At 41.1% G+C, this 72,089-nt stretch overlaps 1 protein-coding gene, 1 long non-coding RNA gene and 2 pseudogenes across 2 annotated transcripts in view; 2 read left to right on the top strand and 2 right to left on the bottom strand.

The window, feature by feature from the left end:
• LOC110304079 (uncharacterized) overlaps positions 1–229 on the top strand; it is an 8,628-nt gene extending 8,399 nt beyond the window's left edge. Inside the window, exon 3 of the long non-coding RNA XR_002379010.2 lies at positions 76–229. This is a non-coding gene — a long non-coding RNA (uncharacterized LOC110304079). The remainder of the gene's footprint in view (positions 1–75) is intronic.
• Positions 230–40,847: 40,618 nt separating this feature from the next.
• LOC110288034 (serine/threonine-protein kinase 16 pseudogene) lies at positions 40,848–42,324 on the top strand (annotated as a pseudogene).
• Positions 42,325–46,002: 3,678 nt separating this feature from the next.
• LOC110302331 (forkhead box protein R1-like) lies at positions 46,003–51,774 on the bottom strand. The gene is given in 4 exon segments (XM_085843346.1): positions 46,003–46,055; positions 46,451–46,626; positions 46,628–46,693; positions 51,248–51,774. Coding segments are annotated over 4 exon segments (822 nt in total).
• A 4,248-nt stretch (positions 51,775–56,022) lies between these two features.
• LOC110302332 (disks large homolog 5-like) lies at positions 56,023–70,013 on the bottom strand (annotated as a pseudogene).
• Between the last annotated feature and the right edge of the window lie 2,076 nt (positions 70,014–72,089).

Below are 72,089 nucleotides of genomic sequence, written 5' to 3'. Positions count from 1 at the left end.
AATTACTGGGGTCATAGTACAATGTTGTATGTTTTTTTTTTTTTTTTCCTTTTTATCCTCACTATGGCACTGGAGAACCTGTTGACCTATGGAGAGGGCTCGGTCAGATGGCACCTCAACTTTGGAGCTCCAGTAAATGGGGAACAGTGATGGACATCGTGGGAATTGGAAGCACATGCAAAGGAAAATAAAGAAGATTTGGGCCAGCAGTGAATAAACCTTGTAGAAGGACAAGGTAAAGGTAAAATTTGTTTTCTCTATGTGTTTAGAGCTATGTGAAAATCTAGAGAAGTGAAGGTAATTCTCATAGGTGCTTTTAGCCTTTGGACCCTGAGTAGAGATAGTTTATACCTGATACATGAGAAGAATGGGTTTAAGAAAAGCAGTTCTCTCTGACTGACTATGGGGATGATTTTGTGAAAGAGAAGGAAAATGAATGTAAGCTGTTTCAGAGCTCTCCTAAGGATGAGAGGAGGTCCAGAGATGTCCTGCCTCCTCTCTGGCTCCTACTGGAGGAATGCTTGGTTCTGGGTCTCTTAAGAAGGATATCTGGGTCCCTTTGGGAGGTCTGATTCTCTTTCTTTTCTGTCTGTTGTCTGTCCTCGACATGCCAATCTGTCCATTGTCTAGCCACTCTTTCTACCTTTCTCGGATCTGTCTTATAGTGTGAGTGACACTGTGGCGATCTCTGTGCGGATCTTCACTTTTTCCCAGCCCTGCAGGGACAATCAGCAGGGACCCAGGGCAGGAGAGAGAGAGAAAGTGAGCAAGAGAGAGAGAGAGACAGAGAGAGACAGAGAGACAGAGACAAGAGATACGAAGAATGAGAGCAAGTCAATCATACTGATTAAGCTCTGAAAACTTTATTCACAAGTGCCAATATAAGCATAAGCAAGAGGAGGCTCCAAAAGAGGGGGGAAGAGCCCGAGGGCTCTCTGAAGGTCAGGTGGCAAGCTTCAGCTCCTGGAACACAAAGGTGTCCCCTTTAGCCACAAACATCCTTACTTTTTTGACCACGAATGTTCTCTATGGATTGTTTATGTAAGCTAGAAAATTTCCACAATGCCATGGCTGAGGCCACAGCTCCCAGCAACCAGACATTTCTCATGGTCAAAATGTCCTTAATGAAATAACATTAACTGTCACATTCTATAGATTTCTGATGTTTTTGAAGATTATCTAAGTAAAGTATCTCTGAACTGTTAAACCTTAACTACTCTTAGCCATTTCTATTTCAATAAACTAAAAAGACTTTATTATAATTTATTAAATCAGAATCAACATAAACTTGTGTTTGTTATCTGTCCTCAATTTGTGTTACTTAATCATTTTAAGCAGTTTGTTAAGCAGTTATTAAAAGGACTACTGAGTAAAGCCTTGTATTCTCTAGCCTCCCCCAGCCTGAAGCAGGCTTGTGCAGACCTTGTTGCCACTGAGGTGGGGCCACCTGCGGTGTAGCTTTATGACTTGGCTGGCTTCTTTTGTTTGTGTCAACTGCTGCTGTGCTTCACTGGGGGTCCTGCTGCCTGCTGATACACCTTTGAGACAATCCACTTAGGGTTTGGCAGTGAAAAATGGGACTAGAAACCTCAAAACATGCGGTTGTCTGCAGTTAAGAACTGCATCAGGCGAGAGGAGTAGGGCTTAAAATAATAAAATAAAATAAAATAAAATAAAATAAAATAAAATAAAATAAAATAAAATAAAATAAAATAAAATAGAGGAAAATGGATTTCAGAAATCTCCCAGAGACACAGGAAAATCCGGAGATGTCGGCCCTTCTCTCTGGCCCCTACAGGAGAAGTTCTCTACCCTCTTTGTATTGTCTATGTTTAGTGCACCAATCCGTCCACGTGTCAATTCATGTATGTTTTTGTTTCGTTGTCTGAATGACTGAATGTTCTGTGATTCTTGTTGGAAAATAAAAATGGCTAAAACTTTATCTGCTGATTCAGCAAAGCCCGAGAGTGGCCCACACTTTAGCCAAGAATCAAGCACAGCAGGAGAGCCACTGCTGAAAAACTGTTTTTAAAGAAAAAGAGTCTGCAACCTCTTAGTTCTAAGGCTGATATAAGCTGATAGTTGTTTTTTCATAGAAAATTCTCTGCAATCGTGATTATTGTGTTTAGCAAATGACAAAGTGCTTTTTTTAATTTATTTTTTTTATTTATTAGGTATTTTCTTCATTTACATTTCCAATGCTATCCCAAAGTCCCCCATACCCTCCCTCCCCCCCACTCCTCTACCCTCCCATTCCCACTTCTTGGCCCTGGCATTCCCCTGTACGGAGGCATATAAAGGACAAAGTGCTTTTTATCTTATAATTATAGCTAGAAAATTAAAATTCTTTGATTGGTCTAAATTTATAAGATTCGTGTAGCCACTTAATTTTGTTTTTTACTGGTCTTAAAGGTATAATATGCTCTATATGTCATCATAGTGTATTAGCTTATAAGTTATTGGGTATGATTAAAAGGATGTAACACTGGTAGCAAGACAGCTTTAAATTGGTAACTCAGGGTTGGAGTCTTTCAAACACGTGGCATAAAGCAGGCCTAAAAAAATTAGGCCTCTAAGGATACTTCTAGTTGAGATAATATTTTATGTGATTCTTATCCTAGAAAGTAGACTTATAAGATAAGATTTAAAACAATGTCTCTTTAATGAAGCATTAAAATTTGCACTGTCATGCATTCATAGGTATATCTTGGCAGCCAAACTTCGTGACATAATAGTGATGTTTCTAATATTGATTTTAAAGATGACAAATTGTTTTAAAATGAGTTTTGCTTTCCCAAAGTTGTAGTTATAGTCTAATATTGCAAAAGAAACTTAAAAATTCTAAAATCTGTCCTCAATGTAAGAGGAACAAAGCTCAAAGCAGCCTCAGGGAAGCTTGTGTGACTTTCTTTTGTTTTGCAAATGGTGCCTAAGAAAGTTCTTGAAACTTGCCTCTCCCTGCCTTCTGGGGAATCTTTTTAGCTATACTACTTTGTTGCAGATCTATCCAGATGTTGTTCTAAATAAAGTTCAAATTCAGAATTTATAAAAAGTCAATTAGGCTGTAGAACTTATAAAGGTATCACAATCTGGCTTGCCTACTTCATATAAAGTTATTATAGATTTAAACGTTTTTTTTTTCCAGAGGTCCTGAGTTCAAATCCCAGCAACCACATGGTGGCTCACAACCATCCATAATGAGATCTGATGCCCTCTTCTGGTGTATCTGAAGACAGCTACGGTGTACTTAGATATAATAATAAATAAATCTTTAAAAAAACAACAAAAAACCAATGATGTCTAAAAAAATTTTTTTCCTTTGCATTCTGATAATTGTAAAGGGTTTACTTCTAATGAACTGGTGATCACTGGAAAATTTTGCCTCTAGGTATGGCTAATATAGCTTTACATTATGTAAGAAAATTTTTTTATTGTCTCTGCTTCTATATAAGAAGCTAAGAGTTTGAATCTTTCAGTGTATATTGTTTCCTAAGTGGAAAGTATTTTATTAGCTAATGCCTCTAAAGGGAAGTTTACTTCAAATCTTTGCTCTCACACAATGAGCTTTAAAGTTCTGGAGAGTAGCTGTTGCTCCATAAGATTCAGAGGCAATATCTTTTTAATATTTAGGGTTTTACTTATACTATAAAGTTGTGGTACAGAAAATCTAATAACGAAAAATTGATTTGCTTCAAAATTTTATTTTCAAAAGCTTCCAGGAGATGTTAATTGGCTAAGACCTCACCTTAAGGTCTTAAAGTGACTTAAACCTTTGTTGGATGTTATCTTGAAAGACACAAATTCACTAATAAAAAGCAAAAGGCTTTCCAGAAAATAAAGGAAGCTTTTATAATTGTTATCAATTATAATCAGTGGTAATTAAATATTAGCTGCTTATTTTAGTTATGGTTATTAAATGTGCCCACAGCAATTCTTTGGCAAGAGAAAACATTAATGTAAAATCATCTTTCTTTACATCAAAGTAAAGTTTTAACATCCTATTAAGGCTGCGGTGGTGCTAATTAAGAATTGTAAGATAACTTCATATATTTTAGAAAAACTATAACAAAAAATTCTGTCTTAAAAACCTGACAAAGTGTCTGTTCCTTGTTCCAAACTGCAATTAAGTTGGTTATTGCAGAATATTGATATTTGGCCTATTGCATACCCTCATTTTAAATAAAATTGATAACCACTATCCTAAAGATAAGTTAAAATTGCTTTTATGCATGCTTTTGTACCTTCTATAAATTCATGCATACATGTATCCCATTTACTGTGTTTAAAAACAGCCCTTCTATGGGAGAAAAGTATATGTGAATTGGATCACATGCTTATACTTTTGAGTTTCCTCCTGCTTCAGCACAGATAATTAAATTGTGCTCTGTAAATGGTGTTTTAAAATGTTGAATAACCAAGCTTTAATTTGTATATTTATCTAAATATATCTCAGAGCTTACAATTGCTTAAAATTGTTCATCCCTCAGATATTATAAATTCTCAAATTTGCAATGGTTTATGCATATACAACTCATGAGAAAAAAATGTTGTTCTTTTTAGAAGACTGTTTTTGGACATTTAAGAATTTGTTCTAGATTGCCTGGACAAGACCTCTTAAGACAATGCCATGCTAGATTTATATCTCAGGAACATTACAGGCCTTACACAAAACTAATTGGCCATATAATCTCGTTCTTTATATAATCAAAACAATAATGGCTTAAGATAATATTTTGGTATTTTTAGAGAATGTGCATGTCAAATTGTAAAAAAAAAAAATTGTTCTTAGTGCCCTCAGATTCTACCTGTTTCCACATAATGGTGTTAATTCTTGAGAACTTATACTTAATTAATTGTTGCAAATGGATACTCTTATGTCTGATTAATAAATAAATTATGCACATGTGACTATTAATAACTTTTCAAGTGATTTCCTTTTGCTTCTCTGCATATGGGAGAGGCCCCTAGAAATGTAATTGATCATTGTTTACAAGCCTTTAATGCTATGGGATTGCCTAAACTCATTAAGACAGATAATGGGCCATCCTATACTGGCAACAATTTTACTTCATTTTGTAAGGAATTTGGTATCAAACATAAAACTGGAATTCCTTAAAACCCATGGGACAAGGAATTGTTGAACGTGCTCATCACACTCTGAAAAATTGGCTTTTAAAAACAAAAAAGGGGCAGTTATACCCTCCAAGGTCACCAAAAGCACATCTTGCTTTTGTCTTGTTCATTTTAAATTTTTTTGCAAACTGATGCTAAAGGTCAGTCTGCAGTGGATCGCCACTGGCATCCAGTTACTTCCAGTTCTTATGCCATGATTAAATGGCGGGCACCATTAACTAATGTGTGGAATGGTCCAGGCCCCGTTTTAATCTGGGGAAGAAATTCGCTCTGTGTTTTTACACAAAAAAGAAGACAGAGTGAGATGGCTGCCTGAAAGATTGGTTTGTCAAGTGAACACAGATCCTGAATCTTCTAGTAAGTATGATTCTAACCTCGATGATGGCTAAAAATCCTTTCTAGACAGAACAGTTAATTTGGAGCACAGTCTCCATTTCCAGAGAATTTACAGCCCTTCTGTCGATTCTCAAAGCCACCTCCCCAACACCGGGAGGTCAGAGTCTGAGCTTGATCATTGCTAATTTGCAACTGAATAAAGTACCTGGACTTCCCCAAAGAAGCTTTTATCCTGTTATTTTTCAACTGTCTCAACTTTGTTTTTTCAAGCAGGTCAGTCTCTTTACAGCCTGATTTCAGCAAGCATGAAGCCTTGCCACCAGCAAGCACAGGTGGCAGAAATTCATCAATATGAAGAAACATTTTAAGTATATATTGTGGCTTTGGTCTGATTTGGGAATAAGGTGTGCTATGAGGGCCAGTCAGCCAATGACGGGCAACCAGATTTTGGGACTATATCAACCTAAGACAGAAGTATATGCCAAAAGGCCATGGTTTGTTAATAATACACCACAGAGTCATGTTTGTGTAAAATAAACACAAACAAGCTGCATATATACTCCTTGACAGATAAGAATAGTTTGGGAAAATCTGACATTTCCCAAGCCAGGCACGGCCGCCAGCCACCATAACTCCCAGGTAGGACTATGGAGCATGAATAAATTTTATGTCTCAGTCCAGCTATTTTTATTTATATACTCAGGAATTGTAGCCTCCCCCAGCCTGAAGTGGGCTGGTGCAGACCTTGTTGCCACTAAGGTGGCATCACCTGCGGTGTAGCTTTCAGACTTGGCTGGCTTCTTTTGTTTGTGTCAACTGCCTCTGTGCTTCGCTGGGATCCTACTGCCTTCTGAGACACCTTTGAGACAATCCACGTTGTATGGAGTCTTCCAGCTGGGTCCAGGTGCCTGGATGGACCTGCGGGGGGAATGGGTCTGCCTCCTATATAAGCTTAGACTCTAAGTAAACTTTAAGGTGCCTTGAACAGAGTACTTTTGTCTTGGTGTCTTTATTTCTCTCCCTTGTTTAGTCTTTTTCAGCCCCAGCCTGCCTTCTGCCTTCTGCCCATGTACAAGAACCAAGTACCTGGTTCTTGTAGGCTGCAAGTGGCTTACAACTGCAGTATTCTTAAATAAGTTTCATAGGCACAGTACCAAAGAGTAACAATATTAATTTCAAATTTTGCATCAATATACAGATTTATACCAATGAAAACCATGATTCTATATCAGTATATAATTTCTTTACCAATGTAAGAAATTAAAACTTTACTTTTGTACTAATTACAAAGATTGTTTTTATCATTGTAAGATTACAGCTACATGCTTTGTTCAAGAATAAAATTTAGTAATTCATTCCATTTATTTCCTCGCTGTTCAAAATTATGACCATTTTCATATTATTCCTTAAAATAGCAATCTATCTATAATTTGTAAAATAACCATTACCAGGCATCCAAACCCAGGGAATTGGGCTGATGACTCTCCATAGCCTCTTCCTGCTGAATTAGGGGCAGTGAGAAATTCTTTAAAGGAGTGTGGAGGGGGTAGGAACATAAGGGAAACTAGTTAGACGTAAGATAGCTAGCTTTAGCATCTATTATCCAGTCTCTGGCTGTTTGGAAGCTTCAGAGCTTGACTGAAGTTCTGACAGAATCTGCCTGAAAGGTTGAATCAGGCAAGATGACCTGGAATCAGTGGCAATCCCTGAAGCTGTTTTGGGAAGCAACCAGAAGCAGGGGCCAAGCAGGTCAGTTCAGCATTTCTGAGGATGAATCTCACCAAACTGTACATTCTGTAATATACGAATCTCACAATCAAAATTTTAGTACCATTAAAATACATGTGTGGATTGTGCAGGGTACATAGATCAGATAAGGATTGCATTTTATTCCTTTTTTGAGCAGGTGAAGACAGCTGTCTTTTTTACAAGTTAATGTTATCAGTAACTTATTGTAATAAGTCTTCATTCATGCCATATGAAGGATGGCACAATGAATCTTTTTCTGTCCTGTTTGATTTCCTTGACATTTCCTAGTTCTTCAGGGGATCTCCCCCTGTCATATCTGATCCATATGACTCAGAATGGGTCCAAAGCCTTCTCTCCTTTCCTGTCAACAAAAACACTGAGGTGCTCTACCAAAATATGTCCTTCGTCCGGTAACTGGAAATCATTAAATGTGTAGCTTGACCTCTCTCCCAGAGGAATTTTAATATAACCACCAAACTCATAATCACATTCATCTTGATAATTGAAATCAAAGCAAATAAAGCAGTCTAAACAAATATTACTCAATGAGACCAAGCTTTTGCTGTCCACTGCTCAGACCTTCATGAGATCAAGGCCTAAATTATTTATATAATGTAAAGTTAAATTCACTTCTGCTTACTATATAAGCCTATTTCTAGGCTTTCTCTTTATAAAATTCTCAAGGTCTAAATTCCTACTATCTGAGATAGTCTAGGTTTCCTACCCCCTGTCTTTGATTTATTTATTTTTTTAAGATTGAATGCATCAATATTTCAATTCCTCTGTATTTTACTTTAATTAAATTCCCTTCTACTTACTGTATAAGCCTATTTATAGGCTCTTATTTTTATCATACTACACTGAAATCCTGTGTTGACATGTTAAAAAATCCCAAGAAATTGTTCTAGAAAGACTTTTACATCTCTTTAAATCATTTGTTTAATAATTTTCCCTAACTTTTCTCTTCTGTGTAACTTAATACCTGCTGTGTTTACCATCTGGCTCTCTGCCTCTCATATAAAGCTCTTTGTATCAGTTTCAAACCATAGGGAGAAATCGCCACATGGCTTGGGCAAAATCTGTATATTCTTTTCTATCCTTAAAAACAACTAAATCAGATTTATAACTCTCTATCTTTTATTTACCTGGTGGCTGGGACAGGCAGCTTTATTGTCTACATCTCATTGCTTCACTCCTAGCACTCAGGGAACAGGTTAACCTGTGTGCACAGCAGGAGTTCCTAGCATCTCTAGGCTGAGGCTCTCCCAGGTGGTGGCTGTGTGTCTTTGTTTTAGTTTTGAGCCCTGGAGACACATGACCCAGCTCTGCTCCGCTGAGAAACCCGTTCTCCCCCATTAAATTATATCATTATTTGTGTGTAATCCATTTGAGGAATTCTTAAATTAATAGTGAATTTTTGCCTGCCACGTTACGTATTACCTGTAGCATGTAGTTTCTACTGCTCCACTTTAAGTTCCAGGCAGCCTGCCCTACCAGCCACCACTCTGGTTCCCTTAGATCTGTGGATAAAAGACGCACAGAGGCAGAGAGAGACAGAGAGAGAGAGAGAGAGAGAGAGAGAGAGAGAGAGAGAGAGAGAGAGAGAGAGAGGGAAAAGAAGAAGAAGAAGAAGAAGAAGAAGAAGAAGAAGAAGAAGAAGAAGAAGAAGAAGAAGAAGAAGAAGAAGAAAGGGGAAGAGGAAGAGGAAGAAGAAGAAGAAAAGAAGAAGAAGAAGAAAAGAAGAAGAGAAGAAGAAAAGAAGAAGAAGAAGAAGAAGAAGAAGAAGAAGAAGAAGAAGAAGAAGAAGAAGAAGAAGAAGAAGAAGAAGAAGAAGAAAGGGGAAGAGGAAGAGGAAGAAGAAGAAGAAGAAGAAGAAGAAGAAGAGGAAGAAGAAGAAGAAGAAGAAGAAGAAGAAGAAGAAGAAGAAGAAGAAGAAGAAGAAGAAGAAGAAGAAGAAAGGGGAAGAGGAAGAGGAAGAAGAAGAAGAAAAGAAGAAGAAGAAGAAAAGAAGAAGAAGAAGAAGAAGAAGAGAAGAAGAAAAGAAGAAAAGAAGAAGAAGAAGAAGAGAAGAAGAAAAGAAGAAGAAGAAGAAGAAGAAGAAGAAGAGGAAGAAGAAGAAGAACAAGAAGAAAAGAAGAAGAAGAAGAAGAAGAAGAAGAAGAAGAAGAAGAAGAAGAAGAAGAAGAAGAAGAAGAAGAAGAAGAAGAAGAAGAAAGGGAAGAGGAAGAGGAAGAAGAAGAAGAAGAAAGGGGAAGAGGAAGAAGAAGAAGAACAAGAAGAAAAGAAGAAGAAGAAGAAGAAGAAGAAGAAGAAGAAGAAGAAGAAGAAGAAAGGGGAAGAGGAAGAGGAAGAAGAAGAAAAAAAGAAGAAGAAGAAGAAGAAAAAGAGAAGAAGAAAAGAAGAAGAAGAGAAGAAGAAAAGAAGAAGAAGAAGAAGAGAAGAAGAAAAGAAGAAGAAGAAGAAGAAGAAGAAGAAGAAGAAGAAGAAGAAGAAGAAGAAGAAGAAGAAGAAGAAGAAGAAGAAAGGAAGAGGAAGAGGAGAGAGGAGAAGAGAGGAAAAAGAAGAGAAGAGGAGAGGAGAGGAGAGGAGAGAGAAGAGAAGAGAAGAGAAGAGAAGAGAAGAGAAGAGAAGAGAAGAGAAGAGAAGAGAAGAGAAGAGAAGAGAAGAAGAGAGAAGACATTTTTTACCTGCCTTGTGGCTCAGCAGCTGGGCTCTTCTAAGCCTCCCATGCCCAGTGTGCCTTTTCCTTTACTTCATGCTCAACACTGTAATCTGCCCTTAGCTTAGTTGCCCAGCTACCTTCTCCTTGCTCAACACCCTACATCTGCCCTCCTCAGCTTAGTTGTGTTTCCAATCTCCTGCCTAGGGAAGTAGCCAATGGCCACTCCACCGAAGATCTCATATGGCTGGTGACTCTCCCTCTCTCTGAAGCATGGTGATTTCCCTTTCCTCCTCCTGCATCTCCTAGCCTGCCTGTGGAAACCTGGAAGTCCCTGTCCTTCCACCTAGCCATTGGCTGCTGGCATCTTTATTGATCGATTAAGAACCAATTGGGGAATAGTGTTCACATGCAGATTCCTGATCAAAGCATCAGAAATACCCCCTTACACTGCTCTGGCAGTCAAGGTTCTATATTTTCTCCACAGCCATGCTAGGTATCAGAACTTATCACATATTCAAAGTATTCAACTATCCATATCCAAAGTAATTCAGTCGTCTATTTTCTGCCATCAAATGGGTTTGTGGGTATACTAAGTTATCACATGGACCCAAAGGATTGCAGAAAGAGGCCAGGGATGCTTTACCTGTTTGAAAGTAATCAGGAGACAAAGGTTCCTTTGAATCACCCTGTGTAGCTCAGACCGTGGTCGTGACAAATCTTTATCACCTTTCTCAGGGAAGGCTTCAGGAATTGATTGGCCTAACAAATGCTTTTTCCATGTGAAGGAACGTTTCCCAAAATCTTTGCATCTATGCATCAAGAGTTCGGGATGTTTTCTTAACTGTGCCTCAGCAGGAAGATACTAAATCTAATTTATATTAGCTATATTTAATAGCTAAGTTCTATCACATCTTATCGGTATGCTTAGGCATGTGTGAAAGATGATTTTGTCTTCTGTGTTAGTTGGGGCTATGCAATGAGATTCAGAATCACTATGACAAACCTTAGTTAGCTTAGTGTTTCCTTATTGGCTAGAGGAAGATCAGCATCAGAACAACACATGCCTTGGAATCCATAAAATTCTCACCTTGGGCTGACTCAATAATTGCTCAGTAATAACAATTTCTGATATCTGCAGCATTTAAAAATAGGCCCACTGATGGCTGACACAGTGGTTTTCATTAAGATTCTAATCAGTTCAAGACCGAGAAGCAAATTATACACTGTTTTACCATTTCTATGTACATTCTTATGTCATGAAATTCATTATTATTATTATTATCATTATTATTATTACTATTATCCATTCCTCCCTCTCAGTCCCCCCTCCCACAGTTCCTCATTCTGTTCCTCCTCCCCTTTGCCTCTGAGAGGGTGTTCTACCCTTACCCCCCAGCAGACCCTCCTCCTTCCTGGGGCCTCAAGTCTCTTGAGGATTAACTGCATCTTTTTCCACTGATGCCTGACCAGGCAGACCTCTGCTATATTTGTGCCAGGGGCCTCAGACCAGCCCATTTATGCTCCTGGTTGGTGGCTCTGTCTCTGGGAGCTCCCTGGGGTCTGGGTTAGTTGAGAATGCTGGCCTTCCTATGAGATTGCTCTCTTTTTCAGCTTCTTCAATCCTTACCCTAATTCAACCACCAAGGTCCTCAACTTTAGTTCACTGGATTTGGTGTAAGTATCTGCTTCTTGGCCATTAGAGACTCTTCCCTTGTGAATTTACTGTTTAGATTTGTACCCAACTGTTTAAATTGGGTTACTTGGGTTTTTGGAGGTTAATTTCTTGAATTCTTTATATATTTTGGATATTAGCCCTCTGTCGAATGAAGGGTTAGTGAAAAAAATTTCCCCAATCTTCAGGTGTCATTTTGTCCTATTGATGTTGGTGCCTTTTGCCTTACAGAAGCTTTTCAGTTTCATGAGGTCCCATTTATCAATTGTAGAGCTTAGAGACTGAGGCATTAGTGTTCTCTTCAGGAAATTTCCCCCTGTGCCTATGAGTTTGAGAGTCTTCCCCACTTCCTCTTATTCATTGTATTTGGTTTAATGTTGAGGTCCTTGATCCATTTGGACTTGAGCTTTGTGAAAAGAGATAAATATGGATCAATTTTCATTCTCTTACATACAAACTACCACTTAGACCATCACTATTTATTGAAGATGCTTTCTTCTTTCCATTTATGTCTTTGGCTTCTTTGTCAAAGATCAAGTATCCATAGGTGTATCCATTGGCTTACTTCCAGTTTTTGATTCTATTCCATTGATTGACCTGTCTGTCTCTGTACCAATGCCATCTGTTTTTGTTTGTTTGTTTGTTTGTTTGTTTGTTTTTTATCACTATTACTTTGAAGTACAGCTTGAGGTCAGGGATTGTGAGTCCCTTGAAAGTTCTTTTATTGATGAGGATTATTTTGGCTATCCTGGGTTTTTTGTTTTTTTCCATATTAAGTTGAGAATTTCTCTTTCCATGTCTGTGAAGAATTGTGTTGGAATTTTGATGGGGATTGCATTGAATCTGTGGGTTGCTTTTGGTAAGATAGCCATTTTCACTATGTTAATCCTACAAGTCCATGAGCATGGGAGATCTTTCCATCTTCTGAGGTCTTCTTTGATTTCTTTTTTCAGGAATTTGAAGTTGTCATACAGATATTTCACTTGCTTGGTAAGAGTTATGCTGAGATATTTTATACTATTTGTGGCTATGGTGAATGGTGGTGTTTCCCTAATTTCTTTCTCATCCTGTTTATCATTTGTATGAAGGAAGGCTACTGATTTGTTTGAGTTAATTTTATATCCAGTCACTTTGCTGAAGTTGTTTATCAGCTGTAGTTCAATAGTGGAATTTGGGGGGTCACTCATGTATTATCATATCACCTGCAAATAGTGATAATTTGTCTTCTTTCTTTGAAGTTTGTATCCTCTTGATCTCCCTTTGTTGTCTAATTGCTCTAGTTAGAATTTGAGTACAATATTGAATAGATAAGGAGAGAGTGGGCAACCTTGTCTTGTCCCAGATTTTAGTGGGATTGCTTCTAGTTTCTTCCCATTTAATTTTATGTTGGCTATTGGATATATATATATATATATATATATATATATATATATATATATATATATATCTCTTTTATTATGTTTAGGTATATGCCATTAATTCAGGATTTCTCTAAGAGTTTTAACATGAAGGGTTGTTGTATTTTGTTAAATGCCTTTTCAGCATCTAATGAGACAATCATGTGACTTTTCCCTTAAATTTGTTCATATAGTATATTACATTGATGGATTTCATATATTGAACCATCTCTGCATCCCTGGGATGAAGCCTACTTGATTGTGGTGAATGATGGTTTTGATATGTTCTTGGATTTGGTTTGTGAGAATTTTATTGAGTATTTTTCCATCAATATTCATAAGCAAGATTGGTCTGAAGTTTTCTTCCTTTTTGGGTCTTTGTGTTTTAGTTATCAGAGTAACTATGATTTCCTAGAATGAATTCGGTAGTGTTCCTTCTGTTTCTATTTTGTGGAATAATTTGAGGAATTTTGGTATTAGCTCTTCTTTGAAGGTCTGGCAGAATTCTGCACTAAAACCATCTGGCCCTGGGCTATTTTTGGTTGGGAGGTTTTTGATAACTATTTCTATTTCTTTAGGGATTATTTAGATAGTTTACCTGCTTTTGATTTAACTTTGATATGTGGTAGCTGTCTAGAAAATCATCTATGTCATCTAGATTTTCCAGTTTTGTTGTGTATAGGCTTTTGTAGTAGGATCTGATGATTTTTTGAATTTTCTCCATTTTTGTTGTTATATCTCCATTTCATTTATGATTTTGTTAACTTGATTATTGTCTCTGTGTCCTGTAGTTACTTTAGCTAAAGGTTTATCTATCTTGTTGATTTTCTCAAAGAACCAGCTCTTAGTTTTGTTGATTCTGTATATCATTCTCTTTGTTTCTAACTGGTTGATTTCTGCCCTGAGTTTGACTGTTTCCCTTCAGTCTACTCCTCTTGTGTGTGTTTGCTTCTTTCTATTCTAAAACTTTTAGGTGTGTTATTAATTTGCTTGAATGGGATCGCTCTAATTTCTTTATGTACTATGTACTTATGTACACTTTGTACTATGAATTTTCCTCTTAAAACTGCTTTCATTGTGTCCCATAAGTTTGGTTATGATGTGTCTTCAGTCTATAAAGTCCTTGATTTTCTTCTTTATTTCTCCCATGACCAAGTTATTGTTGAACAAAGAGTTGTTTAGTTTCCATGAGTATATGGGCTTTCTGTTGCTTTAGTTGTTATTGCCTTAGCCTACAGTGATCTGATAGGATAGATGGGACTATTTCAATCTTCTTGTACCTGTTGTGGCTTGTTTTATATCAGATTTTTATGGTCAGTGTTTCAACTGCCGTAAAGCCTGGCATAAAGCAAATTCCTCAAAACCCAATGGAAAACGTTCTAGTACTTTTATTTATTCATAAACAGCAAAAAGCAAATAAATGGTAAAAAGTGCCCACACTCGTTCACTCACGCACACTCTTTCTCACTAACCTTTTCAGTCTGGCAGGTGTAGCCTAGCTCCTGGCAGCATGCAGGTAAAATGTGACTTGATGTTCTTTGCTTCAGATCCTCTGGAGCTGAGCTGTGGTGGTGCGGGCTTTCTTGTCTAAGTGGCAGATGTCTGTATGAGTGTCCAAGTAGGGTTCACACAGATTATTTCTCAACTCAAGGTTTCTCTGCTGGGCCCTCAGGAGGTGAGTCTATTTTGCTATGGCAGACCAGAGTTTTTAAGCTAAATTCATCCAATTGCAACTAGGGCATTCCACACATTATTTCATGCACTTCTTTATACTCGCACATACACAGTGGTCTCTATGGACTGGTTTTCATAGTTACCTAGGGTCACAGGTGTGGTCCATGGACATAGTCCATGAGGTGCCCCACCACAGGTTTGGGTGGTGGTCGTGAGTTCTTTATCACTCACGGCCATTCTAATTCTACCGTCTGGTATCTGTAGCCACGGGAAGTGCAGCTGTGGTGGCCTTTGGGCTGGCAACTTTTACAGCTTCAGAAAAATGCCCTCTGAGACCATATGTTTTTTTACAGTCAGTTTTGGAGAAGGTTCCATGTGGTGCTTAGAAGAAGGTATATTCCATTGTTTGTGTTCGTGAAATGTTCTCTAGATATCTTTAAATCCATTTGGTTAATAACTTCTGTTAGTTTCACTATGACTTTGTTGAGTTTGTTTCAATGGCCTGTCCCATCAATGAGAGTGGAGTGTTGAGGTCTCCCACTATTATTGTGTGAAGTTCAGTGTGTTTTTTGAGCTTTATTAAGGTTTCTTTTACAATTGTTGGTGCCCTTGCATTTGAGGTATAGATTTTCAGAATTGAGACTTTCTCTTGCTACATTTTTTTTTCCCTTTGAAGAATAAGAAACGTCCTTTTCCCTCTTGTTTGAGAACTTTTTGTTGGAAGTCTATTTTATTGAATATTAAAATGGCAATTCCAGCTTGTTTTTTTTCCCCCACTGGTTATATCATGTAATTTATAAAAAAAAATTGGTATTATACATAATGTCCAGCTTGTTTCTTGTGGCCATTTGCCTGGAAAACTTTTTTTCCATTCTTTTACTCTGAGGTAGTGTCTGTCTTTGTCACTGAGGTGTGTTTCTTGTGTGCAGCAAAATGCTGGATCTGGTTTATCTATCTAGTCTGTTAGCCTGTGTCTTTTTATTGGGGAATTGAGTTCATTTATGTTGAGAGATATCAAAGACAGATGATTGCTAGTTCCTGTTATTTGTGTTGATGGAGGTGTTACGTGTATATGATTCTCTTCTTCTCGGTTTGTTGTGAAATGTTTAATTTCTTGTGTTTTCTTAGGTCTCAATTCTGAAAATCTATACCTCAAATGCAAGGGCACCAACAATTGTAAAAGAAACCTTAATAAAGCTCAAAAAACACACTGAACTTCACACAATAATAGTGGGAGACCTCAACACTCCACTCTCATTGATGGGACAGGCCATTGAAACCTTCCTTGTGTTGGAGATTTCATTCCAGTACCCTCTGTAGATCTGGATTAGTAGAAAGATATTGTTTAAATTTGATTTTGTCATGGAATATCTTGTTTTTTTCCATCTATGGTAATTGAGAGTTTTGCTGGGTATGAAATGTCTGGGCTGGCATTTGTGTTCCCTTAGGTTCTGGGTGACATCTCTCCAGGATCTTCTGGCTTTTAGGGTCTCTGTTGAGAAGTGTGGTGTAATTCTGATTGGTCTGTCTTTATATGTTACTTGGCCCCTGGCCTCTTACCTCTAAGTCAAGAGCCTGGATGTTTGCAGTGTTGTGAGAATTGGTTAATTGGGAAGCTCTGCAGCTTGTCACTAGACTCTGGATGATAGTCTGCATATCTCTGAAAGTCACCTTAGGTTTTACTGTGTCAGCCTCCGTCTCACTCCCATGTGAGTGACTGTGGATTTTCCTGAGGATAGATATTGCCAGGGAAGTGGGTAACACTAGCTTACCTTCAGCCGTTTGCCACCAGCCCTCTGAACATCAGCTTATGGGCTGATTCTTGGCCCATTTGATCTCTTCTTCTTTATAGACTGTGCAGGTTGGGATTGGGCAGTTCTGGTAGGGTTGTAGCCAATACAGGGGCAGCTGTTTCTTCCAGGGCCAGCTCTTTGGTGGCTCTGGTGGCTAAGATGTTGCCTCTAGCCAAATTTGTTGTTCCTTTTTGATGGACTGGACAGTGTATGGTCACCACTCTCTTTGGCAGCCAGAGGGCTTCAAGTAATTGTAGGATTTCATCTTTGTTTTTTATAGTTTTTTCCTTCTGCAGTTAGGAGCCCTCTCTCCTGCTAAATAGCTCATGTATGTGAGCAGTTGCAAATGCATATCGGCTGTCCATGTAGACGTTGACAGACAGGCCTTTCCCCATGTTAAGGGAAAAGCGCTATCAGTTCAGCCCTTTGACCTGAGGTACTTGGGGGGGAGAGACTGAACACAAATCACCTGTTTCCATGGTTACCACTGCTCCTGCTTTCCTCTGACCCTCTCAGATGAAACTGCTCCCATCTGTGAACCAAATCTGCTCTGCTCCTGGCAGAGGGGAGTGGGAGTGTTAGGTTAGGTCGAATACTGTGTACCTGGGCCAAGATTTCATTGCATTGCTGGAGTGGGTGGTCCATATCAGGGTCAGGAGGAAGGATCTCAGGATTTAAGGAAGCAGGCAGCTGGTACTTATTTTAAGTAGAAAGGTCATTGGGCCAGAGAATACCCAAAGAAAAAGCCCCAAAATAAGACTATGGTCATCAAGGAAGAAGAAGAAGACTGAGGGAGTCAGGACTTGGACCCCCTCCTCGAGCCCAGGGTAACCCTTAGAGTGGAGTGGAAACCTCTAGATTTCCTGGTGGTTAGTGAAGCCCAACATTCAGTGCTTGTGAAAGCTGAAGCACCTTTGTCTAATAAGAAATCCTGTGTCCAAGGGACCACAGGTTTCAAACAATATTTATAGACTACCTGAAGAACAGTGGACTTGGGAATGGGAAGGGTATCCCATTTATTCATAGTTATTCCTGAGTGTCCCTAACCCTTACTAGAGAGAGATCTACTAGCCAAAGTAAGAGCTCAGATTCATTTTAACACTGAGGAAATCTGGCTAGTGGACCAGAATGGTGATCCAATCCAGGTGCTGACACTTAACTTGGCCTCTGAGATTAAGTATAGACTATACAATTCACAAGATGCCCCTGAACAAGATCTTGAGGTCTGTCTGGTCTTGGGAATCTTTAGGCTGTGCCAATCAGCCTGGAACACTTAATTACTGCCCACGAAGAAGTCAAAGTCCAGTGACTATCACCCTGTCCAGCACCTACTGGACGTTAACTGTAGAGTGATGGACATACATCCCATGGTGCCTAATTCTTATATCCTATTGAGCTCTCTGCCTCCAGAGTGGAGATTGTATTCTGTACTGGACCTAAAGGATGTTTTCTTCAGCTTACACTTGGCTCCCAAAAGCAAGAAATATTTTGCCTTTGAATGTCATGATCCTGAAAAAGGCATTAATGGGCAACTGACCTGGACCTGCCTGCCTACAAGAACTCACCCACTATTTTTGATGAAGCTTTGCATGAGGACCTGGGTAAGTACAGAGTCAATAACCCAGACATAACCCTTATGCAGTAGGTAGATGATCTTTTAATTGCAGCAGAAATCAGAGAGGGGTGCAAGAAAGGGACCAAGAGTCTCCTACAAGCTCTGGGGAATATGGGATATAGGGTGTCTGTCAAGAAAGCACAGCTCTGTAAGACTGAAGTTAACAGTCTCAGTTATATCCTGAAGGAGGGCCAGTGGTGCCTTTCTACAGCAAGAAAAGAGACTGTTCTCAAATCCCCCACACCCCAAGCCCAGGACGGGTAAGAGAGTTCTTAGGGTCCGCAGGCTTTTGCAGACTATGGATCCCAGGCTTCATAGAAATAGCCAAACATTTATATGAAGCCACCAAAGAAACCAAGGACTTGTTTGGACTCAAGATTATCAAAGGGCTTTTGAGAGAATAAAGCAGGCCCTGCAGTCAGCTTCTGCTTTGGGGCTGCCAGACATCACTAAGCCAATTCACTTGTATGTCCACAAATGGAAAGGAATAGCGTTAATTAGTAAGGTCTGATAACAAGTCATTCGGGCATTACTGAGCTACCTGTCAGGAGGCTGTTTGAGTAACCCTTCTATTGCTTGAGGGGGGGGTGGTAGTCATGGCTAAATTTTGTCCCAAAGTCAATTTATCTGCATCCTTAACCAGTAATACTGTAGCGGCAATGATACTCAGGCAAAGTGGCCATCATGCTGCCACTTGGTCTAATTTTTTTGGACAAATAAGCTACAGGCCAATTCCATAGTCCTAGTGTTTGAGTCAAGACCCCTTTGGCTATTCCAAGTTTGGAGCTAAAATGAAAGGATGGACTATCCAGAGAGTACCCCATTTTTAATAGGATTATTTGGTTCTCTGGAGTCCAACTTCTTGAATTCTTTGTATATATTGGATATCAGCCTTCCATCGGATGTAGGATTGGTAAAGATCTTTTCCCAGTCTGTTAGTTGCCGTTTTGTTCTATTGATAGTATCCTTTGCCTTACAGAAGCTTTGGAGTTTTCTGAGGTCCCATTTGTAGATTGTTGATCTTGGAGGATAAGACATTGGTGTTCTGTTCAGGACATTTTCTCATGTGCCCATGTGCTCAAGGTTCCTCCCCACTTTCTTTTCCATTGGTTTCAGTGTATCTGCCTTTACGTGGAGGTCCTTGATTCACTTGGACATGAGCTTTGTACAGAGAGATAAGGATGCATTCTTCTACATGTTGAACGACAGTTGAGCCAGCACCATTTGTGGAAAATGCTGTCTTTTTTCCACTGGATGCTTTCAGCTTCTTTGTCAAAGATCAAATAACTATAGGTGTGTGGGTTCATTTCTGGGTCTTCAATTCTATTCCATTGATAAACATGTCTGTCTCTGTACCAAAACCATGCAGTTTTTAGCACTATTGCTCTGTAGTACATCTTGAGGTCAGGGATTGTGATTCTCCCAGTTCTTTTATTTTGAGAATATTTTTTTTTATCTATCCTGGGTTTTTTGTTATTCTAAAATAATTTGAGAATTGCTCCCTTTAACTCTATGAAGAAGTGAGTTGAAATTTTGATGGGGATTGAATTGGACCTGTAGATTTCTTTCAGCAAGATGGCCATTTTTACTATATTAATCTTGTCAATCCATTAGCATACGAGATTTTTCCATCTTCTGAGGTCTTCTTTGATTTCTTTGTTCTTGGACTTGAAGTTCTTTTCATACAGTTCTTTCACTTGTTTGATTAGAGTCACATCAAGGTATTTTATATTATTTATGACTATTGTGAAGGGTGTCCTTTCCCTAAATTATTTCTTAGCCTGTTTATTCTTTGAGTAAAGGAAAGCTACTGATTTGTTTGAGTTAATTTTACATCCAGCCACTTTGCTGAAGTTGTTTATCAGATTTAGGAGTTCTCAAGTGGAAGTTTTGGGGTCACGTAAATATACTATCATATCATCTGTAAATAGTGATATTTTGACTTCTTCCTTTCCAATTTGTATCCCTTTGATCTCCTTTTGTTTTCTAATTGCTCTGATTAGGACTTCAAGAACTATATTGAATAAGTAGGGAGAGAGTGGGCAGCCTTGTCTAAACCTTGATTTTAGTTGGATTGCTTCAAGCTTCTCTCCATTTAGTTTGATGTTGGCTACTAGTTTGCTGTATATTGCTTTTATTATGCTTGGGTATAGACCTTGAATTCCTGATCTTTCCAAGACTTTTACCATGAAGGGGTGTTGAATTGTGTCAAATGCTTTCTCAGCATCTAATGAAATGATTATGCATTTTTCCCCCTTTGAGTTTGTTTATATAGTAAATTACATTGATGGATTTCTGTATATTGTACAATCCTTGCATTCCTGGGATGAAGCCTTCGTGAGCATGGTGAATAATCATTTTGATGTATGTGTTCTTGGATTCAGTTTGCAAGAATTTTATTGAGTATTTTTGCATCGACATTCATAAGGAAAATTGGCCTGACATTCTAACTCTGTTGGGTCTTTGTGTGGTTTAGGTATAAGTGCAATTGTGACTCTATAGAAAGAATTGGGTAGTGTTTCTTCTGTTTCTATTTTGTGGAATAGTTTGAAGAGTATTGGGATTAGGTCTTCTTTGAAGGTCTGTTAGAATTCTGTACTAAACCCATTTGTTCCTGGGATTTGTTTGGTTGGGAGACTATTAATGACTGCTTCTATTTATTTAGGGGTTATGGGACAGCCTGAGCTCAGGGGCATAGATGGAGACCCAACATTACCAGTTCTCCTGTCTGGTGGCACAGTCCACTTTGCCCCACAATGAAATGTGGATGTTGTAGACTAAAGAACATATTGAAATATGAGTAGTAAAATGAAAATCATTCATTGAGAGAAAAAATTGTCTTCAAGTGGTCATTATTAATCCAACCTTTTTACAAAACCTTAATAAATATTCTTACAAAATAAGCATTAAAAATTAATTGTAAAAGAAGAAAGAAATGTTTCTGGCCTCTTGCCATAGTGTTTTTCAAAATTTTTCTCATTAATTTTAATTAGACATTCAGAGAAAGTAGACTTGAGAATCATTTTCTAGTTGATATGTAAATGGTACTTAACAGGTCACAGAGATGGCTGAAGGAGCAAGGACCTAGAGGATATTGAAAGAATGGTTCATTATTTACCAAGTGGTGCTTAGCACTCTCATAAGTAACTTCCCTCATCTCTAATCATGTAACTGTGGTTCTATACTATATGTAATCCATATCTGTTTCTTTTTATCAATATCCTTTAAGGCTACCCAGCACTATATTTCCAATGTAATAATTGAGCAATATGCTCAAGTGTCTTGTTGCACTATGTATAAAAATTTTGCTATAATCTTTGAGAATAAGAAAAAGTTTATCTTTGCCCAGATATGATATGTCTTAGTTAGGGTTTTACTGCTGTAAACAGACACTATGACCATGGCAACTCTTAAAATGAGAACATTTAATTGGATCTGTCCTACAGGTTCAGAGGTTCAGTCATTATCATCAAGGCAGGAGCATGGAAGTGTCAGGGCAGGCATGGTACAGGAGGAGCTGAGAGTTCTACAACTTCATCTGAAGCTGAAGTTGGAGAAGACTGGCTTCCAGGAAGCTAGGAGGGAGGTCTCAAAGCATGACAGACTTCCTTCCTCCAACAAGGCCATAACTACTCCATACCTCCCAACAGTGCCATCCTGGGTCAAGCATGTTCAAGCTACCACACTACTACTTGTCTGTAATCCCAGCAGTCAGCACACTGAGCCAGGAATACTACAAATTTGAGACCAGCCTGAGAAACATAGTGAGATTTGTCTCAAAGATCAATAAAGTTCAAATAATAGCATTAACTGAATTTTCAGAATAGAAAGTAAAGCTAAATGTTTAAAATGTCATTACTTTAGGATCTCTGAGTGCTGGTAACTGAAATCCAATCATCAGGAATGCCAGTACAGCAGGATGTTAGAGAAAATAAACAGTAAGTAAATGAATAAGTACATACATACAGAAACATTTGTAAGCCTTATATCATAGTATGAACCAACATCATGACCTATGATTTTAATGTTAATATTATACTTAATTTTTCAGAGTTTTATTTTCAGAAGATGCATTTTAAATAGAAAAAAATGTTAGAAATTACATTATTCAAAGGACTATTAGAGATCTCAAGTTTCAAAAAATTATGTATTAGCAGCCCCCCCCCCCCGATGTTCAAGGATGTTCTCCTTCTAATTGATAGCATGGTGAGATAGATTAAGACACCATTACTGATGTGCAAGTTAACAGAGTGATAAATGAATACCTGTGGGATGAGAATTAGATAGGAAATGTCAGAGTATGTTCAGAAGAGTTTCATTAAAATCAAACAAAAATGTGCTATGAAGCTTGTTATCAATTTATTTATTATTTTATGTGAAATAGATTTCTAAGATTAATTTTAGTTGGTTAATGCTATTAGACAAATAAGACAATAAGTGATAAAAATTGCATTTGAATTGTTGAAATTTAATAAGAGAGATGGTTCAATTCATCACTGTCAACAAATGTCAACATGTTTCATAAAATTTGTGGTAGTGGGGGACTGCGTTCGCGCTCTCCCCTGATTTTTAAAAAAATAACATATCAGATAATCACTTAATTTTTGAACATTAATTCTAAACAATAAAATTGAAATCATGATAAATGTTCATTAAATTCACATGGATTCTAAAACTATTTACCCTCATTTGAGCATATGTTGTTGCTGTTGTTTTTACACGACTCTTTGCAACAACCACACAAGATGTGCCCTGGCAAGCCATCAACCTGGTAACTCTCTTTCTGCATTTGGAGGACTTGGAATTCTCAAGTTGCTAAAATGCACTTGAATGCTTAGGAATGTGCCCACTTATTAATCATTTTATTTATTTGTGTTTATTGGACAATGTTTACATAATTGTGATCATTTCCGCATTTATGTAACTAACATTTTTTTTAGGTTTTTCAAATTTTTCATTTTATTAAAAAAGAGAGAATCATTGTCTACAAATTCTTTTATGTCCAACTATGCAAATACAACATCAAGTACTCTGGGAAATTCTATGATGGTGCTAACAATTTCAGGAATTTCCAACAGGACACATAACAAGAAAAATCAATATAGTACAAATCTTAGGTGTTAGCTGAATTTTCAAATCAGAAAGTAAAGCTAAGAATTTAAATTTTCAGTAACTTTAGGATCTGTGAGTGTTGTTAATTTAAATAAAGTTATGTACCCATTACATCTTAAAACACAATAATCTATCAACAGTTGCCATTTCATAGCAGAAAAAAAGCAGTAGGTATAACTGAACACAGAACTACTTTTCTTGTAAGAAGTGAACACAGATATATAGATACCTGTATACGTATACATTCTCTTTGAAATCCAAGGTGCTTAATTTGCTTTACCAGCATATAAAAACAATCTCGCTGTGGTCAGGGGAAAAAAAATCTCATTTGCCATGTTTAAAAAGTACACATTGGCTGGGTGTGGTGGCGCACGACTTTAATCCCAGCACTCAGGAGGCAGAGGCAGGCGGATTTCTGAGTTTGAGGCCAGCCTGGTCTACAAAGTGAGTTCCAGGACAGCCAGGGCTATTCAGAGAAACCCTGTCTCGGAAAAAAAAAAAAAAGTACACATTGTCTCTGGCAAGGAGACGAATCCATAGACCACTTAGACCTATGTGATTTGGCTAGAATGCAGACATACCCTAGTTACACACCTTTAATCCCAAACAATGAAAGTAAGGTTCGTTTATAGAAGGAAGAGTCATGTTTGTAAGTGACATCTCATTGAGGGTCCAAGTGATGAATCAGAGAGATAACAGGATGAGACAGAGATAGAATATGCCCAACTCTTATGAGAACAGCACAACCCTCACAAGAACAGAGAGCAAAGAAAGGACTTAAGAGTTGGGGAGGGAGGGCAGTTTACAGAGACAGGTTACAGCAGAAGACAGAACGAGCCAGAGAATAAGAAGAGAGCAGACAGAAGGTTAGAACAGAGTGATAGAGTTAGTGTGAGGGTAAACAGACTAAGACTAATTCAGTCAGAAGCCGAGAGAAACCAGTTAGAACCAGTCAGTTTGGAGAGGGGTTTGGGCCCCAATCAAAGAATTGAACCAGACCAAGTTCAGGAAGAACTAGGAAGGGTGAGCCTCCAGATGACAATTACATCTGGTGAATAAGTTACTTTAGATCCTGGTAGCTCTCTTTACTTGATTATTATGATGTTATATACTATAATGACTAAGACTCCTAGGATTGTGCTCAATCAAAAAGAAGCAAATCTATGTTTTCATGGTCTCCAGAAAGGACAGTTTGAACCCATTCACCCCAACAGTGATACAAGAACATCCTTATTTTTAACTGGTAAACTAGAAAACCATGATCTCCTGGCAGAGATGTCCATAAAATGGAAGGATCTGTAGGAAAGATCGACTCAGAAAGCAGTTCTTAGGTTATAATCTGGGGGCTTAGCACAGTAGAGAAACTTTTTGGGGAACTTGGTTCAGATACAGACATGGCTCTGTAATGATTTCTGTTGTCCCAGAGCTTGTAGCTCCTGATTCATATCTAGCACATCATTTGGTTTTGTAAATAAAGCTTTTCCTGTGCACCTGGTAATTTATTTCTGTATTGTCTGTGACAGCTTCTTTCACAATAAGAGTTGAGCGACTGTGATAGATCTGACATTTACATGAACAGTTTATGGAACTCCCCAGTTAATTTCGTAAGTGCTACCATAATTATCTAAACTATTTTAGCAGGACTCCCAAGGATATCCTGACTTACTTAGTAGCCAAGTACCAGCTTTAAAGTAGCTCTTTAACTTTTGTTTAAAAAAATATATTTTTAGCCTAGAAACATTCATTGGAAAGGGAGAGAAATGGAGGAAAGAGAAAAAAAAGATGCTATGCTCTCAATATTCCCGTATTATTATGAAATGCACACTATATATATATATATATATATATATATATATATGTGTGTGTGTGTGTGTGTATATATATATATATCATAGATATGTAAATGTATATATGTACTGAAAGTCAGGGAGATGCTTCCTTTGTTTTGCCTCAAAACTGATTTTTTTCCTTGTAATACAAAATGTATATACAGCATGCTTTTGTTCCACACTATGACTTCTATTCAGGTCTAATAACTGTGGGGATTTTTCTGAAACCCAAATCATGAGCCCTGAAATCATTCAGAGACAAGGAATGTAGCAATAGAGACTGTTGTGATCAGATGTGACTGGTCCATGCCTTCCACTGTGTCAAAGTATTTCACCTGTGTGTGCTGGATGCCGACAGTCCCATCAGTATCTCGCAGCAGCAATTTAGGAAAACAAGGTAGTTTCTGGTAAAATGAGGACATTTATATAGGTATGGATCATCTGTGAGCTGAGTTCACAGAGGCAGTAGCAAAGCTGGATAATAGTATAGGGCTCAAGGTTGTCAGAGCAGTCATCACCAGCTTATACCCTTAGTCTACCCAAGCAACTGCAACCCAAGCAGGCTGAGGCTCTGTAGACAGTAAAGACTCCCAGGGCTGAGGATCAAGTTCAGTGATAGACACCCCGAGCTTTATCTCCAACAACTCAAGGTGGGGAGAAAAGGGAAAGCCATCGGGAAAGCAAAAGCATTTTCTGAAAATAGATAAAGGCTCAACTGAGAAGATATTTATAAAGTGGCATTTCAAAAGAACAAGCATAAGAAAAACTGTCAACAGACAAGGGGGAATTAGTGCAGGAAAGCAAGATAAACCTTTAAAGAGAATAGGTTTAAAGTGGATAACGCTATAAATCAAGTTAACACTTTAAAGCGGTTGGCCAGGATATTTTGAGGCTCTCTCTTTAGTGTACTGAAGTGACTGGGAAGAGTTTCACTCATGAAAAACACGTCCCTGTATTTTAAGAAGTTTTTTCAATCCCTTGCCTTTAATGAGAGGTAGAAGTTGAGCAAAGGAGATGACTCAATGGTAAACTGTTTATACACAGTCCCTCAGAGCAGAGTATGATCTCCCAAAACCCACATAAAAGGACTGAGAGTGGTGTGGTCTCCTGTTATCCTAGTTCTGGGGAAACAGAGACAGGAGGGTCCCTGGAGGTGACAAAAGGCAAGCTCCAAGTTCCAAAGAGAAATTCTACCTCAAACATAGTCACCAAGGCCTTTAATCTCAGTACTTAGGAGGGAGAGGCAGGCAGATCTTTATGAGTGGGAGGTCAGCCTGATTTGCATAGATAGTTCCAGGCCAGGCAAAGCTGCTTAATGAGATCCTGTCTCAAAAAATAATGATAATAATAATGATGATAACAACAATAAATAAGAACAAAAATGATAATAATTTGTTGCTGGCACTTGGACAGAACTAAGAAAGCATCATCCTGAGTGAGGTAACCCAGACCCAGAAAGACAAACATGGCATGTTCTCAGTTGTAAGTGGATATTAGCTGTAAAGGATAATCGTGCTATAATCCACAGACCGAGAGAGGCTAAGTAACCAGGAAGGCTTAAGGGGATAGGGTGGGGGGTATTGGGGGGGAACACAAGGATCTTCCTGGGAAGAAGAAATAGAATAGATTTCGATGGCAAACTGGGCGTGGCTGGGGATGGGAACTGGAGTGATCTGGTAGAGAGGGTGTAAGGAGAGTATTGGGAGGGACAGCTGAAATTGGCAGACATTTCAGGAATGAGATAGAAATGTAATGCAATGGAAATTCCATATAATCTATAAGGTTCATACTAGCAAGGACTAGTAATGAGGGACACAGAGGCTGAACTGGCCATCCTCTGTAACCAGGCAAGATCTCAATTGGAGGGATTGGACCCTACCACAAAACCTCAGATCTACAGTTTGCAGGATATGCAGGAACCAGAGCCTAGCACAATCATGTCAAAGAGATCAGAGTCTTCATCCAGGAACTGATAGGAACAAATGCAGTCCCACAGCCAAACATTAGGTGGAGCTCAGGAGTCCTGTGGAGAAGGTGGAGGAAGGATTGGAGAAGACAGCAATAAAGGACACCACAAGAACATGACACCCTCAATAGAGCCATTTTTACTATATTAATCCTACCAATCCATGAGCATGAGAGATCTTTCCATCTTCTGAGATCTTCTTCAATTTCTTTCTTCAGAGACTTGAAGTTCTTATCATACAGATCTTTCACTTGCTTGGTTAGAGTCACACCAAGGTATTTTATATAATTTGTGACTATTATGAAGGGTGTTCTTTCCCTGCTTTCTTTCTCAGCATGTTTATAGTTTGAGCTTTAGTAAAGTTTCTTTTATGAATGTGGATTCATAAAATGTGGATTCATAAAATCCACATTCATGAATGTGGATGCATTTGGAGCATAGACATTCAGAATTGATAGTTCATCTTGGAAGATTTTACCTTTATGAGTATCCCTCCTTGTATTTATAGCAGTCTCCTGAGTGGTTCTACCACTGCCTGACAAATACAGAGGTGGATGCTTGCCCCCACCATTAGAATGAGCACAAGGTCCCCAATGGAGGAGTTAGAGAGAGGACCAAAGAAGCTGAAGTGGCTTGCAACCACATAGGAGGAACAATAATATGAACAGTACTTCCAGATTTCCCAGGAACTAAACCATGAACCAAAGAGTACACTTGGAGGGAACAGTGGCTCCAGCCACACATGAAATAGAGGATGACTTTGTTGGACATCAATGGGAGGAGAGGCCCTTGGTCCTGTGAAGGGCCTGTATTTCTTCATAGCTCCTACTCTCTCACCCCGCTCTGTTTCTGACATGCTGTCCTGAACCTCCTCCAATACTCCCTGAGTTGCCTTTACTGATGAGTGACATTTCTCATCCTCCAGGCAGGATTTAATTAATTTCCAAAGCGGCATAGTCCCTGCTTTCAATTTCCCATTCTGTTGTTCCCTAACTAGATCTCCTCTCAGCTTCTCCCATGAAGCAAGCGTTAAGGTCCTGGAGCATGCATACCAAGGCGCTATGTGATCTATCTCCCAAACAAAGCAGTCCAAGGTCTTCACTGAGACCTTTAGGTCACGTTGCTTCAAGAGAGACTGCAGCACCATAACTACTGATTGTGAGGCTCCCATACCGCTCCTTTATCTACAGGAGTGACTTACGTATCAGGCAGGCACCGCGGCTTATCTGTGTCCGTCTGACCGTGCCTGGCGTGGTCGATAATCAACAGTGCCACCGGTGAAAACAATACGAAATCAAAAGGAAAAGGATGAGCGCCACAAGAATGAGCACAAAGGCTTCAATTGCCCCCTCTAGTTTAGGAGAAAGATGGAAATGATCAAGACCAAACATGCCTCTCAGAGCTTACCTCGTCCTGCAGTTCTGAATCCACCCCAAGACCCGGGGGGGGGGGTCTCCTCGGCACCAGCGATGGTGAGGCGTTCCCGGGTTTTCGGCTCCAACTGTCCCACACTATGGTCTCGCCAGCAAGAACGCACACGGAACACAGGATCCTTCTGCAGCAAAGCTTTATTGCATCTCGATGAGGAAGACCCCGAGGCCCAAAAAGGTGCTGCTTATATACACCTCAGTGTGGAGTGTCCACACCTGATTAGCTGCTCACCCATGACCTCATTTACACGCCCCGGTATAGGCAGTGACTTGGCGTGAACACACTCTTGCACATGCGCATATTGCTTGTTTTTTTTTTTTTGATTTTTAATATTTTTATTACATATTTTCCTCAATTACATTTCCAATGCTATCCCAAAAGTCCCCCATAGCGCCCCCCACTTCCCTACCCACCCATTCCCATTCTTTTGGCCCTGGCATTCCCCTATATTGGGGCATATAAAGTTTGCAAGTCCAATGGGCCTCTCTTTCCATTGATGGCCGACTAGGCAATCTTTCGATACATATGCAGCTAGAGACAAGAGCTCCGGGGTTCTGGTTAGTACATCATGTTGTTCCAACAATAGGGTTGCAGATCCCTTTAGCTCCTTGGGTACTTTCTCTAGCTTCTCCATTGGGAGCCCTGTGATACATCCAATAGCTGACTGTGAACATCCACTCCTGTGTTTGCTAGGCCCCGGCATCGTCTCACAAGAGACAGCTATATTTGGATCCTTTCAGCAAAATCTTGCTAGTGTATGCAATGGTGTCAGCGTTTAGAAGCTGATTATGGGATGGATCCCTGGATACGGCAGTCTCTAAATGGTCCATCCTTTCATCACAGCTACGAACTTTGTCTCTGTAACTCCTTCCCTGGGTGTTTTGTTCCCAATTCTAAGAAGGTGCACAGTGTCCACACTTTGGTCTTCATTCTTCTTGAGTTTCATGCGTTTATCAAATTGTATCTTATATCTTGGGTATCCTAAGTTTTGGGCTAATATCCACTTATCAGTGAATACATATTGTGTGAGTTCTTTTGTGATTGTGTTACTTCACTCAAGATGATGCCCTCCAGGTCCATCCATTTGGCTAGGAATTTCATAAATTCATTCTTTTTAATAGCTGAGTAGTACTCCATTGTGTAAATGTACCATAATTTCTGTATCCATTCCTCTGTTGAGGGACATCTGGGTTCTTTCCAGCTTCTGGCTATTATAAATAGGGCTGCTATGAACATAGTGGAGCATGTGTCCTTTTTACCGGTTGGGACATCTTCTGGATATATGCCCAGGAGAGGTATTGCTGGATCCTCCGGTAGTACTATGTCCAATTTTCTGAGGAACCGCCAAACTGATTTCCAGAGTGGTTGTACAAGCTTGCAATCCCACCAACAATGGAGGAGTGTTCCTCTTTCTCCACATCCTCGCCAGCATCTGCTGTCACCTGAATTTTTGATCTTAGCCATTCTGACTGGTGTGAGGTGGAATCTCAGGGTTGTTTTGATTTGCATTTCCCTGATGATTAAGGATGTTGAACATTTTTTCAGGTGTTTCTCTGCCATTCGGTATTCCTCAGGTGAGAATTCTTTATTCAGTTTTGAGCCCCATTTTTTAATGGGGTTATTTGACTTTCTGGAGTCCACCTTCTTGAGTTCTTTATATATATTGGATATTAGTCCCTTATCTGATTTAGGATAGGTGAAGATCCTTTCCCAATCTGTTGGTGGTTTTTTTGTCTTATTGATGGTGTCTTTAGCCTTGCAGAAGCTTTGTAGTTTCATGAGGTCCCACTTGTCAATTCTCGATCTTACAGCACAAGCCATTACTGTTCTATTCAGGAATTTTTCCCCTGTGCCCATATCTTCAAGGCTTTTCCCCACTTTCTCCTCTATAAGTTTCAGTGTCTCTGGTTTTATGTGAAGTTCCTTGATCCACTTAGACTTGACCTTAGTACAAGGAGATAGGAATGGATCGATTCGCATTCTTCTACATGTTAACAACCAGTTGTGCCAGCACCATTTGTTGAAAATGCTGTCTTTCTTCCACTGGATGTTTTTAGCTCCCTTGTCGAAGATCAAGTGACCGTAGGTGTGTGGGTTCATTTCTGGGTCTTCAATTCTATTCCATTGGTCTATTTGTCTGTCACTATACCAGTACCATGCAGTTTTTATCCCAATTGCTCTGTAGTAGAGCTTTAGGTCCGGCATGGTGATTCCACCAGAGGTTCTTTTATCCTTGAGAAGAGTTTTTGCTATCCTAGGTTTTTTGTTATTCCAGATGAATTTGCAGATTGCACTTTCTAATTCGTTGAAGAATTGAGTTGGAATTTTGATGGGGATTGCATTGAATCTGTAGATTGCTTTTGGCAAGATAGCCATTTTTACAATGTTGATCCTGCCAATCCATGAGCATGGGAGATCTTTCCATCTTCTGAGATCTTCTATAATTTCTTTCTTCAGAGACTTGAAGTTTTTATTATACAGATCTTTCACTTCCTTAGTTAGAGTCACGCCAAGATATTTTATATTATTTGTGACTATTGAGAAGGGTGTTGTTTCCCTAATTTCTTTCTCAGCCTGTTTATTCTTTGTGTAGAGAAAGGCCATTGATTTGTTTGAGTTAATTTTATATCCAGCTACTTCACCGAAGTTGTTTATCAGGCTTAGGAGTTCTCTGGTGGAATTTTTAGGGTCACTTATATATACTATCATATCATCTGCAAAGAGTGATATTTTGACTTCATCTTTTCCAATTTGTATCCCTTTGATCTCCTTTTGTTGTCGAATTGCTCTGGCTAGGACTTCAAGTACAATGTTGAATAGGTATGGAGAAAGTGGACAGCCTTGTCTAGTCCCTGATTTTAGAGGGATTGCTTCAAGCTTCTCACCATTTACTTTGATGTTGGCTACTGGTTTGCTGTAGATTGCTTTTATCATGTTTAGGTATGGGCCTTGAATTCCTGATCTTTCCAAGACTTTTATCATGAACGGGTGTTGGATCTTGTCAAATGCTTTTTCCGCATGTAACGAGATGACCATGTGGTTTTTGTCTTTGAGTTTGTTTATATACTGGATTACGTTGATGGATTTCCGTATATTGAACCATCCCTGCATCCCTGGGATGAAACCTACTTGGTCAGGATGGATGATTGTTTTGATGTGTTCTTGGATTCGGTTAGCAAGAACTTTATTGAGGATTTTTGCATCAATATTCATAAGGGATATTGGTCTGAAGTTTTCTATCTTTGTTGGGTCTTTTTGTGGTTTAGGTATTAGAGTAATTGTGGCTTCATAGAATGAGTTGGGTAGAGTACCTTCTGTTTCTATTTTGTGGAATAGTTTGTGAAGAACTGGGATTAGATCTTCTTTGAAGGTCTGATAGAACTCTGCACTAAACCCATCTGGTCCTGGGCTTTTTTTAGTTGGGAGACTATTAATGACTGCTTCTATTTCTTTGGGGGATACAGGGCTGTTTAGATCATTAACCTGATCTTGATTCAACTTTGGTACCTGGTATCTGTCTAGGAACTTCTCCATTTCATCCAGGTTCTCCAGTTTTGTTGAGTATAGCCTTTGGTAGAAGGATCTGATGGTGTTTTGGATGTCTTCAGGATCTGTTGTTATGTCTCCTTTTTCATTTCTGATTTTGTTAATTAGGATGCTTTCCCTGTGCCCTCTAGTGAGTCTGGCTAAGGGTTTATCTATCTTGTTGATTTTCTCAAAGAACCAGCTCCTTGATTGGTTGATTCTTTGAATAGTTTTTCTTGTTTCCACTTGGTTGATTTCACCCCTGAGTTTGATTATTTCCTGCCGTCTACTCCTCTTGGGTGAATTTGCTTCCTTTTGTTCTAGTGCTTTTAGGTGTGTTGTCAAGCTGCTAATGTGTGCTCTCTCTAGTTTCCATTTGGAGGCACTCAGAGCTATGAGTTTTCCTCTTAGAAATGCTTTCATTGCGTCCCATAAGTTTGGGTATGTTGTGGCTTCATTTTCATTGAACTCTAAAAAGTCCTTAAATTCTTTCTTTATTCCTTCCTTGACCAAGGTATCATTGAGAAGAGTGTTGTTCAGTTTCCACGTGAAGGTTGGCTTTCTATTATTTATTTTGTTATTGAAGATCAGCCTTAGTCCATGGTGATCTGATAGGATGCATGGGACAATTTCAATATTTTTGTATCTGTTGACGCCTGCTTTGTGACCAATTATGTGATCAATTTTGGAGAAGGTACCATGAGGTGCTGAGAAGAAGGTATATCCTTTTGTTTTAGGATAGAATGTTCTGTAGATATCTGCCAGATCCATTTGATTCATAATTTCTGTTAGTTTCACTGTGTCCCTGTTTAGTTTCTGTTTCCATGATCTGTCCATTGGTGAAAGTGGTGTGTTGAAGTCTCCCACTATTATTGTATGAGGTGCAATGTGTGCTTTGAGATTTACTAAAGTTTCTTTAATGAATGTGGCTGCCTTTGTATTTGGAGCATAGATATTCAGGATTGATAGTTTTTCTTGGAGGATTTTACCTTTGATGAGTATGAAGTGTCCCTCCCTGTCTTTTTTAATGACTTTGGGTTGGAAGTCAATCTTATCAGATATTAGAATGGCTACTCCAGCTTGTTTCTTCGTGCCATTTGCTTGGAAAATTGTTTTCCAGCCTTTCATTCTGAGGTAGTGTCTATCCTTTTCTCTGAGATGTGTTTCCTGTAAGCAGCAAAATGTTGGGTCTTGTTTGTGTAGCCAGTTTGTTAGTCTATGTCTTTTTATCGGGGAGTTGAGTCCATTGATATTAAGAGATATTAAGGAAAAGTAATTTTTGTTTCCTGTTATTATTGTTGTTAAAGTTGGCATTTTGTTCTTGTGGCTGTCTTCTTTTAGGTTTGTTGAGGGATTACCTTCTTGTTGTTTCTAGGGCGTGGTTCCTGTCCTTGTATTGGTTTTTTTCTGTTATTATCCTTTGAAGGGCTGGATTCGTGGAGAGATAATGTGTGAATTTGGTTTTGTCGTGGAATACTTTGGTTTCTCCATCTATGTTAATTGAGAGTTTGGCTGGGTATAGTAGCCTGGGCTGGAATTTGTGTTCTTTTAGTGTCTGTATAACATCCGTCCAGGATCTTCTGGCCTTCATAGTCTCTGGTGAAAAATCTGGTGTAATTCTGATAGGCTTGCCTTTATATGTTACTTGGCCTTTTTCTCTTACTGCTTTTAGTATTCTATCTTTATTTAGAGCATTTGTTGTTCTGATTATAATGTGTCGGGAGGTATTTCTTTTCTGGTCCAGTCTATTTGGAGTTCTGTAGGCTTCTTGTATGTTCATGGGCATCTCTTTCTTTAGATTTGGGAAGTTTTCTTCTATAATTTTGTTGAAGATGTTTGCTGGTCCTTTGAGTTGAAAATCTTCATTCTCATCCACTCCTATTATCCGTAGGTTTGGTCTTCTCATTGTGTCCTGTATTTCTTGGATGTTTTGAGTTAGGATCTTTTTGCATTTTACATTTTCCTTGATTGTTGTGCCGATGTTCTCTATGGAATCTTCTGCACCTGAGATTCTCTCTTCCATCTCTTGTATTCTGTTGCTGATGCTCGTATCTATGGTTCCAGATTTCTTTCCTAGGGTTTCTATCTCCAGTGTTGCCTCATTTTGGGTTTTCTTTATTGTGTCTACTTCCCTTTTTAGGTCTAGTATGGTTTTGTTCATTTCCATCATCTGTTTGGATGTGTTTTCCTGTTTTTCTGTAAGGACTTCTACCTGTTTGATTATGTTATCCTGTTTTTCTTTAAGGATTTGTAACTCTTTAGCAGTGTTCTCCTGCAATTCTTTAAGGGATTTTTGTGCTTCCACTTTATTGTCTTCTGCCTGTTTATCAGTGTTCTCCTGCATTTCTTTAAGTGTGTTATTAAAGTCCTTCTTGAAGTCCTCTATCATCATCAGGAGATATGCTTTTAAATCCGTGTCTAGCTTTTCCGGTGTGTTGGGGTGCCCTGGACTGGGCGAAGTGGGGGTGCTGGGTTCTGATGATGGTGAGTGGTCTTGGTTTCTGTTAGTAAGATTATTACGTTTACCTTTCGCCATCTGGTAATCTCTGGGGTTAGTTGTTATCGTTGTCACTGTTTAAAGATTGGAGCAGAAGCTGTGTTCCACTCACCAGCAGTCCCAAAATCCTGCGGCGGGGGTCGTGGGTAGCTGGCAGGTGTCAGGCAACCCTGCGCTCCCGCTACCCCGGCGCTGATCCGGCCGGATGAGGCCTGTGGCCCTACTCAGGCCGGTTTCTGCTTCCCTAACTAATGCAGTCTCAGGTCCCGCGCAATTGGATTGGAGCAGAAGCTGTGCTCCACTCACCAGAAGTCTTAAGATCCTGTGGCGGGTGTTGTGGGTAGCTGGCGAGTGTCCCATATTGCTTGTTTAATGGTGATTGTAGAATGCCAGAAGCGGCTCTCCACATATGTTAGCCTCTATCAGCAGACCTGGGAGACTAGCTCTCTCCTTAGTTTCAGTGGTCAGAATACTCTCTGCAGTCAAGCTCTCCTCTTGCAGGGAAGGTGCCCAGATATCTGGTGTTCGAACCTGCCTCCTGGCAGAAGTTGTGCTCCACTCACCAGAGTTCTTAGTATCCTGTGGGGGATCATGTGTGGGTCCTTGCGGGTGTCTGGAGACTCCCTGGGCCAGGAACCCCAGTGCTGCAGTGGACCGGAAGGGACTTGTGCCCCTGATCAGGCCGGGTTATCTGCTTCCCTAGTTAATGCAGTCTCAGGTCCCGCGCAATTGGTTGGATTGGAGCAGATGCTGTGTTCCACTCACCAGGAGTCTTAGGATCCCGTGGGGGGTCCTGTGTGGGTCCTTTCGGGTGTCTGGAGACTCCCTGGGCCAGGAACCCCAGTGCTGCAGTGGACCAGAAGGGACTTGAGGCCCTGATCAGGCCGGGTTATCTGCTTCCTTAATTAATGCAGTCTCAGGTCCCGCGCAATTTGGTTGGATTGGAGCAGACGCTGTGTTCCACTCACCAGAGGTCTTAGGATCCCATGGGGGATCCTGTGTGGGTCCTTGTGGGCATCCAGAGTCTCCTCGGGCCAGGAACCCCGGTGCTGTAGTCGAGGTTTGTTAATCTTAAGAAATTCCACAACTACAAAGTCAGGTCGGATCCATCCAATTCAAAGTCACTGTGATGGTTTGTATATCCTTGGATCAGGGAGTGGCACCATCTGAAGGTGTGGCCTTGTTGGAATAGGTGTGACCTGGTTGGAATGGGTGTGTCACTGTGGGTGTGGGTATAAGATCCTCACCCTAGTTGCCTGGAAGTCAGTCTTCCACTAGCAGCCTTTGGATGAAGACATAGAACTCTCAGCTCCTCCTGTGCCATGCCTGCCTCCAGATAAGGGTCACTGGTGAGCCTTCCAATTCTGGATTGTAGTTCATTCCAAATATAGTCAAGTTGACAACCAAGAATAGCCACTACAATCCACCCCTTGTCAACTTGACACAAATAATATCTCATGTTCACATGAAACAATAACAAGGTTGTGAATACGCCTAACATGATATAACTATCCCTCGTACAATCGCAAACGCATTTGTAAATTTACAATGGGGCATTCATATTACTTTATAATCCTCGTTTCTGTAACTGGTTACGTGGCCTTAATTGGTATTTATAACTACCTTCCTCTACTACCCATTCTGTATTTCCTTCACCTTCAGCCAGCACCTCAGCATGTCTTGGCTCTTTTCCTGGAGGATTGACCCATACCTTCATTCCTGATGGGTCTGCGTCCTTTGTCATCCTGCTTGGATTAGGCTGTTGTAGTTTCCCATTGACTTTAATCACAGGACATGGTAGTACTAGGAGACGCCCTAAGGGATCTCCTACACTCCAGACATAATCTTGCTTACCTCCATTGTGAAGAGGTAATCCAATTTCCCCATGGTAATCTGGATCTATCACTCCTCCTAACACGGTTATTCCTTTTTTAGCCTGTTGGTTTAAGGGCATTAGAAGCCCAAAATGACCAGGGGGAAGTCTGAGCTTCCAATTCAATGGAATGTTTGTTGTAGCTCCTGGTAGGAGCACTCCCCTCTCTGGAGCCAAAACTTCTAGGCCAGCAGAACCTAGAGTTATGGGAACAGGAAGCAAAAATTTTCCTAGAGGGTCACTAGGAGTGATAGTAAGTGGAACTATTCCCTTTTCCACCCCTTGATTCCTGGACCCATGAATCCTGGCTATGGGTGAAACTGTACCATATATCGAGCGCTGATTCAAAGCATATACTGCCTTCTGAAGAACTCTACCCCACCCTTCCAAGCTGTTACCACCTAATTGGCGCTGTAACTGCGTCTTCAAAAGGCCATTCCATCTTTCTATCAGGCCAGCTGCTTCAGGATGATGGGGAATGACCAAGGCAAGTCTTATAAAAAACAACATTTAATTGGGGCTGGCTTACAGGTTCAGAGATTCAGTCCATTATCTTCAAGGTGGGAGCATGGCAGTATCCAGGCAGGCATGGCACAGGAGGAGCTGAGAGTTCTATGTCTTCATCCAAAGGCTGCTAGTGGAAGACTGACTTCCAGGCAACTAGGGTGAGGATCTTATACCCACACCCACAGTGACACACCCATTCCAACCAGGTCACACCTATTCCAACAAGGCCACACCTTCAGATGGTGCCACTCCCTGATCCAAGGATATACAAACCATCACATTCCACTCCCTGGTCCCCATAGACTTGTTCAAAAACATGAGTCTATGGGGGCCATACTTAAACATAGCATAATGCAAAATGCATTTAGTCCAACTTTCAAAGTCCTCATAGTCTATATCGGTCGCAACAATGTTTAAAGTCCAAAGTTCAAGGTCTCTTCTGAGATTCATTCAACTCAATTAACTGTAATCCCCAAAGCAAGGCAGGAAACCAGCTGGGCAAACTCCAAACTGCATCTCCATGGCTGATGTCAAAGCGGTCTTCAGATCTCCACTCCTTGTTCATGTTTTTTTTGACTGCAACAAATTGCTTTCTCCTGGGCTGGTTCCACTCCCTGTTAGCAGCTTTCCTCAGCATGTATCCCATGGCTCTGGCATCTTTAACATCTTTGAGTCTCCAAGGCAATTTCAATATTACAGCTTCTTGTTTCAGTGTCTGGGATTCCACTTGATCTTTTGGACTCCACCTAAGGGCTGGCATCACTTTTCCCTCTGTGCTCTGTAGCACTCTATGCTCAGGTTGATCCACTCTGCTACGGCTGCTGTTCTTGGTGATCATCCCATGGTACTGACATCTCCAATACACTGGGGTGTTCCACTCCAACTAGGCTTCACCATTAGCCTTTCATAGGCTCTCTTCAGGGTGCCAAGCCTCAAATTCTTTGCATGACCCCTTCAGTCCTGGACCATCAACTACAGCTGAGGCTTCACCTTCTCCAATGGCCTTCCCTGGCCTCTCACAGTGCTAAGCCTCAGCTTCTCTCCATGATCCCTTCATTCCTTCACAAGCAGTACCACCTGAGTGACTCTTACACATTACCAAGTCCAGCCGCAGCATGAAGTACAACCTTGGGTATCTCTGGAACACAGCTTCTTTGTGCTCCCAGAAAACAATTTCCAGAAGATTTCACCTCAGTAATGCTGGTCTCTTCTTAATCACTGCTAACTCCTTAGCTAACCAGCAACAATTTTCCCAGTGGTTCCTCCCATTCTTAACTCTAGAGCCAGAGCCACATGGCTGAGGCTGCCGAGTTCTGCTGCTTACATGAACTAGAACATGATTCCCTTGTACTATCACATTATCACTAGCTTTATGTTTTCTAAATCTTTCACTGCCTAAGCTTGGCTATCCTGGTTCTTGCTCTGTAGATTGACCTTGAATGTAGAGATCAGCATGCCTGTCTCATGGGATTAAAGGTGTGTACCACCATGCCTGGATCTAATTAAGCTGGGTAGAATCTTACCCCAAGGTCCCACTCCCTTAATCTGTTATCTCCTAGAACACGAGATTTTGCTCCATTTCACTTCCTGGTATGCCTTTAGTACTCAAACCATACATTTTATATTTTGCCTTTCTAAGCTTGCTATGCTTGTTCATACTTCTCTTCATAAGACTTAACCAGAGAACAAAGTCTCTGCTGGGCTTTTTTGAAACTTCTTTTGTCAATGGAACTAGTGCAAGTCTCTTCACCTTAGGCAAACTTTTCAGACAAGGGCAAAAAGTAGCCACATTCTTCACCAAAATACCACAAAACCAGTCTTTATGCCACATTCTGAAATTCTTCTCCTTTGAAATCTCTTGGGCCAGGTCAACACAGTTCAAATCAATCCCAGCAACAAAGTCTTCTATATTCCTACTAGGATGACCCATTAAGCCCCATTTAAAGCATTCCACTGCTTTCCAAATCCAAAGTCCCAAAATCCACATTCTTTCAAATAAAAGCATGGTCAGGCCTATCACAGCAATACCCCACTCCTGGTACCAACTTCTGTCTTAGTTAGGGTTTTACTGCTGTGAACAGACACCATGACCAAGGCAAGTCTTATAAAAAACAACATTTAATTGGGGCTGGCTTACAGGTTCAGAGATTCAGTCCATTATCATCAAGGTGGGAGCATGGCAGTATCCAGGCAGGCATGGCACAGGAGGAGCTGAGAGTTCTATGTCTTCATCCAAAGGCTGCTAGTGGAAGACTGACTTCCAGGCAACTAGGGTGAGGATCTTATACCCACACCCACAGTGACACACCCATTCCAACCAGGTCACACCTATTCCAACAAGGCCACACCTTCAGATGGTGCCACTCCCTGATCCAAGGATATACAAACCATCACAGTCACCATGAACTATTGTATCTAAAAACGCTTGATTCTGGGCTATCCCAGGGCACCATGTCGAGCATCTGTTCATGAGCCCATTGTGGTTTTTAGAGTTAGCTGGCCCTAAGAAATGTCCATAAAACAGCCTTGAGCTTTGCCCTGGTTAATCAGTCTTGGGATGTGCATTCAGTAATCTATGCCTGATTAAGTGAGAGCAGTGTTTGTGTAGTTGGTGGGGTGATTCCTGAATCCCTACTTTTCTATTCAGTAGCACTTAGGACAATAAATCAAAATGGGAAATGGTGACACCTTGCCATAAATTATGTGACAAGAGGGATGGGAAAGTCATTTGTGTCAAAAATCAGGGGTTTATGGGCTCAAGAGATGGCTCAGAGCACTGTGTGCTGTTCCAGCAATCCTGAGTTCAATTTCCAGCAACCACATTGTGGCTTATAGCCATCTAGAGAACTAACCATGAGATCTTGTGCCATTTTCTGGCCTGCAGAAAAACATGCAGACCAAATATTGTAAATGTAATAAATTAATAAATCTTTAGAAAGTAAATCAGCATTTGCTAGGTGATTTTCAGTCACCAGAAAGCTCCATTTATATAATGAACAGGGCATTACTGTTTAATGCTGCTGCAGGATGTTTGATCACACTTGAACCCCAGGATTGTGTTTCCTTCTGAAAAACCCTTGCTGTGATGTAGCTCATCCTTACCACAGATCTTTAACCCAAAAGCTGTCTGTTTACTGTAAACAAGAGCTATCTCTTTTTTCTGTTGTGGCTCAGGTCTAGCACACAACTTCATTCCAGAGCTAAATAATATCAACCACTAGTCAATAGGCAGAGCATGTAACTAGCTGAAAGGGAAAGAAGATAAGCAAACAGAAAGTAGGTTCTTTGAACAAAGAGTATTTAAGACAGCATAGAGGAGGAGAAGGGACTAAACCACCGAGCAAAGAGTACACATGGAGGGAACCAGGGCTCCAGCTGCATATGTAGCAGAGGGTGGCCTTGCTGGACATCAATGGGAGGAGAGACCCTTGGTCCTGAGAAGGCTCTATGACCGAGTGTAGGCAAATGCCAGGGCCAGGAAGCAGGAGTGGGTGGGTTGGTAAGCAGGGGGAGGGGGTTGGCATAGGGGTTTTTTGGAGTGGAAACCAGGAAAAAAGATAACATTTGAAATGTAGATAAAGAAAGTATTTAATAAAAAATACCTAAGATGAAAAAATAAAGGTTATAAAAAATTTCAAAAAGAAATGTAAAAAAAGAAATATCTAATAAAAAAAAGTAGAGCACTATACAATGAGCGTTAGGACTGTGTAACAGTGGTGCAAATTAAGGAATTATATAAAGGGACAAAAAAAATGTTTCCAATCTAGATGTCAGTGGAGTTGTAAGGTCAGGTGGGTGTTTTCCTGTGTCTCTGACATAGCAGCCTTTCATCCCTGCATCTGGCTCATGTGTCTTCCTTGGTAAAAATTAATGCCTCAGAGTTTTGTCTGTTAAAATAATATTTTGATGCTCCTGATTTATGGCAAGACCCACGGACATAGAGATCACTCCTGCTGTGGACAAACTGAGGAGTGATTAGATTTTGGCAAGTCACCTATGAGGTCTTCAAGGAGAGAGTTAAGATTGGTAAGAATCATATTGTAAGATTTGAGGACCGACAGTCCGGAGCCGGGTCGGTGTAGAGTTTGTAGTGGCAGACCCTGGGCTCGTTCCCGAGCGACGGAGGGTGGACTCGGCCAGAGGTGGGCTCGAGTCCCGCACCTCCTGCGCCACCACCCCATGCCTGACCGGTGCGAGAGCTGGACCTGGCCAAAGGTGGGCCGGGGTTGAAAGAAGCGGCCTGCATGACCCGCCGGGACCCCACCCCATCGCCTGGAAGAGCCCACTCTCCCTGGAAGGAAGACCATCCCTGAAGAGGATGAGTGAGACGTTATGGGCCACGCACTGTGTGTCTGCTCCCGGGGAACTGTCATCATTGACAATAAGCGTTACCTCTTCGTCCAGAAATTGGGGGAGGGTGGGTTCAGCTATGTGGACCTAGTGGAGGGCTTGCATGATGGACACTTCTATGCCCTGAAGCGGATCCTGTGCCATGAGCAGCAAGACTAGGAAGAAGCCCAACGAGAGGCAGAGATGCATCGCCTCTTCCAGCATCCCAACATCCTTCGCCTCATGGCTTACTCTCTGAAAGAACGAGGTGCTAAGCATGAAGCCTGGCTGCTGCTGCCCTTCTTCAAGAAAGGTACACTGTGGAATGAGATAGAAAGGCTGAAGGACCAAGGCAGCTTCCTGACTGAAGACCAGATCCTGCTGTTGTTGCTGGGTATCTGCAGAGGCCTTGAGGCCATTTATGCCAAAGGTTATGCACACAGGGACCTGAAGCCCACCAATATTTTGCTTGATGATGAGGGGCAGCCAGTTTTAATGGACTTGGGTTCTATGAATCAAGCATGCATTCAAGTGGAGGGCTCTCGCCAGGCACTAGCTCTTCAGGACTGGGCAGCTCAGAGGTGCAGCATCTCCTATCGGGCACCTGAACTTTTTTCTGTGCAAAGCCACTGTGTCATCGATGAGCGGACTGATGTCTGGTCCCTAGGCTGTGTGCTTTATGCCATGATGTTTGGGGAAGGCCCTTACGATATGGTGTTCCAGAAGGGTGACAGTGTGGCCCTTGCTGTGCAGAATGAACTCAGCATTCCACAAAGCCCCAGGCATTCTTCAGCATTGCGACAGCTATTGTCTTCTATGATGACTGTGGACCCCCAGAAGCGGCCTCACATCCCTGTCCTCCTCAGTCAGTTGGAGGCATTGCAGCCACCAGCTCCTGGCCAGCACACCACCCAAATCTGATCAAATCAGTGGACATATTATTGGGAAGATGACCTTGAAGTGGCTCTCATCCCTCATTGGAACTCCATCCATTCTTCCAGGATGGCTCTCACAGCTAGTGGCAAGGATGGTGGGTCCTTGTATATTTTACTTTCTTACCCCAATACCTGGGCAAGGAACCTAGGGTGAGTTGGGGGAAAATGAAACAGAAAATATGGCTCAAAGCTGGGCTGCTGGGTGCACAGCTTGTTCTGTTTCCAGATCTGGGAGCAGGAGAATACATAAAAAGGAGAATAAAGTGAAAACAGACTGTGTAAAAAAAAAGATTTGAGGACCTTGAATAGTGCTACTCTAGATGGCTTGAAAATAGTAACAGAAAATGAAATGCTAAATGACTTCACTGCAATTGGATCAATACAGATTCCAGTTCTTATCATTTTTGTATCTAATACTTCATTCTTAATAGCTATAATTGTTTTCTTTAAGAGCCCAAAGAAATGTGGATTGGTAAGATACAAGCCTTAGAAGGAAAATTAGAGAGACTTGTAAAGAAGAAAAAAAAAAAAACCTCAGATGCAGAGAAATTTAGACAAGCATTAAGACATATACTCTGACACAGAGGAAGGTTTATAGATTAGAGCCTAACATGCCACTGCATAGTGAAACTGAAAATGGGTGTCTGAAGACTGTTAGAAAGGCAACCTTTGTTTATCCATTTAATACACAAGGAATAACATGAGGCAATAGGCACCGCCGAGGTTATGGAGAAATTAAATAGAATCCTTTAGACATATCAGATCTAGGAGTCTTAAGCAAGCAGTTGTTTCCTGTAGGATGCATTCACATTATGTGAAGATGTTAAATTCATGAACAACTCAGAACAGAACTGCTTCCCAAGACTGGAAGGATTTTGCAATCATAATATTGGAAACTATACTTCAGTTACAATGAAATCAAGAAGCCTGGTCTACAGAACAAAAAATCAAACCAGAAACATTGATATTCCCCATGACCTGTAACTAGGTAAAGGTAAATTATGCTGAGTTATAAAGCCAGCTTGGATTGAATAATGATCCTTTGGTACAAAGTCATTTATCAGTTTTAAATGTTTTGGAAAAATGGAAAAAAAAAATTCTTAGGAAAGAGGTCCAAATCACTTGCTAATATTATTCAAGTCCCAAAGAAAGCCTTCACTTTTTTTTTCAAAGATTAACTTCAGTTGGAAATAGAATAATATCAAAGCATGAAGAATATGGATTGTATATTTGGCTTTTGAAAATGCTAATTTAGAATGCAAAATAATGATTGCAACTTTAAAGGCAAGATCAGCACTAATAGAGGAATGAATTAGAGACACAACTGATACTGGATCTCACCTTTATGATGCTAATTGGATAGGAGAAGGAACTTGTAGAAATATCAAGAAAACTGAAGATGGTAGATGTTTTAATTGTGATAAGCAAGGTCATTTGAAAAGAGATTTTACTATTGCTCTATATAATAGTTTAAATCAGGAATAGTGATACTTCCACAAGTTCTTCCATTTTACCAGATTGTTTAAGCTATCCTTGTGTGATGGTTTACAAATGGTTGGCTTAGGGAGTGGCACTATTTGGAGGTGTGGCCTTGTTGGAGTAGTTGTGTCACTATAGGCTCAGGCTTTAATACCTTACTCCTAGCTACCTGGAATCAAGTATTCTGCTAGCAGCCTTCATATGAAGATGTAGACCTCTAAGCTCCCCCTGCATAATGCCTGCCTGGATGATGCCATGTCCCCACCTTGATGATACTGTACTGAACCTCTGAATCTGTAAGCCAGCCCCTTTAACAATTAAATGTTGTCCATTATGAGATGCAGTGTCTGACACTTGGTCACAGTGTCTGTTCACAGCAGTAAAACCCAAAGACAGAAATTGGTACTGGGAGTGGGGTATTTCTGTGAAATGCCTAACCTTGCTTTTGTCTGGAACAATGTGGATTTTGTCACATTGGATATGGAAAGCAGTGGAATGCTTTAAGTGGGTCTTTATGAGCTGTTCTAGTAAAACTATGAAAGACTGCATTGCTGAAATTGAGTTGAACTGTGCAGACCTGGCCCAAGAGGGTTCAGTGGAAAAGAATTTGTGAGTATGTGGCCTAGACACTATTTATGTGGTATCATGGTGAAGAACGCTGGAGAGCTAGGAATTTTCAGCCATGTGTCTCTGGCTTTATAGACAAGAGGAGAAGGAGACTACTGGGACAATTGCTACTAGTTATCTGGAGCTAAGAAATTAATGGCAATTAAGAAGAGACCAGCATCACTGAAGTGATATCTTCTGGGAAGTGTTTTCTGAAAACACAATGAAGCAATGTTCCAGAGATAGCCAAGGCTGTACCTCGTGCTGCAGCTGTACTTGGTAATGTGTAAGAGTCACCCTGGTAACTGGTTTTTGAAGGCATGAAGGGGTCATGAAGAGCAGCTGAGGGTTGGTAATGTGAGAAGCCATGGAAGGCCATTGGTGTAGAGGCAGCCTCAGTTGCATTTGACAGCCCTGAACTGACAGGGCCATGCTTGGCACTATGAAGAGAGCCTGTGAGATGCTATTGCCGAAGCCTAGTTGCAGCTGAAGGTCCCAGTGTATTGGAGATGCCAGTACCATGGGGTGATCACCAAGAACAGCAGCAAGAGTAGAGTGGATTAACCTAAGCTTAGAGTGCTACAGAGTGCAGAGCTGAAGAAGTGAAGCAAGCCCATTGGAGGTGCCCAAAAGTTCATGTGTGGATCCCAGACATTGAAACAAGAAGCTATATCATTAAAGTTGCCTTGGAGAACCAAGATTTTCTACATTCCAGAGCCATAGGTTATCCCCTGAAGAAAGCTGCTAACAGGGAGTGGAACCAGTGCAGGAAAAGAGAAGTTTGCAGTAAACAATGATGAAGTTGACTTGGTGTCATGGCTATTTCTGGTTGTCAACTTGACTATTTCTGGAATGAATTAAAAGCCAGAAAGAGAGGTGACACCTGTGAACCAGAGCGAGAGGATGGGGAAGACACATCCTTCTTATTCAAATCTTGGCATGGAGATCTTGAGGCAGATTGGCCATGAAAAGCTTAGGTCTAGGCAAGGTATACATGCCTTTAATCACAGGAGTTGGAGGAAAGCACATCTGAGTTCATGGTCAGCCTGGAACAATGCAAGCTCCACATTCAGGTGTGGTGGTGCAAATCTGTATTCTGGGCTACATCTTCTATAGGAGGTTACAGAAGGACATTGGAAGAAGGAAGACTCACTCTTCTTACCTGCTTTATTAGCTTGCCAGCATATGTGTTGGGACCTACTTCTTCAGGGTTCTAGCTTATACAGAGGTCTGGATAAAAGACTAGCCTTCTGGTACTGAGCAACTACTAGGTTTTTGGACTTCCCATTTACAACTGCCCATTGTTGGGTTAGTTGGACTACTATAGACTCCAAGTCTTAAAAATCAGTTGCTTTGTTATAGACTGAGCATGGCAGATCTTTTCTTCCAATGATATCTTGCTGTTTCTTTCTTCAGAGTTGAAGATTTTGTCATATGTGTTTTCCATTTGCTTACTTGGAGTTACACCCAGGAACTCTATATTATTTGTGACTATATCAAAGTGTGTTGCTTTCCTCATTTCTTCATCTGTTTATCATTTGAATAAAGAGCGCTAATGATTTTTTTAGTCCATTTTGTATCTAAATCTTCTGTAGTTGTTCTCTAATAGGCTACTGGAATCACTTACATATACTATCATATCATGGGCAAATAGCAATCCCTTGACTTTTTCTTCCTCATTTGCATTCCCTTTGTTCCCTTTAGGTGTCTTATTGATTATTGATTTGATGCTATCTGTTGTCTTGGTGTTTGTTGCTTTTATTATGTTTAGGACTGTATCTTGTATCCTTCTACTCTGGAAGACTTTTAACAAAAAGTTGTGTAGGATTATTCAGGATCCAATAAGATGATAATTTTGTTGTTGTTGTTGCTGAAGGAGACTTTAATAGTGCATGGCTGATTCATCCTGAAGGTCAAAGAGAACGGGCATCACATATGTAAGAGAGTTCAGAGGAGCTTGCAATCTTGACTTGCTCTGTCCCTGGTCTGCTATGCTATCTCACAGAGCTTAAGGCTCCATGGCTACCACTTTTGAAGCCTTTCTGCTTGCTATGGCAGAATCCTCTTAATAGATAAGCCCTCCTACTTTTTATCCAGCTCAAAGGCTATTTGAGCCAGGATTCTGGGCTGTGAGCAGAGCCAGAGGCAACCTCAGTTTCCCTATTCCTTGTACACAAACTCCCACTCTCATAGGAGGTCTCATAACTTAGAGGGTCTCAATCACGCCTGCCCTGCTTCCTGCAGGACAGTATGATCCTGGAAGGCATCTAGCCTAGAGTCTGGGCCTCAGGTTCCCCACCCTTGTGCTCACGCATGACAAGGCTTCACACCTGGCTGGCTCATGCACTGTTGGATACTTTGCAGCCGAGTGGAAGCCAAGGTTCGGGCCTCCTTGGAAAAGCGGTGGTGTCCCTCCTTAGTCAACTTCCAGAGGCAGGATGGAGGCCCGATGCTAGCCTCAATGCCCTGCTGACTTTCCGGCACTTTCTCAAAGATGTCTCAGAAACAGATTGTGATGGACTGTGTTCTTCCAGGCTTCCGGGGCTGTCTGGGAAAAAAAAGGAAAGTGCTCTCTGTGGACAGGGAGGAAAGAGTGAAGACAGGCATGGCACTCCTGAAAAGACACACTGTGGTCCTTGTTCTTCCCCAGGGCCAGGAGCCTCAGCTTCCTCTCAGGGGGAAGCAGGACAGGCTGGTCTGGAATTGCTCTTTGCCGGCAGAACCACAACTCAGCCTATGAACCATTGTTTTTCTTTTTCCTTCTTTCTGTCTTTGAGACAGTCTAATGTAGCCCAGACTGACCACTGAACTCACTGGGTAGCTGAAGATGACCTTAAACCCCTGGCCCTCCTCCTGCCTCTGAATCCTGAGTGCTGGGATCACAGGCCTGCACCACCATGCTAGGGCTGAGAAATGCCTTCTTCTAAGCCCAGTTTAATGTCCCCAGTCTCAGGCTCATTTTCTCCCCTCCCTCAAGGGCTGGGGATTTTGACATCGGGAACAAAGCAGAACCAAGAACAGGATTAAACCACCCAAGATAAACACTCTGAGGCACAGGGCTCTTTATCTAATACCAGGGAATGTTGCGGCCTGCCCGCAGTCCACAACACGAACGGTTCAACTGAGAATGGCAGTTCGAGCTGAAAAGAGAGGAATCTAGACGGGGCAGAAGAATGAATGGAGCTAAGACAAGATCCTGATCAAAGCTCAATTTTACTATTTCCAGACACTCAGTTATAAAGGAAGGGGGATGGAACCCAATATCCCGCCAAGTAACTCAGGGTCCAGTAGCAGGATGAACACGTGTGTGCCTCCAGGCAGCAAAGGCAGGGTCCAGCAGTAGGCGTGGCAGGACGAATGAGCAGGAAGCTCCACCCTTGAGCAAGCAGGTTCCAGGCTGGGGGAAGGGAGGCCACATCTCCTCCCATTAGTTAACAAAATAAACAAACAAAAAAAAGGGGCTGGCCTGAGGCAGAAAAATTATTTATGTTCAATAGTTCTGCCTGAGTTCTTAGGGCTAAAGAAAAAACCTGTTTCCGTGGGATTTCCTAACTTTTCTAATGGTAAACTGTATTTGGCTAAGACTGTCTTTATTATCCTAGTAAACCACTAACAGAATAGGCTCTGACTTTATAATGTTAATTAGTGCTGAATAGGTAACTACCTGTTTGCATTTTAAGTAGGGCGTTGGAACCCTGGCTAAGTTTAACTAAACAAATTTAGAATAACACTGAGCTGATAATCCTCCGCAATTTTGGATGACAGGCGGGGAAACAGAGAGAAAGGGTAAGACTGGCTGGCTCCTAGTACAAGGCCAGTTGGCTTTTTTTTATTTGGGTGGGAGGCAGTGAAGGGCTTGCCCTTTCGACAGTAAGGTCTCCAACCTCTCTCCCCCCTATTAATTAAGTTTAAATAGGCAATGCTTAACAGAGGTGATCAAATGATTTTCTCATCCGTGGATGAGTGGGCCTTTAACCTTGACTTGGGTGGACATTGACCTGATTCCTCCCGTGAGCTTTATAACAACTCACATCTGTGGCTCTTGGTATCTTTTGGGGAGGGGAGGCAGAGCCTTAGGTATTTTTGGTTTTTAGCTGGAATCAGATACCAACCTCTTTCAAATCAGGTGTGTCGCACAGGGAACTCAGAAACGGTCAAGCTGGACCTTCCCCCGCAGTAATCTCCTGCGCCAAGCAGTACCCATACTGTATTCATATGATTATGAATCAGTAGCGAGCGCAGTTCTGAGTGATGCGCGGTCTCTATATGAGACTTGTCAACCTCAGATTTAGCAAGGCCTAGACAAGAATTATGTCAGTATTAACACCATGGATTGTGGTTAAAAATAGGAGCTGGAAGTCTTTTCTCCTCATCCCTGTTATTTCCTAGCCTGAGGAACTAAGGACACCTTGCAGTAACAGCAAGGGTGAAAAGCCAGAGGCCAGCTAAGGGACTAAGCCCATCTCTATTAAAATAAGAACTAATCTCTGTAAATATATGAAATTTCTACTTCCCTAGCTCTCTTGGTAAATCTAAATCCTATCTCAGACTGAAAGCCACGTGCTGGGATGTCCTTGGAAGGGAGATTAGCAGTACCACCTGTTTGCTCTTAGGGGCGGAGAACCAGAGAATGTGGATTGACCTGCTTGAGAAAAGAAAGAAATCTAAACAATGAGAGGGTAGCAATGTAAATTTTCTGTTTGGAGAAGTCAAGGTACTTTATTTAGATGCAAATTGTAAAGCTAAAGCTAATCTCCGGCCTCTTGTAGGGGAATTGGCTCAGAGGAAAACAGCGTTTCTGGGAGGTTCCACTCCCAGCTGAATTTTAAGCACAAGAGGAATTTTAGTCTTTAGAATGATACTTACGAGAAGAGACAGAATCTGTGTTTACCTGACGAATTAATCTCTCTGGGAGCCACCGTGCTCCATCTTCATCTCGTGAAAAAACACAAACCGAGCCTCTTCCCCAGATTAGAACTGGATCCGGACCCTTCCATTCATTAGTCAGGGCGTCCTTCCATTTTACCAATGCATAAGAATTAGAAGTAACTGGGTGCCAGTGGCGTTCCGCTGCAGACTGACCTTTAATGTCAGTTTGCAAAAAGTTTAGGACAAATAAGGTGAAGGCAAGATGAGCCTTTGGTGACCTTGGGGGATATAGATGCCCCTCTTTTGTTTTAAAAAGCCAATTCTTTAAGGTGCTATGAGCACGTTCAACTATTCCTTGTCCCATGGGGTTGTAAGGAATTCCAGTTTTATGTTTGATACCGAATTCTTTACAGAATGCAATAAAGTTTTTACTAGAATAAGATGGCCCGTTATCTGTCTTAATAAGCTTAGGCAACCCCATGGTATTAAAGGCTTGTAGGCAATGATCAATTACGTTTTTTGAAGCCTCTGAAGCTTAATCTCAAACTCTAACTCGCTTAGCCGTGTGTCCCTATGAGTAGCACCTCCCGAAGTGGTGACTATAGGTGAAGCGGGAGATTCGCAAGAGGACCAATTCTCATTAAGGTAATGGGCAATTCCTCTATCTGAGTGATTTTTGTTAAAATTCAGTCCATCATCAGAGTTTCCACATTTATCAATTTTTGAGTTAAGAAGATCTTTTTCTGAGGAGGCCTTCTCTAATAGGCACTCCTCCTGAGATACCACAAGCTCTGCCTGAGGGCAATTTAGCCCTGGAGAAGTTGCATCTTTTATAGCATTATTTACAAGCGCCCAGAGGCCTAGGGTAAAATTATCTGTCTGAGCGATATTCAAGGCCTCACCAACTCTCTCCCAGGTTCCACAATCTATCATTTCTTCTTCCTTGAACCATGGACAACAGCTATCTATCTTATCTAAAAAATTTCTTACTAATTGTACTTCAAGCCTTACTCCTCTGGCCTGAAACAACTCCTGAAAACTAAAAAAACAACCGCCTGATCCATGACTTTAAACCCTTCCTTCTTCCACCTAAGCAGCTTTCTAAAAAGCTGCAGCACACCGCCTGTCTCCGTATCTAGTTCCGATTAACGAGCTGCTGACCCAAGCAGAAACAGTGTTGGGTTAGCACTGATTCAAACTTGATTCGTATCCTACCGCATCCTCAGCAACACTTTACAAAACTGAAATTTTAGGCTAGCGCTAGCATGTGTACCTGTCCGTTGCTCTGATGCTCCGATACGAAGATCCTTTCCTTTCTTGTGGAGCTCCACACAGCAGTCGTTTCTCTTAGCATCCCTCTGCCATTCTTCAGGTCCCAGTTCTGGCGCCAACTGTTGCGGCTTGCCCTCAGTCCACAACACAAACGGTTCAACTGAGAATGGCAGTTCGAGCTGAAAAGAGAGGAATCTAGACGGGGCGGAAGAATGAATGGAGCTAAGACAAGATCCTGATCAAAGCTCAATTTTACTATTTCCAGACACTCAGTTATAAAGGAAGGGGGAGAGAACCCAATATCCCGCCAAGTAACTCAGGGTCCAGTAGCAGGATGAACACGTGTGTGCCTCCAGGCAGCAAAGGCAGGGTCCAGCAGTAGGCGTGGCAGGACGAATGAGCAGGAAGCTCCACCCTTGAGCAAGCAGGTTCCAGGCTGGGGGAAGGGAGGCCACAAGGGAAGACCTCCCTCACACTTATGTATGACTATCAAAGCAAAAGGTTAGCTGGTCATGGTAGCGCATCCTTAATTTCACCACTCAAGAGACAGAGGCAGGTAGATTTCTGATTTTGAAGGCAGCCTAGTTTACATAGTGAGTTCAGTGGCAAGGAAGGTCTCTGAATTCAAGGCTAGCCCAGTCTATACAGTGATATTCAGGTCAGCCCGAGCTACAAAGTGAGTCCTTGTCTCAAAAAAAGAGGCCCTAATTTCAATGATCACACACACAGACACATACAATGCAAATTCTCAGTGAGACTTCCTTCACCCTTGGAGGTACGAGGTTCCGTGCCAGGCAGGACAGTCTAAGGGGCAGAAAGTGGGAGATGTTATTGGGGATGCTGGATTCTATTCTGGCTAATGTTTGGGGACAGGGTAGGAGAAACTGTTGACCCAGGAGAATTGATATCTGAGGGAAGGCTGGCTTGTAAGTGGCGAAGGGGTGGAGTGGTTATGTTCTTGAGCGCTGAGTAGGCATATATTTTGCTGAATGAAGCTGTAGATCTGCTGTACATTGAGGCCACAGGGGGAACTGTTTCTGAGTACCAAGGCAATCAGATGGAAGTAATGGAGAGGGGGCCGGGACCAGAGCCTCCTCTCTGGGCTGATGACTTGTGGAAGCCTCCACGGATTCTCGAGTGGGGCCCTTGTGGGAAGGGATGGGAGAGCCACAGAGGAGCTGTCGTCATAGTCCTTGGCCTCCTCCTCTTCTGTAGGCTCCAAAGCTTCTGAATGGCTGTCTTTTTCCTCTTTCAGGGCTGGATGGAAGGCAGGCAGCACACTCTGGTCTTCCTCTTTCACTGCAACCTTCAGCTTGCCGAGAGGATACATGATGTTTGGGTTCACCCACATCCACAGATTGGGCTTAATGTCTGGACCATCTTTATCAGGGTTGGGTATTTTTTCCAACGGCAGTTTTGATGGTTCAACAATTTGCAGTCTGTACAGGGCAAGTTTCTGCTCGGCCTCGGACAAGTGTGTCGTGGTGAAGGACAAGAAGCACTCGCTGCCCATATGCCAATCCAGCAAGTCCGGAACCTGGCCATGGAGGCTGGCCCAGAAGTCCTGGTCCTGGAATTTGGGGTCCACTTTTAAGGTAGAGGAGACAAGTGGTGCAGGGTGCAAGAGGCGGAAAGACTCGCCTGCGTGGAAGGTGCTTCCTCAAACTGCGGGCAATCACAGGTGGGAGCAGTCAAGAGCACAGCACCCCTGAAGACACTCTGGATTGCCTGAGAATTCATCCAGCTCGCGCTCATCAGGTTTTTCTGCCCCTGTGGATGTGGCTCAGCTAGTAGAGTGCTTGTCTAGCAAGTTCGAAGCCCGCACCTCCTAGCGTTTTTGGTTTTTTTTTTTTTTTTTCCAGTGTGTTTTTCTTTTTTGGTGGACTGAGTTGATGGATGTTCCTGTATTGATCCACACCTGAATGCCTGAAATGAAGCCTACTTGAACATCCTAGATGGTGTCTTTGATGTGTTTTGGGATTCAGTGTGTGATATTTGAATGAGTCATTTTCCCTCAATGTTCATGATGGAACTTCTTCTCTGATTCCCTTTTCATGTTGTATCTTTGTGTGATTTAGTTACCAGGTTGATTGTGGCCTCAGAGAAGGAGTTTGGCAATGTTACTTCTGTTTCTATTTAGAGAAGTATTTAGAGGACTATTGGTATTAGGTCTTCATTAAAAATCTGAGAGAATTCTGCACTAAAACCATGTGGCCCTGGCTTTTTTGGGGGTAACAATTTTTTTGATGACTTTCTTTTTTCTTGGGGGTTATAGGATTATTTAGTTACTTTACCAGATCTGGATTTAACTTATGGTAATTTGTGTCTGTCTATAATATCACCCATTTCTTATTGATTTTTCAATGTTTTGGAGTACAGGCTTTTGAAGTCAGTCCTAATGATTTTTTAAATTTCTTCAGTGTCCATTGTTATGTCCCCCTTTTCTGTTCTGATTTTGATAATTTGGGTATTGTATCTCTGCCTTTTAGTTCATTTGGGTAAGGGGTTGTCTGTGTTCTTGATTTTCTCAAATAAATAGCTTGGATTCCTTGACTCTTTGAATTATCCTCTTTGTTTCTAATTGATTGATTGATTTCTGTTTTATTTCCTGCCATCAAATCCTACCAGCCTCTCAATCGGATGAGGCTTTGCTTCACCCTGGGAACTGCAGCATGTAATAAAGAAAGTTCTTGCTGTTCTCTGTGGTGGGTGATGCACATGACAGCCTCACTAAAAACCCTGCATAGCCAGGTTTAAATGTATATTGAATTAGCCTACGATGTGGGTTGTCAGTGTTACCTGCAAGGTGCCATGAGACATTAACCAAGGTCCACTATATTTTTCACTTTGGTCTTTCCAGTCATATTGGGAAAAATTATAATGGGTTCATGAATACACACACACACAGACACATACACACACACAGAGTGAGTGAGAGAGAGAGACAGAGAGAGACAGAGAGACAGAGAAAGCATTTGTGGGAGATATGTTCCTTCTACTATATTGTCGCTAAGAAGGAACTCATGTTTCTAGGTTTGGTACCAAGGATGAATACCAGTTGATGCATCTTATCAGCATCAGTTGATGCATCTTATCAGCATCAGTTGATGCATCTTATCAGCATCAGTTGATACATCTTATCATTTCAACCAAAACATTTCATGAGCTCTTCATTGGTATTTATGTTCTATGTGATGTGTGTGTGTGTGTGTGTTTTATTGACATTGTGCAATTCTTTGCACCCTTAGAATAATGTGTAAATTAACAAAAAGACACTAAAAATTGAATCCCTGGAGGAAGCTAGGGGTGAGGGTAGCCTGGAGGTTAGAGTGACTTGAAAGCCCCTCAGGAGACTTTCTTTTCATTGTAGGTTTCACCTCAAATGCAATAGTGTTCATTATTTTATTTTTATTCTGCTGTAACCCCCAGACTAGGGATGAATCTACAACATTGTGAATGCTGGCAAATACTCTACCACTGAATTACATCTCAGGGCTGGAACCCAATTCATCTTCTGTAACAATTACAGGGCAGGCTGGATGAAGACACTCAGCTGACAATGTGGCCATCTCAAGACTGGTTCATTAGAGTGGCTTACAAAATGCTTTCAAGACTGGGAATGCTTAGCTATCTAGAGATAAAATAAGGAAACTCAGTCCACACTGTACATTAAGGACCATTTAGTCTGTTAAAGGCTGACATGGATTGACTCATGTCACACATGAAAGTAAAAAAAAAAAAAAATCCAGGTTAGTGTCTGCTTCTGGTAGCATTTACCAAACACACCACTTTACATGAGTAGACTTAGCAAGACACAGGATGTTCCAGTTTCTAAGATATTCAAGGAGTCCCCACAAATACAATAGTAACATGGTAGTGTGGTCTCAATCTAGTCTCACTAGGCTCACCTAGTTCCTAGTGCACTGCAGATGAACTTTTCTCTGTCAGTTTATAAAAACCAGAAGACCTAAAATGGAGAGTAAGCAAAGCCTCTATCCTGATACTCTGACTGCTGAGATTCTAAATGTTCTGTGTGTCAATACTATTCGTAGATTATTTCCTCCACACTCTAACTCTCTGACTAATCTCCAGTCTCAAATAATTACTTCCATTCCATTAATTGTACACCATTCACCTGGAAGAAGCCCTTCCTCGATATACTCCCAGATCTGCTATGGCAAAAGGTCAGTTGCAACTGTCCCTCCTAGGTTCCCCACTTGCACAGGCATGCTCTCCACCAGAAAAATGGGGCCACAAATGCAGGCTCCATTCACTGTAGCTGCTCTTGAGCTTCCCCCCACATTGCCCATGGTAAGATACTTTTGTTGCTACTAAGAGGGTTTCATCATCCCAACACAGCCTACAGGAGCCCAGTCTCAATTCTGAAATTTAAGGTTATACCTAATCTACATGGCCATCTTAGTTTAGAGGTGAAAGATCTGCTCTAAAATTGAAAATAAGGGATGCTGGGTATGATCCTGAGCATACAACCAGCAGTGGTGACATCAGAGCCCTGCACACACGCCAGGCAGCCTAGGAGAATGAGCATGCACAGCTCAAGCACCTCCACTTCCGCATCTCCTGAGATTTCTCCACTTAATTGGAGGTGATCCAGTCCACCTGATCCAGCACATGCACTAGAAGGACAAAGGGCACCAGCAGAAGGTGTAGGGATGCCTCACAGGTAACAGAATCTACTGCTCTCTCAAAAGACCCACATGGGGCCTACCTGTCATCTGAAACAGGTTATTATTCCTTCTTTTTGGCCTCAGTTTACTACACACAGGAAGGACTGCAGACATACAGTAGGAAAAACAGCCATTCACATAAATAAACATGACTCTAATCAGCACAAAAAACAAAGCAAACAAACAAATAAAAACTACAGCAAATGTATATTCAAGGACAACATCATCTACCAAATGCTATTTTAGAGCATAACTTAAAAAGCCATTAATTCTATTGTGTAGTTGTCACTGATGCTGCATTGCAAGTAAAACTGAGGCACATGGCTCTGGCCTTCCTGATTTATTTCCTATTCCTTTGTGAATGTTTTTATTTCCTCAGCAGCTGAAGAGCAATGAAGGTATATTACTCAATATTTGGTCCACAGTGTCAGTCAAGAATGTGTGTTATAGAGTGCTATATTTTAGGTGTAGGAGAATACATGTCAGCATGCATACAGTATGGCAGTGATTATGTCATAAAGTGTGTTTCCATGGGGTAAGCCACATTATTCACAAGAGAGCATCGTCTTGTATACCCCTTGATGACACTAACTTTACTCTATAGCTCAGTCTGCCTGGCACTTACAGAGATCCATCTCTGGCTGTGGGTTCTAGGTTTACAGGAGGGGCCAGAAAACCTGAATAAGGAAGATGGTCTTAAGAGTCAAGAGTTGTAAATCAATTTTATTTATTAGAAATACAATGTTTTTAAAAACAGGCTTTAAAAGTACAGTTAATATAGAGAAAAAAAGCAAAATCCAAACATGAAAACCAATAATTAAAACATATAACTTCCCAAAAACCTAAAAAAGAATAAAACAATAAAAACCAAAACTTCAACCAAAATCTCTCATAGAAAATTATTGTACATCAACATCCTCTCACTGCATATTAAGTAGTACAGACCTACAGCCTGTATCTTCTCTTGGACTGCTGTTGGCAGGGCAGTCACCTCAGTCCTCTCTCAAGGGGTGGTGCCAGAACAGGAAAGGTAATAACACCCTGAATCAACTGGCTCACTGGCTTCCTCCTATTCACACTGAGGAAATGAACTGCTTATAAGAAGATTCATCCAAGGAAGATTGTGGATGTTGGGGATGGAGTTCAGCAGGGGGCTCCTGAGGTGGAAACTCATTCTGCAGGAGGCTCTCTTCCTGGGCTGTGGAAATTTCAGCTCTTGCTGGAGTCTCTGAGACCTAGGAGAGGAAGGCAGTTATTAAGACACAGGCTTGTGTCTCATATGAGGCTATGTCAGTTCATGGCAAATACAGAAGTGGATGCTCACAGTCATCTATTGGATGGAACACAGGGCCCCCAATGGAGAAGCTAGAGAAAGCACCCAAGGAATGGAAGGGGTCCTCAATCCTATAAGTGGAACAATAATATGAACTAACCAGTACCCCCCAGAGCTCATATCTCTAGCTGCATATGTAGCAGAAGATGGCCTAGTCGGCCATCACTGGGAGGAGAGGCCCCTTGGTATTGCAAACTTTATATGTCCCAGTACAGGGGAATTCCAGGGTCAAGAAGTGGGAGTGGGTGGGTAGGGGAGCAAGGTGGAGGGAGGTATAGGGATAGCATTTGAAATGTATATAAAGAAAATATCTAATAAATAAATAAGACATAGGCTTGGTGGAGACCTAAATGTCAGCTCTCAGACTGCTGTCTCCCACCACCTCAACAGGACAGTTAACACTGATCTATTAACTGAAACCATTGCTGTTATATACAAGAAGGGCAAAATGTCAAACAACACTCACAAACACATGAGCTGACAAGCTGCCACTCAGACTTCTATCTGTAGAAACCAAGAATTGGGCAATGGGAAGAGACCTCATTGGATTACAAGAAGAAAGGAGAAGCCCACATGCCCACCAGATCAATGACAATGAGAAGCACTCATTGGTATTTGCATTTTGATTTCAACCCTGCAAGGTTCTTCCTCCCTCAAGTCACATGACCCTTGCATGACCTCTGTCCCAGAACCTAGAAGCTGCTCAAAGGTCTGCATAGCATCCCATGTATCATGAACACTTGCAGGAATGTGGCATGTTATTCATCTGTCACCTTTCCTAGACTTCAGATTAAAGCAGAGCAGCAAGGAACACTTGCCAATGATTTAGTTTCTCACAGAAGCTAACTTCCCAGAATATATGTGTATAAAAAGAGCAATGAACAACTACATTCCATGAGGTGGGTGGCTGGTTGGGAGTGTGGATTAGAAAGGTGGTAGGGGAAAGCAAAGTGAATCCAATGGGGCAAATGGTGTCAGACAGTATTAGCCTGACTGAGCTGATTGTCCCTACCTGAAGTTGTTGGGTCTCAAGGTTGCTGGTCTGCTTCTGTTCATCTTTACCATTCAGGTCCAAGTCAACCAAATATTTCTGAATGAGAGCCCAGTCAATCTCCCCTACCTTCCTCTCCTGCTTCAGTGTGATGGACAGCCATTTCAGGGAAGAAGAAATTATTGCTGCAGCCCAAACACCAATAAGGGTCCATGTATCTGCAAAGGAAAGAGGGATCTCCATCTATCCATGACCGCCCAATGCACTAGGGAAACATCAATTAGTACGGTGCAAATACCATCAGAGTAGATCAGTAGAACCAAAGGGAGGGAATTCTATCCTTGCGTTATATAACACTCAGCTCTCTAAAACACTGCCTGAGAACCAGGCTCTCAGTACTGCATAATAACCATGCACAATCAGTCTTCTGTTGAGAGGATTCTAAGGATGCCTGGAAAATACTGGGAGGAGTAATAGTCTCTTACAGATTTATGAAAACTGAGTCTAATATCCCAAGGCACACTGATGGCTAAAAGCAGAAGGGGTAGAACCAGAACTGCAGACTCTCCAGTCCAGAAACCAAGGAAGGCAGAAATTGCCATTCCACTGTTGATTGGCTTGCTAACTGGTACTTGCCTTCTTGAGCTCCTGGATGTTCTCTCGGGCTTCAATTTTCTCCATCTCTAAGTTGTGCAGAAATGACAGGACCTGGTTCTTCTTTAATGTCAGTTGTTCATAGAGCGGATTTAGCTTCTGGAAGGGCCTGGTCCTAGGAAGACAGAACTCCATGAACATGGGCTTTTAGGAACACATTTCTCAGGCTGAGTGCTGGACTACCCCAGCCATGGAAAGCACATTCTGGATTCTATATACTGGGATGATCTTCAGCTTTGAAAATTTGTTATCCTGGTCCAGGATAGCAGAAGCTAAGCATCAAGATGGAGGGTTCCCTGGATCCCTGTGTTGGTCTGGAAGTTGCAGTCTAATCATTTATGTTCTCAAGAGCCTAGGCCACAGGTCTTTGCCCACCAGAAACCTGTGATTACATTTTTTTCCTGTTTTCACAATTGGGGCTATAAATCCTGAATAACTTATACCATAGAAACAGACCTTACACATAATCCTGGAGACGTGATCAGACATCACCACACCATTGTGCTCAAGGGATACAAGTGTGTGGACAATTGTGATCACATAGGCAAAGAACAGTTTTGAATAAAATGGGGGCTCCAAGAATTCAGCACTAACATCACCTTGAAATTGTTAAGAAGATAAATCCTCAAACCAAAACACAGACCCCTAGGTTCCCAAGTGTGGAGGGAAAATTAAACATACAAAACTCATGCACATGTAGGTACATGTGCACACACAGACTCACAGACTTACACACACACACACATACACACACACGGAGGAGAAAAGGAAACAGTCAGAGAATGAGAGACAGAGGCAGAAACAGAGAGCACAATGAGATGCAAAAGAAATGTATGCAACATTACTGCCTCAGAGTATAAGGCACACAGACAAAGAGGAACAGGAATGAGCCTCAGGCCTTCTAGACATGCACTGAGAAGTACAAGGTGGGACCAGGCCCCTCTAGATACTACAAGGAGCTTCCAGCACTCTCTCACCTGCCAGGCAAGTACAAACACTCACCATAAACTCACATCACCTAGAACCTCACAAAGCCACATCCTGTCAAGTGCTTTCCAAATGCATGCTGGGAACTCACTCTCCACTGCCTCTATCCCTGAATTCTTCACTCAGAATACAAGTCCTTCTTCTCTACTGGAGGAAGCAGAAGAGTCCATTTCTCATCTCACTCCTGAACAAGCTTCAGGTCCTGCCTCTCCACTATAAAGCATTTATGGATATGAAGTTGGGCATAGGGACAATCTGGTGGTACAGCTTCGTAGAACCCACCTCCTTCAAAGGATAAGATGAGACTGACATTGCAGACCCAAGACTGATACCACAGGGTTTGGAGCAATGCATACCTCTTGTTCATGGATCCCTCTGTGAGGGAGATCAGGCTATCTCTCTGCTCATTTCTCTTCTGAGTAATGAGCTGCAGCTCTGCAGTCAGCCTCTCCTCTTCCTTTTTGAACTTCTTTCTCGCTTAGGACAGGTGCAGTGGATGATGTCTGTCTACCCTGTAGGTAGAAGAACACAAGAATACTTTCATGTAAGAAAGTATTTCATGCAAAGAGTCTAGACAGACCACCCAGAAAGAGATCATGCCTGGAACCTAGTGACACCAGAAAGAGTTGTCTGGGATTGAGATGTCTCCACAGTGGGTCTCAGTTCTACCATCACTCTAGAGAGACCAGCAGTTGTAAGCAGCCAGGTGATTCCTTTGTATATCAAAACATGCTCATCATGACCACAGAAATGGCTTCTCAAGGATTAGTATCAACTGCACTGTGTGCAACTTGGCTTCAGAGCCCTGAGTCCCGTGCTTTCACAAGTCACTATTCACAAGTACTGGAGTGCTTGGAGATGCTGAGATCTTCTACCCTGTTACTCTAGGCCCAGGACTTTGACTTAAAAAGTGACACACGTGGAGAACATGGCCATCACACTATCAAGTTCCCCCTACTGAAACACCAAACACCCAAGCAGTAACAATAGGATGCCATCTCTGACTGTGTATATCCACTCTGAGAGGTCTTTGGTTGTAGCACAGAGATGCCTGCCACCACAACTGGTGATAAACTGTTGTGAACTGTCAGTGAGAGGAGATGAGAGGAAGTCTGAGAACATAAGGTCATGTCCTGGACCACAGTTCTCTCTCTGGTACCACTGTCAGATAGCCACCGAAGTTAAAAGAACGATGGGAGAGAAGTGCAGTGATTCCCTTCCCTAAAATGGTGCAGGTTAGACCCTCTATGACTCCTGATGGTCAGTCAAAGTAAAGGCTTGGAGTTATTCTCAGGATAACAGCTTTGGCCTTGCCAACACCTGCCTTAAGGGATAGAGAAAGTAATGTTCTAAAATCCTTGATGTTCAAGAATTGTGATAATCATGGAAATTCTTTGTCTACCCAGAGGCTCCAGTTCCTGTACCCCATTACTAGAAAGGCCAGCTTATGCCAGCCCTGCTAAGAATCTCGACATCCACTTCCCAGGACTTACTCCACATTCTCTAAGACCACCTCTTTTGTCCTTCATTATGATCAGATGGAAGGCCAGTATCCTCCCTCCTCTCTCTAGTCTTTCTCCCATCCAAATTGGCTCTCCAAAAACAGTTTCTAAGTTAGGCAAACATGTCCATCAATGTAGAATCTAAACTCAAACTGAGAAATCTGAGCTTGTTGTTACTATTTTGTTTATTGTGTTAATCACAGGGGATGCCAAGAAGCAGCAGACAATAGAATGTCCAAGAAGGGATTCCTGATGTCATGGGCTACAGCCTTTGGCTCCTTGCTAATGCTCTCCCTGTAATGACAAGAAGCTGAGATACCCTTTCCTGGGGCATAGCTGTTGAGCACATTCTCCTTCCAAAGCTAGGGTTTGCTCTAGGCTTTATTGGCAATACCTACGTAATTCCTATGTGTCTGAGTTTTTCCTTTCCAAACCCTTCTCAGAAATGTTTCATCCTACCTTAAATTTTCCTCAATCAGCAATGTGAGCCCTTAAAACTACTGAGACATCACACCAGTTTGACTATGCAACCAAAAACTTCTCCTGTCTCATCATGTACAGGTGCATGAAACCACATCCAGGCAGAGACTTCAAGCCAGGTTAAGTGTGGGTGTGTGTTAGGGTGTACACTCATGAAGCCTTGTGCTTAGCATTTGATAGTTGCCCCAAGATACCTTAGGAGATCGATGTGCAGTCATCATGGTGCTGGCAACAATCTGGAGATCTGTTGGCAGAGGAAACTGAAATATTGGATCCACCAAATAAATGGCCCTCAGGCTGAATGTGGGCTCTCCACTCTGCACCAAAGTTACCAATCAGGATTGCTCTGTGAGCTATACCATGAGATTCTGTCTGGAAAAAAAATTACCAGAGGTGGGGCATGCAGGCAGAAAGTAAAGGAAAATACAACTGACATACATCAGTTGACAGAGCAAAGGCCTAGCATCTTGTGTATGGTTTCATGATTGGCCCCACAAACCACACAAACACCTTTCTCAGTTAAACAGAGATGGTTTATTAAATGTAGACCCTAATACTGATCAATCAGAACCATAGCTCAGGTTTTGGGTGTTGAGCTATGGCCCCAACCATCTATCTTTGTTAATTTTTTTAATTAGGTATTTTCTTCATTTACATTTTCAATGCTATCTCAAAAGTCCCACATACCCTCCCCTCCACTCCCCTACCAACCCACTCCCACTTCTTGGCCCTGCCTTTCCTCTGTACTGAGTCATATAAAGTTTGCAAGACTGATGGGCCTCTCTTTCCAATGTTGGCCAACTAGGATATCTTCTGATACATGTGCAGCTAGAAACACGAGCTCTGGGGGGTACTGGTTAGTTCATATTGTTGTTAAACCTATAGGGTTGCATATCCCTTTAGCTCCTTGGGTATTTTCTCTAGCTCCTCCATTGGGGGTCCTGTGATCCATCCAATAGCTGACTGTGAGCATCCACTTATGTGTTTGCTAGGGCCTGGCATAGCCTCACAAGAGTCAGCTATATCTGGGTCCTTTGAGCAAAATCTTGCTAGTGTATGCAATGGTGTCAGCATTTAGAGGCTGGTTATGGGATGGATCCCGGATATGGCAGTCTCTACATGGTCCATCCTTTCGTCTCAGCTCCAAACTTTGTCTCTGTAACTCCTTCCATGGGTGTTTTGTTCCCAATTCTAAGAAGGGGCAAAGTGTCCACATTTTGGTCTTTGTTCTTCTTGAGTTTCATGTGTTTTGCAGATTGTATCTTGTATCTTGGGTATTCTAAGTTTCTGGGCTAATATCCACTTATCAGTGAGTACATATCATGTGAGTTCTTTTGTGATTGGGTTACCTCACTCAGGATCATGCCCTCAAGGTCCATCCATTTGCTTAGGAATTTCATAAATTCATTCTTTTTAATAGCTGAATAGTACTCCATTGTGTAAATGTACCACATTTTCTGTATCAATTCCTCTGTTGAGGGACATCTGGGGTCTTTCCAGCTTCTGGCTATTATAAATAAGGCTGCTATGAACATACTGGAGCATGTGTCCTTCTTACCAGTTGGAACATCTTCTGGATATATGCCCAGGAGAGGTATTGCTGGATCCTCCGGTAGTACTATGTCCAATTTTCTGAGGAACCGCCAGACTGATTTCCAGAGTGGTTGTACAAGTTTGCAATCCCACCAACAATGGAGGAGTGTTCCTCTTTCTCCACATCATCACCAGCATCTGCTACCACCTGAGTTTCTGATCTTAGCCATTCTGACTGGTGAGAGGTGGAGTCTCAGGGTTGCTTTGATTTGCATTTCCCTGATGATTAAGGATGCTGAACATTTTTTCAGGTGCTTCTCAGCCATTTGGTATTCCTCGGGTGAGAATTCTTTGTTTAGCTCTCAGCCCCATTTTTTAATGGGGTTATTTGATTTTCTGGAGTCCACCTTCTTGAGTTCTTTATATATATTGGATATTAGTCCCCTATCTGATTTAGGATAGGTAAAGATCCTTTTCCAATCTGTTGGTGGCCTTTTTGTCTTATTGACAGTGTCTTTTGCCTTACAGAAGCTTTGCAATTTTATGAGGTCTCATTTGTCAATTCTCAATCTTACAGTACAAGCCATTGCTGTTTTATTCAGGAATTTTCCCCCTGTGCCCATATCTTCAAGGCTTTTCCCCACTTTCTCCTCTATAAGTTTCACTGTCTCTGGTTTTATGTGGAGTTCCTTGAGCCACTTAGATTTGACCTTAGTACAAGGAGATAGGAATGGATCAATTTGCATTTTTCTACATGATAACCACCAGTTGTGCCAGCACCATTTGTTGAAAATGCTGTCTCTTTACCACTGGATGGTTTTAGCTCCCTTGTCAAAGATCAAGTGACCATAGGTGTGTGGGTTCATTTCTGGGTCTTCAATTCTATTCCATTGGTCTACTTGTCTGTTGCTATACCAGTACCATGCAGTTTTTATCACAATTGCTCTTAGTACAGCTTTAGGTCAGGCATGGTGATTCTACCAGAGGTTCTTTTATCCTTGAGAAGAGTTTTTGCTATCCCAGGTTTTTTATTATTCCAGATGAATTTGCATATTGCCCTTTCTAATTCGTTGAAGGATTGAGTTGGAATTTTGATGGGGATTGCATTGAATCTGTAGATTGCTTTTGGCAAGATAGCCATTTTTACTATATTGATCCTGCCAATCCATGAGCATGGGAGATCTTTCCATCTTCTGAGATCTTCTATAATTTCTGTCTTCAGAGACTTGAAGTTCTTATCATACAGATCTTTCACTTCCTTAGTTAGAGTCACGCCAAGGTATTTTATATTATTTGTGACTATTGAGAAGGGTGTTGTTTTCCTAATTTCTTTCTCAGCCTGTTTATTCTTTGTGTAGAGAAAGGCCATTGACTTGTTTGAGTTAATTTTATATCCAGCTACTTCACCAAAGCTATTTATCAGGTTTAGGAGTTCTCTGCTGGAATTTTTAGGGTCACTTATATATACTATCATATCATCTGCAAAAAGTGATATTTTGACTTCATCTTTTCCAATTTGTATCCCCTTGATCTCCTTTTGTTGTAGAATTGCTCTGGCTAGGACTTCAAGTACAATGTTGAATAGTAGGGAGAAAGTGGCCAGCCTTGTCTAGTCCCTGATTTTAGTGGGATTGCTTCCAGCTTCTCACCATGTACTTTGATGTTGGCTACTGGTTTGCTGTAGATTGCTTTTATCATGTTTAGGTATGGGTCTTGAATTCCTGATCTTTCCAAGTCTTTTATCATGAATGGGTGTTGGATTTTGTCAAATGCTTTTTCTGCATCTAACGAGATGATCATGTGGTTTTTGTCTTTGAGTTTCTTTATATACTGGATTACGTTGATGGATTTCCATATATTGAACCATCCCTGCATCCCTGGGATGAAACCTACTTGGTCAGGATGGATGATTGTTTTGATGTGTTCTTGGATTCGGTTCGCGAGAACTTTATTGAGCATTTTTGCATCGATATTCATAAGGAAAATTGGTCTGAAGTTCTCTATCTTTGTTGGGTCTTTCTGTGGTTTAGGTATCAGAGTAATTGTGGCTTCATAGAATGAGTTGGGTAGAGTACCTTCTACTTCTATTTTGTGGAATAGTTTGTGAAGAACCGGGATTAGATCTTCTTTGAAGGTCTGATAGAACTCTGCACTAAACCCATCTGGTCCTTGGCTTTTTTTGGTTGGGAGATTATTAATGACTGCTTCTATTTCTTTAGGGGATATAGGACTGTTTAGATCATTAAACTGATCTTGATTTAACTTTGGTACCTGCTATCGGTCTAGAAACTTGTCCATTTCATCCAGGTTCTCCACTTTTGTTGAGTATAGCCTTTTGTAGAAGGATCTGATGGTGTTTTGGATGTCTTCTGGATCTGTTGTTATGTCCCTTTTCATTTCTGATTTTGTTAATTAGAATGCTTTCCCTGTGCCCTCTAGTGAGTCTGGCTAAGGGTTTGTCTATCTTGTTGATTTTCTCAAAGAACTAGCTCCTCGTTTGGTTGATTCTTTGAATAGTTCTTCTTGTTTCCACTTGGTTGATTTCGCCCCTGAGTTTGATTATTTCCTGCCTTCTACTCCTCTTGGGTGAATTTGCTTCCTTTTATTCTAGAGCTTTTAAGTGTGTTGTCAAGCTGCTAATGTGTGCTCTCTCTAGTTTATTTTTGGAGGCACTCAGAGCTATGAGTTTTCCTCTTAGAAATGCTTTCATTGTGTCCCATAAGTTTGGGTATGTTGTGGCTTCATTTTCATTAAACTCTAAAAAGTCCTTAATTTCTTTTTTTATTCCTTCCTTGACCAAGGTATCATTGAGAATAGTGTTCTTCGGTTTCCACATGAATGTTGGCTTTCTATTATTTATTTTGTTATTGAAGATCAGCCTTAGTCCATGGTGATCTGATAGGATGCATGGGACGATTTCAATATTTTTGTGTCTGTTGAGGCTTGTTTTCTGTCCAATTATGTGGTCAATTTTGGAGAAGGTACCATGAGGTGCTGAGAAGAAGGTATATCCTTTTGTTTTAGGATAAAATGTTCTGTACATATCTGTTAGATCCATTTGCTTCATAACTTCTGTTAGTTTCACTGTGTCCCTGTTACTTCCTGTTTCCATGATCTGTCCATTGGTGAAAGTAGTGTGTTGACGTCCCCCATTATTATTATGTGAGGTGCAATGTGTGCTTTAAGTTTTACTAGTTTCTTTAATGAATGTGGCTGCCTTTGTATTTGGAGCATAGATATTCAGAATTGAGAGTTCCTCTTGGAAGATTTTACCTTTGATGAGTGAAGTGCCTCTCCTTGTCTTTTTTGATGACCTTGGGTTGGAAGTCCATTTTATTAGATATTAGAATGGCTACTCCAGCTTGTTTCTCCAGACCATTTGCTTGGAAATTTGTTTTCCAGCCTTTCATTCTGAGGTAGTGTCTATCTTTTTCCCTGAGATGGGTTTCCTGTAAGCAGCAAAATGTTGGGTCCTGTTTGTGTAGCCAGTCTATCAGTCTATGTCTTTTTATTGGGGAGTTGAGTCCATTGATATTAAGAGATATTAAGGAAAAGTAATTGTTGCTTCCTATTGTTTTTGTTGCTAAAGTTGGCATTCTCTTCTTGTGGCTGTCTTCTTTTAGGTTTGTTGAGGGATTACCTTCTTGCTTTTTCTAGGACGTGGTTTCTGTCCTTGTATTGGTTTTTTCTGTTATTATCCTTTGAAGGGCTGGATTCGTGGAAAGATAATCTGTGAATTTGGTTTTTTCATGGAATACTTTGATTTTATACTGAGGCATTATATACGGTGCCATCTACAATGATGAAATTTACATTTTTCCTTCTAATATAATACTCAAACATGGAGGTTGTCTTTAATCACATATGACTTTCTTTTTCATTTTATGAGTATCTAGGAACAATAATTTGAATGAGATGGCCCCCCATGGGTTTGCATGTCTGATTCATTGTATTAGTCAGGGTTTTACTGCTGTGAACAGATACCATGACCAAGGGAAGTCTTATAAAAGCAACATTTACTTGGGGCTGACTTACAGGTTCAGAGTTTCAGTCTATTATCATCAAGGTGAGAGTATGGCAGTATCCAGGCAAGGCATGGCACAGGCAGAGCTGAGAGTTCTTTGTCTTCACCCAAAGATTGACTTCCAGGCAACTAGGGTGAGGGTCTTGAGCCCACACCCTCAGTGACACACCTATTCCAACCAGGTCACACCTATTCCAACAAGGCTACACCTCCAAATGATGCCACTCCCTGGCCCAAGAATATACAATCCATCACATTCCACTCCCTGGCCCCCAAAGACTTGTTAAAACACATGAGTCTTGATTTGTGAACTAGTCTTGGGGAGTCCTGGGTGGTCCTGGCAGCAGGTGTTGTTCTTTCAATGGAGTTGCAATCCCCCTATGCTCCTCCAGTTTTCCGGAAGTGCCCCTACCAGATTCCCTGAGCTCAGTCTAATGGTTGGCTCCAAAGGTCAGTTGCTGGCCACACCTCCCAAAGAACCATCACAGGAGGTTCCTGTCAGCAAGTGCCTCTTGACCACAGCAAGAGTGTCTGGTTTAGTGTCTGCAGACATTTTGGATTTCCAGGTAGGGTAGTCCCTGGATGGCCATTTCTTCAATCTCTGCTCCATTTGTCGTCCCTGTTCTTCCTTTTGACATGAATATTTTTGGATTAAAAACTTTGAGATGGGTGCGTGGCCCTATCCTGCAACGTAAGGCCATGCCTAACCTCTGGATATGGTCTCTACAGGTTCTATCTCCCCTTGGGTATTTCAGCTATATTTTTACCTAAACCATAGAAGAAAAATTTCCTATTCTAGAGAAAATAATACTTGCAAAATTAGAAGAATCAGTCTGAAGACCAGTTTATTAAAACAGAAAAGAGAGTCTCCTGGACATATAACAATCAAAACACTAAGTACACACAACTATAAAAGAATATTAGAAACTGCAAGGGAACATGGTGGAGGAACATAAAAAGACAGGCCTATCAGAAATCAATAACACAGTGAGGTTATGGAACAGGAACACTCTTCCTTTGCTGGTGGGAGTGCAAACTTGCACAGCCATTATTAGAATCAATATGGTAGTTCCTCAGAAAGATAAGAATCAATCTACCTCAAGATCCAACTTGGGTCTATACCCTAAGGATGCTTAATTTTACCATAAGGATATGCATAACTTTGTTTATTTTTGCTCTACTTATATTAACCAGAAACTGAAAATAGCCAATGCGTCCTTCAACAGAAGAACGAATAAAGAAACTGTGGTACATTTACACAATTGCGTATTACTCGGCTGTTAAAAAATGACATCATGTGTAGAATTCATTAGACCTGATAGGTTTTTCTGTGAGTGTGGTACTGGAACACTGTCCAATCCTTGTATGTTAGGTGGTGAGCCTACACAGGATACAGATAACATTATATGACTCTGCTCCATCTGTAGCATCTAATATGTTGCAGCACAATTAAATTCCTTCCCTAAAGAAAAAGTACTGCTATTCAAACATAAGTAAAACATCTTTGGGAAGATAAAATACTTGCTGATGCTACAGAATGAGACTCTACTGAGAAAAATGGATACACAAGGTCAGTTGTCACTATGAAGCTCAAGCTACCAGAAAGGAAGTGGCAATATATTGACTCAGGATCTCAGAGCTTGGTATTTTAGCATTACTGCGCAAAAAGTTTTGAAGCACAGAAGTGAAGAAATAAGCCACAATTTTGTACAGATACCCAACTTCTGAAAACACTGGTGTTTTTACAATGAGCATTGAATGCAGTCTGATTTGCAGCAGTAATCTTCAATAGACAAGCTGCTTTGTTGCTGCCTTTATGGACTTGGGTACCAATTGCTTTTTGTAATATGGTAAAAATATGGCAATCACATCTGCATTGATTTTATAACGTATTCAGATTGAGAATATGATTTTAATGCTGAAATCTCATGTACTTTGTTTTTAATTTCAAGCAAATCTTATTGTACTTGAATATGCCCTGGTTTGTTAACACACCTAGACTTGCTATAACTGTACACATGTAACAGTATGTATGTTCCTTCTAGGAAAGAAAAAAACACTAACCTTAAGTTATATCTAGTGATGTTTCTGTATCATTTAAGAAAAATTAAGACTATTGTTTCCTTCCCTTTCCTGTGCACCATTCAAAAATCATTCCTAGAAAATGTGAGTGCTTTAATGAGACTTTCTAGGAAGGAATGCACTGTGAAACAAAAATATTCTTGTATCTCAGTTTTGTGTAAGGTAAAAGCTCCTATGTTTTAAAGTATACTGTAGAAAGTCTCTTCCAAACTTGTATTTGAGCTCTGTTCATAGTTTTTTATTTAAACAGTTTAGACAAAACTGCTAGAAATTACAGCAACTTCCTGCATTAAGCAGTACATATACAGCTGTATTCAGCTTCATTGCATCCCCCCCCCCATGTGTACTGGTGATAGTGGGCATAAAGAGCCTGAAAGTGTATGCATGTACCATAACTTCTAGACTTAATATATTATGGAGTATTCAATAACCATTTTTTAGATGGTAGATAATAATTAAGATGGCTTAATTTCCTAGAAATAAAATGGAAAAATGGGCATTTTTTTTAAAATAAAGCTTATTAGATCATAAAAAATTGACATCATGAAGTTTGCATGCAAACAGATGCAATTACAAAAAATAATTCATTCTGAGTTAGTAATCCAGATCCCGAAATATAAATATGGTATGCATTCCCTTATGTATGGATATTAGCCATTAAATAACTGCAATCTGAAGACCTCAAAGGTTATATATAGAGGAAGGAACTGGGGGAAGGATCATTGATCTCCCTGGGAAAGGGAAACTTAATAGATTTCATAGGTGGACTTGGGGCAAAAGAAGATAGAAACAGGAGGAAAGAAGGTGAAGAGAGGGAGAGAATGAGGGAGAGAATTGACAGGCCTTTCAGGGATTATACGGAAACATGCTGCTGTGCATATATCCTAAAATGTATGCAGCTGATTTTGATGAAGTCTCCCAATAACAGGGTATACACATGCTCAGGCAAGGCAGTAAACATCTTGGCCCATGCAGCCGCACCTGCTTCCCACATCTCCCCCTTTCTGTTTTATTAGTAGCTCTGGGATCAGCATCTGTCTTAGGTTGCCCCCATCTGTGCCACATCCTTACCCATCATGGGAGTGACAAACTCACTTTCGCCATCCTGTTTTAGGTTGGTATGCGCACATGAGGGTCTTACTCGTCATTGATTACTGATCCAGCATTTAGAGCCAACTTTGGGGGGATGTTCCTGCTTCCAAGGCTGCCATAACCTGCACTAAGGCTCATTTATCAGCCCTGTGCCACCTTCACATACATGCCATCCACCAAAGCATTCCTCCACACACAACAGTCAGCAGGAGTGCTCAAAAGGCCATCCCTTCCCATTTTTTTAAGAATCCCACAGTTCCCTGGATGATCTCCATCCATTGCTTTGCAATTGCAATCTCCACACTGGTGTTGTTCACGGCAACAATCGATGCTCCCAATTCCTTCATCTTTGTGTCGAGATCATGACTCCAATTTCCTAACCGCATTGTACCAATTACACGCGACAGATTTGCAGCTCTGGAAAAATTCTGATACTGAACAGAGGTTACACACATTCCTGACATATGAGTAATGCAGGAAGCAAATACTAACTGCTCCAAAATATTCACCTGTTCCTGCAACCAATCCACTCTTTGGTTAACCATAAGGATACCAGCTTTCAAATTTATATTCCAGTGGAGCCGAAGCCCTGATTTCCTCTTTTCAGTCCCCTTGAAGGGAAGCTAGCATGGTGACTAGGTAAAAGCAAAATTTGAGCAATTCTATCTCCAGGGGAAATGGCAGACACCCCTCTGGGGGCGGAAACCATGATCTTATTTTTGTGAACACCTTATTACTTTCAAAACACAGAAGTACATAAAGAAAAACCTTTTATTCAAACTTGGCTATATTCTGTTCTATACCCCCATACCATACTGCCTTCTGTTCCCTGCCTGTTCACTAAATATTTTTTCCATATCTTTTCAATTCTTACTGAAATACAGATTTTATAGACATAAATTTGTAACATATTTACATAAAGCATACATATGCATACCTAATAACTTTAAGTGTTTTTATTTTACCCAAAACAATGGTCCCTTTCATAGTGTTGTTTTCCTTCTAATACTATTGGCTAGTCCTCCCACCCACTATATAAGACCATCTTTTCTCTTTTTCTTTATTTAAAGCATTCTCCTTTAATGGCTCAAGTTTCTACTACTGAGTCTTCAGGAGCTTTCCTGCAGGTTGCAATGTTTTATTCTGAAATACTAGGAAGGCCCCCGAAATGGCGGGCACATTTTTCCAGACTTTTGCATGAAGACTCCACTTTCCCCTTTTGTCTCCCTCATCTTTATAGGGGGGAGGAGAAGGCAACATAGGGGCTGATGGTTCGGGTGGCCTATGCTCCTCAACCTCCAGTGAAACATCAGACTACAGATGTCACTGTCGCTATCGGTCCTGTCATTGTCACTAGTAGACCCTTCAGAGCTAGATTCCTTCTTCTCTTTCTTATCTTTGGTTTGTTGTCTAAGCTGTTTAGGTTATCAGTGGCTAGCCTGAGAAGCAATCTCCTTAGCCTCCTTGAGCGCCGCAGCTCCTTCCTCTATTTCAGCATTGTACTTTCCACTGGCTTCCCCCAAGCACACCCTGACCAAGTTCCAGATGGCTAGCATTGTTACTTTCATTTTAGTTGCAGTTGAACCCATGTTGCTGAAATTCCCTCCATTTCTATACCTGAGAACCTTAATGCTTCGTCCCTTTTTTTCCTGGGAACCTTACCTTTGTCTCTATACCTGAGAACCTTAATGCTTCATCCCTTTTTTCTGGGAACCTTACTGATTTTCTCCTTCATGAAGAGAGACAATCACTTCAAACCTCTCCAAAAAGAAACTGAGCTTAGATACACCAACCTTCCACCAAGGTGTTTCTCTCTCTAGCAGAATAAAAGTCTCTGAAGTTACCTGTCCATACTATCTATGCAAGTCCCATTTTTAAAATGTGAAGCTGCCTGGTCTATAATTTAGATCACTTTGGACATTTGCCTCTGCTCTGCTCTGCCTCTCCTGTCTGGCCTTGATACACCCATCCTATTTATTTGACTTGTCTATTAAAATCTGAATGCCCACCATTTGGAAACTGCATTTTCCTTTGCCCTTTACAAGATGGCATCACTCTGATCTCTCATTTTCAAGTATCAAACAGAACTAAACACAACAAAAAACTTAAGAGAAAATAAATTAACAGGGAACATTTAAGATAACTACAGTAAATGTTGACATGTGCCTCTGACAGAGTAGAATAATTTTTCCCGCAACAGAGGGCCCCCAATGTAGGAGCTAGAGAAAGTAGCCAAGAGCTGAAGGGATCTGCAACCTGATAGGTGGAACAACAATATGAACTAACCAGTACCCCAGAGCTCGTGTCTGTAGCTACGTAGGTTGCAGAAGATGGCCTGGTCAGCCATCATTGGGAGTAGAGGCTCCTTGGTCTTGCAAAGTATGCCACAGTACAGGGAAACGCCAGGGCCAAGTAGTGGGAGTAGGGGAGCAGGGTGGAGAGAGGGTACAGGGAACTTTCAG

The sequence above is a fragment of the Mus caroli genome, unplaced genomic scaffold, assembly GCF_978045245.1.
Source record: "Mus caroli unplaced genomic scaffold, Mus_caroli_1 scaffold_9, whole genome shotgun sequence".
Taxonomy (NCBI): Eukaryota; Metazoa; Chordata; class Mammalia; order Rodentia; family Muridae; genus Mus; species Mus caroli.
The sequence above is the reverse complement of the archived record's forward strand: the minus strand, read 5'-3'. Positions and strand labels throughout refer to the sequence as shown.